The sequence below is a fragment of the Talpa occidentalis genome, unplaced genomic scaffold (assembly GCF_014898055.3).
Source record: "Talpa occidentalis isolate TD23 unplaced genomic scaffold, MPIMG_talOcc4v2.1 talOcc4.7, whole genome shotgun sequence".
Taxonomy (NCBI): domain Eukaryota; kingdom Metazoa; phylum Chordata; class Mammalia; order Eulipotyphla; family Talpidae; genus Talpa; species Talpa occidentalis.
This window is the reverse complement of record NW_023605083.1, coordinates 101,142,939-101,215,027: the sequence shown is the minus strand read 5'-3', so window position 1 is coordinate 101,215,027 and position 72,089 is coordinate 101,142,939. Positions and strand designations below refer to the sequence as shown.

The window sequence follows — 72,089 nt, the reverse complement described above, 5'->3', positions numbered from 1 at the left end:
CCGCGTGCTCTCCTCAGAGGCCTCCATTTTGCATTTCACCAAAATATTCCAGGGACCCAGCACATCGCCCCCCAAAATAGATCATCTCGGTTCCCATGTGGAATCCAATCCCCCGGCCCATTTCAACCGTCAACACCTGCTCCCCCTGGTGAGAGCATCTGCTTCCCCCAGATAGACTTTTCTCTTTGGCAACTGCTCCTGACAGGGCTCCTCCTTTTCACAAACATGACGGGTTTAGTGTGTGCCCCGCCGGCGCTGGGGGTGTGTGTGGGGGGAAGCTTTTTTTTCTCCCAAGAGTTATTATTGTGTATACAAGCACTGGGGTGTAGACCAGAGGTGGGGGGTGGGGGTTGTAGAGGATACACCAGAGAGAGGGGCGGTCAGAGCAGGCGGATCTACTGAAATTCCCTGGTGAGGGGAGCAGCGGGGAGACGGGAGGGTCTGCTGCGCCCCGTGCGCTGCTCCTGGCCTCGGGGTCCATCTCTTGCTGCAGCGGCTGGCGGGAGCTGGGTGGCGCTTTCTTTAACCCCTGCGCCCCCAGGGAGGCGCCGTGGGGGTCTTTTCTGCTTGACTCTTACGCTTTGGATTTCATGGCTGTTTGTTTGTTTGTTTGTTTCCGTCATGGCTGCTGATCAATTTGTTTCCCCAGGCTTGGGGCTGACTTCCCAGGTGGTGTCCACCCAGGGGAAAATCAAATTTCCATGGCGGGTTATCCATTCACCATGACTAAAACTGGGCGGTATTTCAGCTTTCCATCCACTCTCCCCCCCCCCCACCCACCCCCAAACATACATAGACCCATTAACCTCCTAACAACTTCACTGACAATAACCATATTTTCCGTGTCGGACTTTTGCACGGGGAGGTTCGCTCTGCTTGAAGCGCCTCCTGTGTGACTTCATCGACGTCATTGTCAAGTCATCGCTCCTCAGAGACCCCCCAGGATCTCTCTGTACCAGCACCCCCCAACCTCAGTCTATTTTCCTGACCTTTCCTGCCCAACACCTGCTGGTCCCTGACATTTTCCCCCTGGCCTGTCCGCGCTCTCCTGTCCTCCGCCCTCAGCAACCTCCTGGCTTCTTAGAGTCCCTTCTTTTCTCTAGGAGTTTTACTTTCCCCCTCACCTGCTCAGTCAGCGGAGGGTATGTGTCTTTGTCATTCTCACTTGCTTTCCAACCAAGTGCTGGCGGGAGGGGTGAGGACGCCCCGTCCCCCCAAACCTGCCGGTTCTCACTAGGTTCTGCCGCCCGCCCAGCGCACTGAGACGCGACACCCGCTGGGCGTGAGGCCTTTCGTGGAAAGGAACTTGACTGCACTGAGTGTGCAACCAAGAAAATGGGGCAGACACGGTGTCCAAATCCAGCACCCGGAGTTCCCCGCTCCACCCCGCCCCCCGTGGGGAAAGGCCCAGCCCAATGGGATGGTCCCAAACCAGGGCCACGGAAGCCTGAGAGCTGCCCCAGGTCAGGAAAGGGGCCAAGAGAGCCAGAACCCCCCACCCTGGGCCCCGGGGGCAGAGGTCACTCCATCCCCGATCCGGCGCCCCTTCCTGGGCGTCTGGGCTGGGCGTCCTGGTTTCCCAGGCCCGTGTTCACGCTGGGAGGGGTGTGGGGTCTGCTGGGCTGCTGTCCACGGGGGCATCTCAGGAGTTAGGAGTGTTCTCGCTGGGACCCCGCACAGCGTCTGGGCTCCTCTCCCGCAGGGCATTTCATCCTTCCTAGAATAGGAGGGCGAAGTGTCTGCCCGTGTCTGCAGCGAGGGGGGTCTCTTTTCTGAGAGGTGACCACGGGGCTCCTGATACAAAACCGGGTGCCTGACTGTGGGTCCTCACCCGCGCGCTTAAAAGGACTTATCAATGCTCTACTGCAGGCACACACGAAAGGTTAATAAAAGGTTTATTTACAAGGGAAGGGGAAATGAGGAAATGTACAGCTCAGGGAGAAAAGTGGGAGACAAAGTTTTAAATGAGTCCTACCCGATCCTCCGATCAGGAATCCCAAAATGGCGCTCTCAGAGTTGACCGCCAGCCAGGAGTGGTGGAGGCGAGCGCGATCCCGAGCCAGCCAGCCCAAGGCCCAAGTGTTTGGTTTTTATACCCAACCTGGCTGCTTAACTCCACCCTCAGGTCCCAGCCACCCTCCCTTTGGTGGTGATGGGATTTGTCTTTCCCAATGTCCTGATGGCTTTATCTGGAGTGGGGGTGGAGTCCACACAGCCTGTATGGGATTAGCTCAGGACATCATTTCTCCCTAACACTTTGCTCCCCATGTATGGGGGGTCATTGGCTTCATTGCTCTTGTGTGTGTGTGTGTGTGTGTGTGCCAGTGCTGCAGATGACGCCCTGATCAGACACAGGGTGTGTGGGAACACTTGATCCCTTTCTGGGGGTTGCCTTTTGTGTGTGTGTGATTTTTTTTTAAAGATTTATTTCCTTTATGCATACCAGAGCTGGGGTGCGGATTAGAGGTGTGGGGGTAGGTGAGAGGATTCACCAGAGACAGAGTGGGGAGCAGAACAGGCAGACTGACTGAAATACACAGCCTAGGGCAGCAGCAGGGAGGCAGGAGAGGTCAGCTGTACCATGTGGGTAGCTCCCTGGCTGGTGGGGGCTTGAACTTGCCAGTGGGGGATTGAACTGGCTGGGGAGAGCTTCACAGCACAGTTTTTAGCCCCTGTGCCACCAGGGAGGGAGGCCTGCTTTTTAAGTTTGGATCTCACTTGTTTAGTTTCCATTTGGACAAAGAGAGAAGGGAGGGATGAAGCTAGAAAATGTGCTCCATCAAGGGCAGGTGGCCTCAGGGATCGGGAGTCTGCCCCCAGGCACTTCTCAGCTGCAGGAGGCCAGGGTGAGGGTCACAGAGATCATGGCCTCCTTCTTATCAGCAAGGTGCAAGCTGAGAACCTTCTGTGGTGCCTTGTTCTGCATTGGTCCTTGGCCCCCGGCCGTGTTCCCAGCCACACCTTGTGGCGCAGCCACCTGGAGAGATTTGGCTGTGAGCTCAGGGTGGATTCGAAAGTCATCTCCTAAGATTGGGCTCTGGCCTAGCGACCCCACAGGTCTGACCTAGGGCGGGAAGGCAGAGCTGCAGCTCACAAGATGGTGGCCGAGCAGGCCACTGGGGGTTCGCAGGCTTCCATCCACCAGCTCATGGCCTGAACCTCATTCTGTTACAGGGCAGGGAGAGGCGCACAGAACCCGCAAACCTGCCTGCTCTAATTAGCTCTGTCATCCGCCTCATCAACACAAAACATGTGAGACTTTAATGAATTTTAATACAATTAGGAAACAATACAGAAAAGGCACAGAATATAGTTTCTGAAACAAGACCCCAAAGTTACCCGTCCCCTTGTTAGGGGGAAATGATGTCCTGAGATAATCCCATACAGGCTTTGTGGACTCCACCCCCACTCCAGACTAAAGCCATCAAGACTCTGGGAAAGACAAATCCCATCACCACCAAGGGAGGGTGGCTGGGACCTGAGGGTGGAGTTGGGCAGCCAGGTTGGATATAAAAAACCAAACACGTGGGCCTTGGGCTCTCTGGCTCGCGATCGCTCGCCTCCTGGCTTCACCGCTCCTGGCTGGCGGCCAACTCTGAGAGCGCCATTTTGGGATTCCTGATCGGCGGATCGGGTAGGACTCATTTAAAACTTTGTCTCCCACTTTTCTCCCAGAGCTGTACATTTCCTCATTTCCCCTTCCCTTGTAAATAAACCTTTTATTAACCTTTCACGTGTGCCTGCAGTAGAGCATTAATAAGTCCTTTTAAGCGCATGGGTGAGGACCCACAGTCAGGCACCCTGTTTTGTATCGGGGTTGCTCTACAGCACCCTCATGGGTAAAAGTACACCCAAGCAGGATTGGCCCAGAGCAAGGCCCCAAAGCCTGCCCACAAGTTTAAAGCATATTCCAGTGGGGACCCACAGAAAAGGATCAGAAACAGCCACACAAATCTGGGAGGAAAAGAGCAAAATCATGACAAAAACCACCATTGTCACCTCCCAAGAGCCTCTCACCCACATCTGTGTCAACTAGCCCACGACCAAAAGGCAAGCACTGTTTCTTCATGTGTCTCTCGGCTCCGTGTGCCTCCTCCAGGTCTCCTTCTGGCTCTGCTTCCTGCTTCATTCCTTCCCCAGTCTCCTCTGCAGCTTCTTCTCTCCCTGCTCAGCTCCACCCTCCTTTTGGGTATGGCAGGGAACCTGGAACCTCCCCCTTTCCTGGGAACCACATGTTACAATCTCCCCTTTTAAGTTTTATTCCACCATATCTATGGTGGCACAGATCTCAGGGTGTAGCATTTACGGAAACCTGTGAATGGCAACAATGTGTGTGTATTTAACCAGGACATGTCCGCCTGCTCTAGAAGGACATCTCTAGAGAAAGACCCTACCTGGGCAGGAAGACTGACATTGGATGATCATCAACATGCAGCCTGGACTTAAACACCTGTAACATGACAGTTGTCAAATTGCCACATCCAATACAAGCAGAGGTCACTCTATGATATGAAAAGAAGAGATGTCCAGGAAATACAAATGTGAATGTATCAATGTGTACAGAGAAGTATTTGGTAAAATCATAAAATCACATTCCACAAATTATTGTGTCCTGCAGATAATTCTGAGCATCAATTTGGTACACAGATTTTCTCAGCATTTGGAGGGGACTAGGGTCCTCTTGGACACTAGTGGGTCCCTTGTATCCCCTGGAAAAAGTTGCTGGCCAAGCCCATAAACACAACACTTCTTGTTTCTCCCGTTCATCTCATGCTGTGACAAGTGCCAATGTTCCCATGTCACATGAGGCCTGAAGCGTAGGTTAAGGAGCTGCTGATGGCCCCATAGCCAATATACAGATCGCTCAGTGGACAGTGAACAGCAGGCAGAGGTTGTTTTGATAACATCTTCCCCTGGTGCTGCTCTTGTGAACAGACCATCTTGCACTGCAAAGGGGATTTGCAGGTGTAATTAAAGTTACTAATGAGTTTAGTAACCTTTGAGGGAAATGATCTGAGATGACTTAGTCTAATCACATGAGCCCTTAAAAGTAGACACCCTCTCTGACTGGAAGTGGAAGGTTAAGTTAGAGATGTCAGTAGTTCAGCTGACCTGGGAGTGAGGGAGAGCTGAGTTGAGCTCTCTGAGTCTGAGCAGATGGCTAGAGAAACAAGTGAAATGAAAGTTCAGTATAGTGTTAATACCGTAAGAGTGTAAACTGACGAAAATTGCTGACTCTCAATTTTTTTTAAAGATTTATTTATTTATTTATATAAGAACTGGGGCCTCCCCTGGTGACACAGCGGTTGAGCACTGGGTTGTGAAGCTGTCCGCAGCTTCTGAAGTGCCTGTTCATCCCCGGCCGCCAGCAAGGGTCCCAAGCGACAGACCTCTCCTGCAGCCCGCTGCTCCCCTCAGCAGTTTTATCAGTCCGCCTGTTCTGTTCCCTGCTCTGGCTCTGGTGAATTCTCTCACCCTCCTGCGCTTCTGACTGTACCCAGTGCTTGTATAAATAAATAAATAAATCTTTAAAAAAAAAAAAAAGAACCGGGGTACAGGCCAGATGTGCAGGAGGGTGAGAGGATTCACCAGAGCCAGAGCAGGGAACAGAACAGGCAGACTGATGAAATACACTGCTGAGGGGAGCAGTTGGTGAGACAGCAGAGGTCTGCTGCACCATGTGGGACCCTCGCTGGGGGCCAGGATAGAACCAGTGCTGCAGAGGCTGTCCACAGCTTCTCAGCGCTGTGCTCAACCACCTGCATCACCAGGGGAGGCCCTGACTCTCAATTTTTCCACACAGAATGACACACCTGACCATGGTCAGGTGGGGGAGTGCAGAAACTGTATCTTCTCACTACTGAGGCAGTTCCCCCAGGAGACTCTGTCTATGCTATCGACCTGGAGAAGAAGGGTAGGTACAAGGGAATTCCAATCCTACTGCAAGAATCCTAATTTTCTCCTCATCCTTCATAAAGGGCTGGAGGCTTTAATGATGGAGAGGAGATGAGGCAGAGAAAGGGTAGATCATGAAAGTCCACAAGCTGAGGCTGAACACTGTCAGGAGGGAGTAGCTGTCATGGACAGAGGGGAAGGAGGGAGGGCAGGCTCATGGGGAAGTCTCCTTTGGTTGTGGCACCCCGAAGGTCACATGGAGATGTGAGTCTGTGCTTGGGAATGGGTTGGAAAGGATAAATACACGGAGGTCAGGGCAGTCTAGGTCTTTCTTATAGCCATGGGACTGGGTGAGGTCAGCAAAGGATGAGTTCCTGAGGGAGAAAAGTGGCTCAAGAACTAAGTCCTGAGTCAAAACTAATGCTGAGAGGTTTGGGAGAAAAATAAAACCAGCAGAGGCAGAGAAGGAAGGGCCAGTGAGGTCAGAAAAACACACAAACCAACAACAGACAAAGCAGTAGAGTGTATTCAAGTAGAAAGCAGGTGGTGGGAGCTTTTCAATGAGAGATGTTCTAAATGTCAAATGCAGCCAGTAAGACTGAAACACCTTTTCTCCATGATGGAATTGATGGATGGGATTGTAATGGTTACACAACTCTGTACATTCACAGAAAAATCCATGAATTATACATTTAAATAATTGGTTTTATGACACATATTATCCCCTATCGGGCTTCAAAAAAGAATTTAGTGCACACCTAAACAACACTTCTGCTCCCAGATATTCACCCAGGAAATAACTTATTACTTAATATATATAATATATCTAATTGTATAAATGATATGTCATGACAATTTACAATTTATCATAACATCCCACATTTGATGCAACCCAAATGTCAATTTTGTAGAGAATGGGCAAATATTTCATAATATATCCATACAGAGTAAAATTGTGAATAGGGCAGAATGGGCAGACAAAGCCAATGTTCTGGGAAAAGGCTAAAACCACAAAGAAGATTGTACTGAGGCAGGAATGTGTGGAACCTAGCTGTAGATCCAAAAGGATGCTGGCCATTAAGAGAGGCAAGTATTCTGATCTGGGGGAGATAAGAGAGTCCAGTAATTCAGTTCTAAGCTTTGGGATTCTTTTGTTAGATTTTCAGAGGAAAACATTGAAGCTACATAAAAATTGCCTATATGTAGCAGGAATCTAGAAAACTTAAATAAGGGACCAGGAAAATGAATAACTATAAGAAAGTGAAAATCAAAATCAACAAAAACTACGAACCAGAGACACTCTATGAGGGGTGGGGGGCAGGGAAGGGAGGGATTGGGGTCAAAATAAGGGGGTTGCAATTGTATGGGGAATATAAAAATAAATTTATAAAAATTTTAAAAAATTGCCTATGTGAAAATAAATAGAAATATTCTTCAAAGAGAGAGGAAAGTAATGTTCTTGAAAGGAAAGAGAAAGAGAGAAGGAGGGAAGGAGGGAGTGACAGAAAAAGGGAGGGAACCAAATGCCCAAAAACTACAAACTCAGAAAGCCTGCAGTTTCCTCCTCACTGTCCAGACAGCAACACATCTGGTGACTGGTGCTTTGCTGCCCTCTGCTGGGTCAGGTTGGGATCCTTCATGAAGGCATCAGGGGAACATTTATGTGGAAGTTTGACCTGAAGCACAAAACAAGCTAAAATTAAATAAATAAAAAAGAAATGTGTGATGTGTATACTTAGTCAAATATACAAAGAACAGGAAGTATTCTGACCCCATGGAAGATACAGATTAACAGTGCTCTGCCCTTTCGTCACTGGAATGCCATAAAAACTCTGCAACTTTTCACCCAAAATTTAAGATTCACTTCATTAGTGACCCCTTCTGTGGAAGTAACCTTTGCTGGTTCACAACTCAAATGTAACCTAAAATTCATACGCATATCTGGAGGACAAGAAAGGACAGAAGAAAAAGGCCACTAGGAGTTAGCAGGTGACAGTTTTCATAACGAAGGGAACTCTCACAGAGACTTTGTCAGGGGCAGCCATAAGACTAGTGGTTTCTGCACCTGTCTCCCTGATCTCAAAAGTTTTTATGTGGAAGTTTAAACTGGGTTTAATCATAATCACCCAGATAGCCTTAACAACACATTTCACCTCAGGGACTCATCCTTGGTCATATAGAAGGCAAGTGACACATACATACACTTGGGAGTTGGCAGGGGGAGGGAGGTGGGGGGGGCAAATCCCCCAATTTCCAAATTCTCAGGTCCACCTCTTGGGTTCGCCTCTGTCATTTTTTATTATAAAAGAAGAAGATAGAAATGCAGACAGACAACTCATCAGACATAGAGATAGAGAGGTAGAGAGAAGGACATAGGCAGACACACAGATGTCACCGTCATTTTTGATGGACAGAAAGCACTTCCTGACTTTTCCTCCAGCATCTTCTACATCTTGACTCCATGCCTGCCTTTTAGGCTACAGACTTATTTCCTATTTACTGTCAGAGTTTGCATCAAAGAGGACCCTTGGATTCAATACCCTACTTCAAATATATGAATAGGGCTTCTATGAACATATATTGGGTATACATATATACACATTACATATGTGAGTCTGTTGGGTATATTTGTAGACAAGAAATTGTCACACCATAGCATTATTAAAAAGTGAAAAAATGTTGTTTTCCACTCTTTCCTGTTGTGGCCACCGCCAAAGTTCCTGGAACCAAAATGAAGTTTAATCTTTTTGTGAATTTTGACTGGAGCAAGAACCATAGAAAGGCATTTCAATGCATCTTCTCATATTTGTAGAAAGATTATATCATTCCCTCTTCAAAGAGCTGAGACAGAAGTACAGTGTACAATTCATGCCCATCTAGAAGGATGATGTAATACCGGTGTTCAAAGACACTGAATAGAGCAGGAGGAAACCTGTCATCTACATTGGGTGAGTTCAGTGGAAGAAAGTGAGTGGCAGAACCACGCACTCATCTCTGCAAGGTGGTTACCAGTAGACCAAAACTGGACATAGATTGCAAAAAGACCATGGAATGGGAAGCCAAATCTCGCCATGTAGGAAAGGAAAAGGGAAAATACAAGAAGAAACAATTGAAAAGATGCAGGAATAAAATAATCCTATATAAAAATTTAATTAAAAATGCTAAAATGAAAAAATATTGTCCAAAGTGATTGTAGATGAGAGATCCCTGTCACTAGCTTTAACAGTGAAACCTCACATGAGTGCATGTTATTGGAGAACATGGTTAATATGCCTGCACTATCATTGCAAGAGAAGTTGTGGGACTCAGAGGAGGACTGGAGGAGTGTTCTGGAGGCGGGGACATATATGTTGAAAAATCATATTTATACAAAGAGTTTTCAAAATATGTGGCAGTAAAAACAAAAGTAAATGTGAACTGCAAATACCTAAAGTATAAATGGAGGAGATATTTATGGATTTTTTTTCAGTGCTTTATATCTATACTATGAAGATGTGAAGGCAGTTGATTAATAGGTGTTTATGCTAATTAAATATTGTGTGGCACTTTCAATATTCATTTTATAATACTGTCTGTAATAGTGTCTTTTAATTTAAAAATTTGAGAGCCGGACCTCCCCTGGTGGCGCAGGCGGTTGAGCATAGCACTATGAAGCTGTCCACAGCCTCTGCAGCACGGGTTTGATCCCAGCCACCCGGCGAGGGTCCCACATCAGGCGGCAGACCTCCCCTGTCTCACCTGCTGCTCCCCTCAGCAGTATATTTCATCAGTCTGCCTGTTCTGTTCCCCAATGTGTCTCTGGTGAATCCTCTCACCCTCCCATGCATCTGGCCTGTACCACGGTTCTTGTATAAATAAATAAATAAATAAATAAATAAATAAATAAATAAATAAATAAATAAATAAATAAACAAATAAAATCTTTATTTTAAAAAATCAAAAGCCATTGAAATAGAATATTTTAACAGGTTATGGAGCTTCTACATACTCTCCATGTCCATATTTTTTTTTTAATCTAGCTTGTTATTTCTAACTGAAAACATGAAGAAAATCTTATCTTTCATTGAATGGGAAGGGTTAAATTTAAACATTTCTGCTTTCAAAGTGGAAGACTGAAAAATGATAGTGAGGATAATCAGTAAATGGGGTTTGAGGGAGACTGCTGGGCTGCTCTCCAGCATTCATTTTCCCTGGGGGTGGGAGGTAATATAACTGCCTGACAGGTTGTGGTGTCAGGTTTGGCCATGGAGTTTGCTTTGGGAGATAATAGGAGGAAGGTAAATGCTGGGCAAAGAGCCGATGTATGTATTTGTGTAGGTAAGAGATTATCTTCTCTTTATAACATCAACCAGGGTTATCTAGGTAGAGGGGAGAGCCACTCAGCATGTGCAAGTGAAAAAAAATTAAAAACCTTTGTGACAATTAGGTTGTTTGTCTTACCAACACCAACTAGCCTATCAGACTAATTAGTCACCCACTTGTCAACCCAGGGATTTGAGGCAGGAGCTCTTACTTTGTCACTAAAATGGTTGCTCTTTAACCCGAACTGCTCATTTAGTGAGTTTAAAGGTACAAACTTTAACATCTTTCACAGGAAAGTTCGGGTGATGATTTTTCTCCTGGGCTAAAACTGTGTAGATATTTGGATCATCTTATTAAAGTATTAGTGTCCTTGGAGTTGAAATTTCCAGAGGAGGTGACACAAGCCATATACTGATCAGGTCTGTCCGGGGCAGAGGAGGGAAACATTCTGGAAGATTTTTAGGGGCTGTATGAGTAATCACATCCATGGTTCCATATTCATTTACATGGCTTTGTGCTCTAGGACACCAAGTTTTAATGGAGGATGATTCAGCTGATTCTTGGGTCATCTGAAATATTGAAAGTAACAACTTCAAAGCTACTGTCACTTTTTGTCTGTTACTTTAATTTCTTCTCTTCTGCAGGTGACATCATTGAAATACTTCAATGGTGTGTAACACCCACAATTCCTTTGTCTTCTCTAGAGGCTAGAATTTTAGATAATAAGAATTTTCTAATTTCTAATAACACTTTATTTCAACTATTGCTTAATCCAGGGAACTAAGAGCATTAAAATACATAACTAAAGAAGTAATCATTATTTAAAAAAACACAAATTTTTCTCTAAGTACTACAAAAAATTTAAATATAACAGAGCAAATAAAATGCATTTTTTAGAGAAAGAGAAAATCTCCCTAGTCCTCTTCCAGTCACTATTTTCCCCCAACCCCTGAGGGAATCCATCACTCTGACATTCAACAGCATAAACTGGTTCTTCTTTTTTTGTGTATGATCCAAATGGAGTCATATAGTATGTAGCCTTTTATGTCTGGCTTCTTTCATTCACTAGCACGTCTGTGAGATTCGCACATGTTGTTGTACATCATTCTCATTGGTTTCCTTAGTCTTCAGTCAGCTGCTGTTGATGGACATTTGAGTAACTTATAGTCAGGGGATATTAAAAACTGTTTGGATACAAATAGTCTGTTATGTGATTTTGGTAAATAATTGCATATTTCTATTGGATCCTTGCCTAAGAATCAAAGAACTGCATCATGATGTTTGCACACCTTCAACTTTGGTAGATGCCATTAAAGGGCTCTTCAAAGGCGTTAAAACAATCTGCTCTCCCATCAGCAGCACAGGAGGGTCCCAGTTCCCGCATACTCTCACAACAATTTACCAATACGATTCCGTCTTAATGACTGACTTTGTGGAATGCTTTCATATCTGGAAGGTATAGTTCCTTCTGATTATTTGTTTTCAGGGTTTCCTTGGGTAACCTGGCTTGTTTACTTTTCCATATAAACTATAGAGTCAGTTTGTTTTAGTTTAGGGTAAAGGGGTATGGAAGTAGAGACTCTTATTTTTTTCAAATTAAAATGTCCCAATTTACTACTAAAAAAGTTATGGCTGATTGGGGGAGGCACAGAGGGAAAACCCAAAACACATGCTTCCAAGAGAGATCCCAGTCTCTCTGCCCTCAAGTCACCTGCCAGGAGTAGATCCCATGCCAGGAGTGCTGGGCATCTTTGTCAGAGTCCTAGCTGGAGCTAGAGCAGAATTCCCAGCCTGAGTAGGAGCCCGAGCAAGTGCTAGTTCTGGCTAGTCATGTTAAGAGCTGCCCACATGGAACATAAGACCCTCCTACAGGATCAATGACATACCTACAACCTGGAAACCAGGTAAGATGATGCTGCTGCTGAATACACTCCCTATCCCTACATCTTTACATGGATACCCAAACAATACGTCAGGGTCTATAACATCCTCTGTTGAAATGTCACCCCTTACCCAGACAATTCCGTCACTGTCATTGCAGACTGCTCAGTCTGAAGAGTTGGGGTTTTAGAGGACTTCCTCCTCCTCTTGGACATCTTTTTTGAACATCATTTTGTTTCCATTTTGATTCAACTGCTGTTTTTCCTTGAAGAAATGAAATTGCCCCAACTGTGGAACAAATTCTAGTTAAAGGAACAAAACTTCTGCCTTTCCTACACTCAGCTGTCATTTTCTAACGTAAATGTTGTGGACAATTGTTTTGTTTGACTAAATTTCAGCACTGTTCTGAAAAACTGAGGTGGGAAAACAAAAACCAAAGGAAAGTGATGGTGCTATGATTATCATTTTGTATAGTAATATGTTTGGATGGGTGAACAGGTTCAGGATTTACGATGGTCTCAGCATCTTCAATGCCATTTTAATGTTACTCAGTTTTGTGTTACTCGTGTCAAATATAATGAATCTGAAATTGGTTGGAATCAGATTAAACACCGTTTATTAGGATTGGACCCTTTTCACAATGCTTCCTTAGAAATCATAAAATTACAGTCACAAGTTCTTGCTATGGCCACAGCCCAAATACTCACCTTTGAAAACTCTGATGTTTGGAAAGGATTGGCTGATGGTATTTCTAAATTAAACCCTTTTAAATATTTTTCTACACATGTATATGGCCTATTGGGAGTGGTCATATTGTTTCTTTTTCTTTTTTTTCTGTTATGTGCAGTCTGTCAAGCCAGATGGTGAAGATTGATTTGTCAAGAAAAGGCTTTGCCCAAATTAGTTGTCCTTACTCTACTTCAAAAACAAAAAGGGGGACATGTTGACAGCCCATTACCCTAAGGAGAGCCAGAGTCTTCGGAGAACACCTGTTTACTCTGCATATTGAGTTCCAGGTCATTAGAAGTTCTGCAAACAGAGCTTCTTCCCAGAATTGACTCCTGTTCTCTGAGGATGTGCTGACTTGTGCGCATGTTCCCTTCTAACCAGGAAAATTTGCTTCAGCAGTAACTTACTCATCTGTATAAACACAAACACAATTGCGTGTTATTTTCATGTTCCTTCATTCATATCTGTAATAAAAGCTTGGGCTGGGAAAGTGAAAGGCAGAGCTGCTCTTGATGGCTCTCCCCAGCCTCCCCCATTACAAATACATATAGGCTCCGAGTCTTCGTTAATGTCAGAGAACTTCATTGGCTGTCCTGTCTGCAGCAGATTATGAGCACTTCAATACTTGAATAAGGAACTATCTATTATTTAGTATTAGGTACTAAACTCCAAGGATTTGTCATAGGCAAGAGACTTCTTTCATCCCCAAAGCAAGCCATAGATTTCCCTTTCCCACATCAAGAAAAGACATTAAGTGCTTGTTTGTTCAGCGAAATTTGTTGCTCACCTTCTACTTTCCAGAGAAATAGACTTGGGAATAGTCACTTTCACAAATATATACAGTGTTCTCAACCTCTGATTGTTGCTCTCAAACTTTCAGACTTAAACAGTGTATATCTCCAAAGGCTGCCAGGTATTCAGTTGTGAGGCTGTTTTCATAATCTTTCCGAATTGGAGCAGGATTATTTAGTGCAGGAGAAACCAGGCAAAGATCAACCTTTTACATCCCATTCACCATGAATCTAAGAGTTTACATATTGTAGAGGTCCTCTTAACTCAGTGTAGGTAGCAATTGACTAAGATAACTGCAGTATCTCTGTTCGGTGAAGCTAGAGTAACCTCATCATCTCTTCATTTAGGCAAAGAAATTCTAACCACACACATGCACACATTAACACACAGCAAATAAAATAAACTTGCCTTGAAACCCTATTTTCATGGCCTCTGAGAATTCAAACCTTTGTATACATTTTCTTTAGTTGTGGGTGTCACTGTCCCTTTAAAGAATTCAATAAGTGTTCAAGATGGTGGTTTAGGAAGAACCTGAGTCCACCTCATTCCATGAACACAGCAAATATACAAATACACATGAATAATTGCTCAGAAAAAAAAAACACAAAAAGCAGATGAGTAGAGCATCCATAACAAAGGATAAAAGGGCACGCCAAGAGAGGCAAGAAAGACTCAGATACATCTTGCCAAAAAAGAAATCACAACCCAGGTGCAGTGATTCCCAGTTGTGAGATTCTTAAACATGTGGAACTTTTCTCTGACCTGTGTGGAGAAGGTTGTGGCCTGCATCAGTCACACCAACCCTTCAATCCTGTGCAGTGGCGAAAACTGGCACAGTGGGAAATTAGTCCAGTTGGACCAGGGATGGGGGAACCTGCTCTTAAAGATTTCGCATGCAGATTAACTCACCCAGAACTCAGCCATATAACACTGAAAAATACCTGAACCATAGGTAAAGAAAATTAATTTCCTATTCTTATAATGTCTGCCTGAAAGGCAAGAAAATTTTGAAATGATACTCAGGTCAGAAACACTGGAAAGCACTGTTTTGGCAACTTCATACAATTTTTCTAATACTTGTGCTGGCAATTACCACCTTGGAACCATTCCATAGGTTAAGAGAATCTGTGGACAAGCCCCACTGAGAATCCACCTCACCCCTGTGATATAGTTTCCAATCACAGCCCAGTGCCACAGCCACATGCTGCAGCTGAGCTAGCCCACAGCACTGACCTTTGAAGCACAGCAAAGTGCATGGCCCAGTTGTGTCCACCCACCATATTGCACCTCAGCCAAACTGACAACCCCACCCACTGTGTTGCTCCAACTTATCAAACAGGTGAGTGCAGAACACACAGGAGACACATCTTGAGTGCCTATCTCAACTGACCAAGGGGAACTCTGTTCTTGGACTCCATGGGACATCATGTACAAAACCAATCCATCCTTCAAGACTAGGAGAGGTAATTATTTGCCTAGTGCATAGAAGCAAGCACAGAGAAGCAAGCCAAATGGGAGAGAGAGAACTATATCCCAAGTGGAAGAGCAAACAAAAGCCCCAAAAAGTCCCTTAAAGAAGTGGAGATATCAAACTACCTGATGAAGCGTTCAAAGTAATGTTTAGCATTGGGACTTGAGAGAAGAATGGATGAAATAGAATATTTTAATACAGATCTAAAAATAAGTTACAGATTTGAAAAATACAATGGAGGGGGGCCAGACAGCAGAGTGAATAAAGCAAAGGAGCGGATTAGTGAGCTGAACACAAAGAACTAGAGCGTACCCTGACAGTACCTCAAAATGGAATTTTAGAAAGTAAAAATGTGTACAAAATGTGTGGGGTAGTTCTGATCTTCCTGAAAACACTTCAAGAGATTGAGCTGTGTGCACAATGTCAGAAATGAACATGCTGTGCAAACTGTAAAAGGAAAACCATGATGTGCAGATGGATGTGATTCCTGGTGAAAATGACCTTTCCCAGATGAAGGCAGGTAGTAGGAGAGGCCTCACCAGAGCTTGAGAATGAAGGCCCAAGGGAGGAGGTGCAGACAAGGTCTTGCCAATCAGCCCAGGCCTTGGGAGCATCCAAGCCAGATCTCAGGCCCTGACTTCCAGAGGGAGGACGAAGGTGAATCTGGTAACTAGGAAGGCCATGACTATCCAGAGAGAAGCCCCTGAGTGGTGCAGTATACAGAATATTAGTGGCCCTTAAAGAAGACAACAAGATGTTTCTGAGGCCATCCAGAGCAAGAGAAGCAGCTCTGGATGGGGGGTTTCAGATACATTATGAGAATACTCTGTTTGATCAGTTATCTTTCAGTAAAGAGCTATTTTCACCTGTGACTTATTGTCTACCATCTGACAAAGAACTTGGTTATGATGAGATCATTGATTGAGTAAATACTACTAAAAGAGGAGGAAACAACTTGAGGGAACCAACATTCCACTAACTTATTGGGTTCATTCCAAATAGTTCTGTGCCAAAGGAAAACTTGATCTTCAAAATGTTTGATTTGTGTGTGTGAGTGTATTCGTTTTCTTTTCTTTCTTTTTTCTTTTTTAGAATGGAATAGGACAATGACTACATAGTTGTGAAAATGGAGCAAATTCTAAAGAAAAAGAATCCAAGGACTGCTTTCAAGAATGTCTTCAAATCCCTATAGCTTTGAGTTTGTTATTAACCCAGATTATTTTCCCTGCATTGGGGAAAGATTTTTCATATTTCCCTGTAAGTGATGGTGTTATAAGTTATCATCATGACAAACTGCTAATACAAAAGCCCACTGATATAAATTGCATTAGAAAAAAGTAATATATCTAATCTAGGACATGAGATCCCTGAGTTATTTGCACTGAAAAATTTGTTGAAAAAACTTTGAGATTCTACTTTCAAAATAATAAATTTTGAAATTTAAAATAATAAATTTTCTTGTTATGTGTAAACTAGTTAATTAAAAGTGAAGAGTCCTAAAGACTCCAAGGACAACGTTAAGAGGAATAATGTTGCCATTTTAGGAATCCCAGAAGGAAAAAAGAAAAAGGTCCAAAAGAAATATTTCAGGAAATAATGTATGAAAACATTAACCTGGGGAAGGAAACAGACATCCAGGAACAGGGAGTACAGGGAGTTCCATATCAGAGGATTCTTAAGAGAGCCACACCAACATACATTAAGAATAAAAATGTAAAAAAGATAAAGAAAGGATCTTAAAAGCAATAAGATAAAACCAGCTTATTACATACAAGTGAAATTCCATAAGTTTATCAGCAGACTTTTCAACAGGAACTTTGCAGGTCAGAAGTAACTTGACATACTCAAAGTGCTGGAAGGACAAAAAAAAAAAATCTATACCAAGAGAAATTAATATTCAGATTTGAAGGAGAGAGTTTCCCAAGAAGCAAAAGTTAAAGGAGGCATCACCACTAAATGAACATTGCAAGAAATGTTAAAGGAGCTTCTCTAAACTGAAAAACAAAATGGAACAAACTCATTAGAAAAAAAATAAATGTACAGTAAAATTAGTTGATCAATCATGTATAAAACAACATAAATGATTAAATGACAAAATTAGTAAATGTAACTAATGCTAAAATAATTAGTCAAAGAATAGATATAAAGATGTAAAATTAGACATTATAAATATAAAAGGGGGGCAAAATCACAAAGTTTTAAAATGTGTTCAAGTTTCAATGGCTATCGACTCAAAGCAGACTATTATACACCTAAGAGAGTAAAATCAAGTAATACACAAAGAAAATGGAAAGGGAATCTCAACATATAAATAAAGTCATCAAACCATCAAAGAGAAGAAAGGAACAGAGTAATCCTGAAAGAGCCAGAAAACGATGAACGAAATGTCAATAAATGCATACCTATCAATAATCATCTGAGATGTCAATGAACAAATTCTTCACAAGATATAGAGCTACTGGATGGATAGAAAAATAAAACCCACATCTATCCTGATGGGCTCAATCCATCAAGAAACTTTGGCAGCCATTAATATATATATTCTCAACATAGGAGCACCAAAATATTCAAAGCAATTATAGACTTAAAGGATAAAAACTGTCAGTAATACAATAATACTAACACAACTTGCATCATGTGATAAATCTCCAGAAAGAAAATCAACAAGGAAACATAAATCTTAAATGGTATTAGAAAAGATGGATTTAATATCTATTTACTGAATATTCAACTGAAAAATAACAGAATATACAAACTTCTCAATTGCACATGGAACATTCTTAAGGATAAATAAAATACTGGGACAAAAACAAGTCTCAACAAATTTATGAAGACTGAAATCATATGAAGCATATTTTCTGATCACATTGGTACATCTTTATATCTAAAGCTAAAAGTCAACCAAAATAAGCTGGAAAAATGACAACATTTTGGAGATTAAACAACATGCTACTGAACAAGTATCGCGTTAATGAAAAATCATAGGAGAAATCAAAAAATACCTGGAGAAAATGCAAACACTGCATATCAAAATTTAAGATGCAGCACAAGTGCCACTAAGAGTTTATGTGAAGAAACAAGAAAAATCCAAAAAGCAATCTAAACTTACATCTAAAGAAATAAGAAAAAGAAAAAGGAAAGGAAATATCCAAAAAGTAAAGGAAATAATCAGAGCTGTTTTCTCAAAAAAATAAACAAAAAATATTTCATCTTTATCTAGAATCACTAAAACAAAAAGGCAGCAAATAATAAATGAAAGAGAAGTTGCAATGAGGCTACTATGGAATGAGTTTTTATCATTTTTATTATTATTACCTAATTTTAAAATAAAATTTACATACATTGTATATTATTTATTTATCAAATGCTGTGTAACAAATCATCTCCAATCTTAGTGACTTAAAACAGAAATAATCATTCCTATTAGTAACATCTCAAAATGTCTACAGTTCAAGCATTTGGGGCTTAGAAGGAAGTTGTGGTTCTGTTTCTCATGAAGGTGCAGTTCAATGTTGGATAGTCTGGGCTGGATTATTCACTTCATGGTGACTCACCCTCATGGCAGACCTCAGACTTTCCACAGAACAACTTGAGTGTCCTCATGTTATGGTAGCTGACTTCCTCCAGAGAGTGAGCCAAGAGATGAACACAGAAGTTGCGATGCCACTTAGACCCTAACTTTGGGTACTATTAACTCCATTTATTCTCTCACTGATAGCAATTATTCAATAAGATAGTATCTTCAAAGGGGCACAATAACAGGAGGAAAGGAAAAATGGAGGCCATTGTGGAGAATGACCACAACAGAATGACATATAGCAATCTTAAGTGTACAAGCAAATGAATTTAGATACATGCATATATGCAAGAAACCCTCATCCTCATTAAGATACAGAATATTTCTGGGGCTTCACTGGTGGCACAAGGGGTTAAGATGCAGCACTATGAAGCTCCACAGCCACTGCAGCACGAGTTCGATGCCCAGCCAGGTATGTGACCCACATGGCATAGCAGACACCTCTCTTGTCTCGCCCGCTGCCCCTAAGCAGTGTGCTTCAGTACATCTGCCTGTTCTGCTCCCCATTCTGTCTCTGGTGAATCCTCTTACCCACTGCATCTCTGGCCTATACCCCAGCTCTTGTATTCATAAATAAATAAATCTTTTTTAAAAAGATATGGAATAACTGAAAGTTAACTTCTATTATTTCCCAGTCAATCTACTTCCAAAGAATCTACTTATCTGATTTGATCATGAGACATTAATTTTACCTCTTCAAGAGTTTCATATATGTGGAAAAATAACATTATCATTTTTGTGTCCACTTTTTTTTACTCAGCATAACCTGGAATGATCCCTTGCATTCGGACCATCATCTGTATTGTTCAGTATATAAGAAATTCGTTCTCTTTCAAAGTCAAGTAGTATCTTACTGTATGAATGTACTGACATGTATCACCATGGAATTTACAGGACCTGGAAAGGGATGATGTACAAATCATAGAATCTACATGAAATCAAAGGCCAGTCTGGTTGTTGATTGGCTTCAACTTACTCAATTAAATTTTATCCAACATCATGTTTTGCTTGAGGTACTGATTTTGTCACAAAGATGGTAATAAAAATGAACATCACTTGGTTCTATTCTTGAAGAACCCACAACTTATTGATGAAACAGAAACACACAGAGTAACCTGGAATGATGCATGTTGAGAAATGTGGAGCAGAGATTTACTGAGGAAAGTAAGTACCTAGTTCAGAATCTCAACAACAAATCTAGGAAGGATGGGGGAGCTTTGAAATTCTTAAAACCAAAGGGAATAAATTAAAGTGCACTGAGGGGAGAATGGCTTATAGATATGAGTAGTATAAAAAGTGAATGCAAGGGATCATTCTCAGATTCCTAGAAGACAGGAAGGAGATGGGGCACTGAGGTAGATCCTCACATCCCCTGGCCGCAGCATCCTGCTTGGCGGATGACTACGTGCTATCATGGTTGAGCACGACTCCTCACTGTTTCTCAGCCATGAGTGACTTACTGGGGACAGGCTCTACCTGGAGGATGGTAAGGCCATTACGGTTACTCCTAGTGGGTGGTCCAGGATAAAAATATGGTTTCAGGGACTTCTTGAAGTTGCTTTTGAAAGTATAGAGAATGGTACAATCTGTCACATTGTAGAAAGAGATCAGCCCTTTTTCATACTGCAGAAAAATACCCACGGTCAAAAGGGGTTCTGGGACATGAAGAAGGAAACGCGGGCTGCCAAGTGCCTTCAACTGACCATTCTTCAGGGAAAGTGTCCAGAGACCATTTTCAGGCCTAGCGGAGATGTACTGTCCTTTCCGGGGAATTGAGTCCTCACACAGTCCTATTGCCCACCTGTTCTTCCCTGCTACACAGACCTCCCAGTAATGCTCACCACTGGAGAAGCTGTTCTGACCCAGCACAGCCTCCAGACTATCAAGTCGCTTAGGATTATCAGGAAGATTTTGTTTTTCTGGAAGAGAAGTCACAGTTTTTCCATCATGTGACACCAGAAGATGAGGGTGAGCAGTGTTTTCATCCAGTAATATGTTTGCTGTAGAAGAAAGATTAGATCAATTAATTGTATGACTTATGAACTTTCATCTTCTAAGACAGGGATCAAAGAAGGGTGAGGGATAAATCAAGTCACTTAGAGGATCCTTTTCAAAACTACAGAGAGATAAAATACTCAGATTTCCTAAACCATTATCCATGATGCCTTCCATTCCCAAATCTGAACATTTTTATTTTTTTGGAGCAAAACATTAAACCATTTCACAGGTAAATTGATTTGTAGTCATCTCAGAGTTTCCAGAGGAAAAAACTGATATGGTCAGAAGTATGTATAGATGCCAGCTGGCATATATGTGAAAAATCTTTAACAATGTTTCAAATCTCAGAATGTTTATGAAGTATTTTCACTGGGAATATTATGCTCATTATGAATAGAGTAAAAGTATGACAAGTGACTAAAGAAATGCCATGGAGTAAACCCCATCTGCAAAGTACAGAGGAAGAAACATGCTCAGTGTGTCTAAGAAATAGAAAAGTAGGGCAATCCTGCTGGCGCAGGTGGTTGAGCCCAGTGCTGTGAAGCTGTCCGCAGCCTCTGCAGAGCAGTTTCAATCCCGGCCAGCCGGCGAGGGTCCCTCATAGCGCGCAGACCTGTCTTCTCTCACCTGCTGCTTCCCTCAGCAGTGTACTTCAGTCAGTATGTCTGTTCTGTTCCCCACTCTCTCTCACCCTCCCCACACATCTGGCCTGTACCCCGGTTCTTGTATGCATAAATAAATAAATCTTGGGCCTCCCCGGTGGCGCAGCGGTTGAGCGCTGGGTTATGGAGCTGCCAGCAGCCTCTGCAGAGCTGGTTCGATCCCCGGCCGTGAGGGGAGGTTCCAAAATAGTGTGCAGACCTCTCCTGCCGCCTGCTGCTCCCCTCAACAGTGTACTTCGTCATTCTGCTCTCCGCTCTGGCTCTGGTGAATTCTCTCACCCTCCCGCATTTCTGACTGTACCCCAGTGCTTGTATAAATAAATAAATAAATCTTTTTTTAAAAACCAAAACTGCATCTCTGTATAAGGTGATTTAATTGTACCCATGCTTTACAGAGCTTGTGCATTCATTGAAAGGGGTCTTCTTGAAACATAATCTCTCCCATTTATTGACTTGATTCTTATTTTAATGTTTGGCCTATATATTTGAAATCAAATGATTTCCTGACTTTTAGGATATCTTACAGATTATTTGGGCAAAACCATTTATTTACAACAGAATACCAAAAAGGTTAAATGACAAGCATTCAGTCATTCCTAGCCACACATTATCAACTTTGCTTGTTTACCTGCAGATTTTCGAGCTTTATTCAGACCTACAAATAGAAACATTCAAGGTTAGCTGAATAACTGGCAGGGCAAGGGATGTTGCAAGTAATGACATATAGCATGGCACTTTTGTCATTTTGACATCACTTACCATCTACTCCTATGGCGATTCTTCTGTCTGCAGCCAATCAGAGAGAGAAGTAAGTATTTTGAGGTAATAGAGGCTTTATTTTCAATTTAGCATATGAAAGAGACACAGAACTTACCAAGTTCATTACTGAGTTCATCTAAAAAGTAAAATAAAGAGGTTAAAAATATTAATTCCTGATACTCAAAAAGTTTAATGTCAGGTTTTGCCCGTATATATAAATAGCAAGTTATCAATGAATATCTCTATTTCTGTTGTTTGAGACTCAAAGAAAGAAAGGACAACTTCTCCAAGACATCCACATGGGACCCAACTCAACTTGCTAAGCAAAACTTCCAGTAGAGGGCCTCCCTGGTGGCAAGGGGTTAACATGCAACCTATGGAGCTACCCACAGCCACTGCAGCACAAGTTTGATCCCCAGCCAGGCAGCAACCCATATGGCACAGCAGACCTCTCCTGTCACACTCGCTGCTCCCCTCAGCAGTGCATTTCAGTCAATCTGCCTGTTCTGTTCCCCGCTCTGTCTCTGGTGAATTCTCTCACCCCCCACACTTCTGGCCTGTATCCCAGTTCTTGTAAGCATAAATAAATCTTTAACAACAACAAAAAAAAAACTTCCAGTAGACTTGTAAACTTGTTTTCTCAAGTGCACATGGGAAAATTTCAAGGATAAGTCATACGCTAGACCATAAAAAAACTTAGCAAATTTAAGAAGATTAAAATTATAACAAGTATCTTTTCTAACCACAATGGTATGAACATAGAAATCAATAGGAGAACTGGTAAATTCACATAGAAGTTAATCACATTCCTGATCTACTAATGAGTCAAAGAAACTTAAATGGAAATTTAAAAAGTATTTTGAGAGAAAAATGGTACACAACATATGTGCACTTAAGGGAAACACCAAAGGCAGTTCTTTCTTTGTAAATTCATGATACTGACGTGTAAGGCTCAAAAGTGAGAAAACAAAATGCCTATCAACAAGTGGACAGATACACAAATTACATCCATTTGACTCAAGCAATTGATTTCTAATTAACAATAAATACAAACAATTGATAAACAAAATGATGCATAATCTTAAATAAATATGCTGAATGACACAAGCCAGCTCTCCCCAAACTGTGTGATTGCATTTATACAGATTCTATGAAATGTAAACTAAACTTTAGAAAGAGAAAAAGGATTATATATAGCATTTGCTCAAAAAGTTGACAGTGATTTAGTGCTTACCTTTCCTCCAATTTTTAAAATAGATAACATTATGCATCAAATAACTAGTGACAAAATGGAGACTTAGGGGTACATTTAGTGGAAATAATCAAAACTCTATACACCAGAGACACACTACAGGGGAAGGGAGGGGAGGGAGAAGGGAGAAGGATCAAAACAAGGGGGGGTGGGAATTGTATGGAGACTATAATCAAAATGAAAATGCATACATTGTGCAAAAATGAAAAATGATGTAAAAATATATAAAATAAAAACAATAAAAGTCATTTATCAGGCAAAATGCTTTTGTTTTGTTTTTGCTTTTTCAAGTTAATAGTTTGGATGTTCTCAACCCAGAGCATTTCAGAGTGTTTCACAACTCTTTGAATCTCTCCTAAAGTTCGTGGTAAGTTCTTCTGAGCTGTAGCTAAAAGGACAATAAAGGTAACAAAGGTGGCTATATTGAAGCATCAAAATGATAGAGTGGGGGACTTAAAACAGGTGGGGAAAAGAATGAAAATACACTCATAAATATAGTTTCATTTATAACACATGAAGCTCATATGATTTCTAGTATTCTTAGCATCTGCTGATACTACCTGTTGAAACAGACATACATTCTTATACATAATAATGATCATTGAATGTAGGCTTGACTATAAGGCAAGGGGTTGGATAAATAAGACAAGGATGCCCACTGGGTCCATTCAACATAGCACTGGAAGTAAAGCTAGAGAAATCAGGCAACAAAAAGAACAAAGATGTACCAGAATTATAATGGAAGAAATAAAATTGTGTTTGCAAATGAGATGTTAAATACTACAGAAAATCCTAAAGACTCAACTAAATAAAAATTAGACCTAACTAACAAATTCAGGAATGTTGCAGAGTACAAAATCAATATAAAAACCAAGTGTTCTGTGCCCTCACAAAAAGCTATCTGCAAAATACATAAAGAAAACAAACATTGATTCAATAGCATCAAAGACAATGAAACACAAGGGAAAATTTAGCCAAGGAGGTGAAAGATTTCTACAATGAAAGATATAAGCTGTTAAGGAAGTTGAAGATATAAATAAATGGAAAGACATCAACGTTTTAAAATGAATCAATAACACTTTTCAAATAGTCAAACAATGAAAAGTCATCTATTGATTCAGTGCAATGCCCACCAAGATTCCAATGACATTACTTAAAGAAATAGAAAGAAAACAATCCTAAAATTTATGCAGAATGACCAAAGACCACAAGTAGTCCAAGCAATCCTGAGAGAGAACTAAGCTAGAGATACCACACTTCCTGACCTCTCACTAGATTACAAAGTTATGGTAATCAAAAGAATGAAGTACTGGCATTTAAAAAAAAAAAAATAGCAGAGACAGACCTATGAAACAGAACGGAGAGTTCAGGAAAAAACCTATCCACAACAGTCAATTATTTGATAAGGGAGTCATGATACTCAATGGAGAAAGAACATTCTTTTCAATAAATATCAGTACTTCTGGGAAAATAGCATCGTCACATGAATGAAATGCTATGTCTATCATATGTATTCCAAAAATTAACTCAAACTAGATAGAAGATTTAAATGTAAAACCTGAAATCACAAAACATCTGGAAGAAAACACAGAGAAAAATTTCTTTGACTTGTAAGTTGGCAATGATACTTTGTAACTGACTCCTAATGCAAAAGCAACAAGATAAAATGAACAAGTAGGATTATATCAATCTAAAAAAATGTGTGCACTGAAAAAGAATTCACCAACAAAATGAAAATGAGATACAATATTTGCAAACTATCTGATAAATTGGGGAAATAAGCGTAAAAAACCACAACGACATATCATCTGACACCTGTTAAATAGACTTTCATAAGAGACAAGAAATAAATTCTGGCAAGAATGTGGAGAAAATCAACCTTTGTGAAGTATTTGGAATTTAAATTAGTTCAACCAGTTTAAAAAAAATGTATAGGGGCTCCTCAAAAAATTAAAAAGAGAACAATCATATGAACCAGCAATTTCACTCTTAAATATATATAAGAAGGAAATAAAATCACTGTCCCAAAAAGATATCTGCACACCCAGATTCAGAGCAGCATTGTTTATAATAGTCCTGCCAACGAAGCAACCTAAGTGCCCATAGATGAAAGGATGGATAAAGAAAGTGGTAGAGGTAGATATGTATATGTAGACATGTACAGTTTTATGGTCAATGATGAATTCAATTGGAGAACATCTTTGTTGTACATCACTTAACCATTCTTTTTCTCTATTTTTTTGCAAAAAGCAAACGTAATGTTAGAGTTTCTTTCTTTCATATCCACAGAAAACCCACTTCAAATATTTGTCTCCACTTGAAAATAGAAAACATAAGGTCAGAAAAAATACGTACAATATGTAACAATAGTAAGCACACCAGAAAGTTGCTAAGATAGGTCTTGAAAGTTCTCATCAAAAGTACAATAATATGTTTGTAACTCTGGGAGGTAGTGGATGTTAACTCTAATTATCATAGCAATCATTTTGTAATATATACATATCAAATCTTTACAGTGTACATTTAAAGCTTATATAATGTCACGTTAATTATCCCAATGGGGTTGTGGTGGGGAAAGGGAGCAGGGAGAACAAAATTTGAGGTCAATGCTGAATTCAGTTGGAGTGGGTTGTTATTGAACATCACTTACCTTTCTCTTTCTTTATTTCTTCTGCATAAAAAAAACCAGAGAAGACAGCAAAATAAATGTGTGTTAGATAGTGTCTTCTCCCTACTCACAAAAATACTACCTCATATCTTCGTTCCCCCATTGACATTAGAAACTACAAGATCATAGACATAATGTACAGCATAATGACAAAAGTTAATCAGTAAATTTGAATGTTGCTAAAGGGCAGATCTTAAAGTTCTCATCAAAAGTAAAATAATAAGTATGCAACTATGTGGGGTGATGAATGTGAACTGTGAACTATACATATAAATAGTATATATGTTTTGCAATATATATGCATATCAAATCTTCATGGTGCAGTTAAGGTACAAATCTTCATGGTGCAGTTACATGACGTTATATGTCAATTGTCTCTAAAACTGTTGGGGAGAGGGAAATGAGCAAAATCTGAAACAATGCTGAATTTAATAAGAGTGGGTTTTTATTGTACATCACTTACCTTTTTCTTTCATTAATTTGTCTGTATGTATGAAGAAAAAAACACAAGAAAGCAAAACAAAAGTAAGTTAGATGGTGTTTTCTTCTCCCTACCCACAGATTTTTCCCCATCAGATCTGGGTCCCCACTTTACAAAAGAAAATGTGAGGCCACAGACATGTTGGTTCATGCTGAGCCTGGCACATAGAAAAACTCCATTTTTCTGAATGAAACGTTCACACAAACTAAAAAATATTGTTTGACTGTGAATAGTCACATGGAAAGATATGAAAAGAATTCTCTTCCTTTCTTGTTAATTCCACCACCAGATGAGGTCTCAAATTTGAAAACATTGGTGCCAAGTACCTACAAACTCCATACTTTCTATCCATGATTTCCAAAGGGTGAGGTCTAAAACTGACACTGATGTTCTCATTTCATCACAAGAGCTGTAAGTGGAGATCTGGCTCATGATAAGAAGAAACTGGAATAACTAATGATAACTTGTATTTTCCTACTGGGAGTGATGTCACTAGATAGAGGATTTGGGGGTGGGGCACTTTACCTTAGCTGGGGACAAAGAGGCTGGAAACTTGCTAACTCAAGTCAAGCTACAGAAAATTTCAATAAAAAACATTAAATACAAGTATTTTCCCTGGAGTTTCAGAAGCAGAGACAATCTTCTGTTCCACACCTTAAAATATTTCACACCAGAGGCTGCTGAGGTGTCCTGTATCCTCAGGAGCCTGTAGCACTGATATGATATTGATCCGAACCTCATGTTGATTCATCCCACAGAAGGAATCATAGAAGTAGGGACAATGGCAATTTCCACAATATTTCCCTTCAACCATGTCATACTAGCATACCCTTTTGAGATTTTCAGGGAACAAGTGTTAGCAAATGTACTCAGAATTCCCTTTATCTAGAAGTTTTCTCAGTAGAAAACAACCAAGTATGCTTGTTGGATAGTGTCAAGTTCATACAAATAACACTTTATCAAAATAGCTATCTACTAAACATTTGACCAAATGTGACTGTATCACACACAGTTACAAGGATTTTTTTTTTAATAAGGGGAAAAACTGCTTTGCTTGAGGGACATCTGTGTATTCAGATATTCAAATACTCACTCTTCCTTTTGGGGAAGATTTCGATGAATTCCTCAGGAGCCCCTGCCATTGCTCAGTCCCATTTATGCCATTTCCACAAGGCATGACTACTTAGGAAATTCCTTATAAACCCCTTCCCTTTACTTCATTCTCCTAGTAATGTGGAGTCTGGCTTGACATCTTATGAACAGACCTATTAATAGCAGCTAATGGCCAAAGTTCTTCACCAAGAACTATCTGAGATCCAGAGGAGGATAGCAAAGACATTGGGTTCAGATCAGTGTGAGATCAATTTATACTGATAAGAGATTAATTATAAAACATAAGAGATTGTCCAATTAAATGTTGTATTACATTTAAACCTGGACTGAAAATGAAAACAGAGTTCAATTTCTCTTGTTCCACATGATTTGGAAAAATAGAGGGCAAAACACACATGAACAATGAAAAGAAATCTTGTTAATAAGACACATTTTCCCATCCACAGATATCTGTAGACTGATCACCCTGATCTGGACACAGGACAGGCCACGGTCTCTCCTGAAAAGACACAGGATCCAGGTCTGTGCCTGCACAGAGTACTAGCAATGCAATTGTGAGAGGGTGTGGCAAGCAGCACTTAGATCTCTGATGAGTTGGTGAGGGGTCATCAGCCTCCCCCAGGAGAAACATGGTTCATCAGGAAATATTCAAGGAAATAAAAGGTTCCAGGATGGGGAAAGCAAGGGCAAAGGCCAAGAGAAATATCAGACACTAGAAAAACACTCTCTTAAAAAAAAAGGTTGAGAGATGATTGGCCACTACCTGGGCAAGTTTTCCATCAACTACAAGCCTGTCAAACACAGCCGGTCAGGCATAGGGGACACCCACTCCTCCCGCTTCATCCCCCTCAAATAGCCTGCATGACCAGTAAAGGCACTGCCTTCTCTAAAAAAAAAAAAAAAAAGAAACAAAATCAAAACCAAAAATACATGAAGAGAAAATATCTTGTAACAATTTAAAATATGATATAGAAAAATACAAAGTCTTTAAAAACTATATCTTGATGGTCATATATTGGGTTGGTATCTCATCATGGAAAATATAAATTAATATTAATTAGCACTTAGTAACAAAGGATTTAACAAGTAGACAAAAAACTGGTGAAACTAAAAATTCAGGCACTGATTTCTAAACATAAAATAGTAGAAAAAACATAAAGGAATATTCAATATCTTTTTTCTTCCTTATCACACTTTTTATTTTTTAATTTAATTGAGGTATGATTAATATAATGGTGTAATGCATGCAACTTGATGAATTTGAAAAAAAAAGTACAGACCCATGAAACTTTCATCAAATAAAATGTCTTAAAGTGGAATATTCAATTTCTTTATGTGGACTTTAAACATTAAAACAAATGCTAACAAACAAAAAATATAATATGCCTCAATTGAACTATCTTAAATTATACAACCTATAATTTATAATATAAAATCACAACATATCAGTTGAAGATGAATTATATGTATAGATAATTTAAAAGAATGATCACTTCTTAGAAATCAATTGCAAATATAATTTTATAGATCAAATCTACATTAATGTGATACATTTGCTTCTAAAATAGAAAGGAATACTGCTCACCTCTCTCTGCAGTTAACAGTTCTGTATTTAAAAAAGAAAAATAGAAAAATAATTAAGACTAATCTACAAATATCAAAGTTTATCTAGAATTTCCAGAGAAATACTTTAAATTCACATCTTTAAAATTACCACTTTTTAAAACGTAGTTAAGTAGGTGAAAATGAGGGATGGGAAAGAGAAAAGAAAGCAGGCATTTTTTTCATTAGTTCAACTAGGTGGTTTCTACAAGACCCAAAAGGATCTTGAAGCCCATTATCTGGCAAGCCATCACCTCAGACTAAGTCTTCCCCTAAAGGGCTGACAGTCCCTTCTGCTAATTGTGTGGAGCCACCACAGGATATTCCAGAATAGATTTCACCCAGGTTATTCGATGGGGACTGAGCACCAAGGGGCAGGGACAGGCTCAGTGAGCCTTAGTCAGGGGCCATGGTTAAATAGTCAGGAGTAACCTGAAACAGAAAGCCAGCCCTCACTGCCCTCCTTTTCCCTCCCAGAAGAAAACCTGAGCATCCCAGGACAAAAACTTTTCCTTGGACACATTGAAGGGGCATAATTTTATCATAATATGTATACCAAATACAATCTTAGAAATTGACATTTAGCATCTGGTGCAGGATTCCAAAAGTTGACAAGGTCAGTGTGGGTTACAAAGAATTCTCCAGACCTGAGGAGGTTTTGCAAATACAGAGGAGAAAGAAGGTCTTCCAAGGGCATTTTACACAGACCTCCTCTTCCCAATTCCAGTGGAAGTGGAAGCATGCACAATAAACTAAAAAACAAAAAGAGGAATACTAGCTAGCATTATAGAGCTTTTGATGGGGATCCAGGCCTGCTCTGCATTTAAGTGCTGCACTAGGTGCCTCTCCCAGATTCTCTCTCTGATTTTGCTGTGGTTTTACTGATGACTTTTACTTGCTACTTTGCCCAGTTTCTCATCTTTATAGAACTCAGAGTAGGTTTACAAACCTGAAGGGATTATGAGATAACAACCCAACAAAACTCAGGGAGGTTTGCACAAACTAATCAGGACAAATTTAAAAATTTTGACAGTTCATTGCTCAGTGAAGATCACTCAGCCTGTGATATATGTGAGGTAGAAATTACCTACTTGATATGTAAGAGCCAAGATTTGTGTGGCTAGATGACACATAGAGAGAAATTGCACCCACAGATTCTTGACAGATTTTTGAGAGCCCACACTGTCATTCAGAAAGGTCTGAGGCATAACCCTCAAACTGTCTGAAAAATGATCTCTCCAACATTATTTATTACGTTTGGCAATTATAGGAGGTAGAATGAAAAAGAATGATACATAAGTATTTCTCTCCAAATCATATTTCCATGTTAGGAGAAAGCTTGATGTTAATGTTTCATTCCCTCATTCACCCCGCAAGAATGTTCATCCTTGGAAGCTGTTGCCTGAGATTGCATCTTAACGTCCAATGTCTCCTGCTCCCCCAGAGAACTGTGTATATGATAGAACCTAACACCTACTCTTCAGTCACTGCTATAGGGTGCTGCTTGTAGTCTCCACTCTAATTTCCTAGATATGTATTATCCCTTCAGCTCTTAGTGTCCCATCACCAGGCTAACTCTGCCAGAGGATGTCCAGGGGAGCAGCAGGAACAGAGCTCCATGTGTTCACAATGCAGTTTAAGACTTTTGAATATTTTTATAAACCATCAAGTAAATGTTGTTTTTCATAGTTTCCCCCTGGCTAAGAAGATTTTGCATCACCTGGAACTTCATTAGAAATGCTAATACTTAGGTGTAGCCCAGAGCATTGGATCAGAAATTTGGGAGTGTGGTTCAGCAATCTGTATCAAGAGCTTCTCATGCGATTCTTGCTGCATGCTCAAGTCTGAGAACCTCTGCTCTCCTGGGTCCTGAGAAATAACTAATGGGTACAGTAACACCGTGTTTCTGCCCTGTATCACTGAAACCTACAAGACACAGCTGCTCCTCGGGGATGTGCTAGGACAGTGCATCATGTGTAGCACATAGAAGAGCTCACTGGGTTTTCCTTAAGTTTTCACCCTATATCCTTCCAAAATTGATTAAGGTTAGTTCTTGACAACTTCCAACCACACAAAGTCCCTGGATGACATACATCTCAGTAACATCTTCAAAAACAAATCATACAAAACAAAGAAACTGTAGGAAAAGATGAACAGCTGGAACTACATCAAATTAAAAAACTTCTGTACAGCAAAAGAGACATTAACCAAAACAAAGGGACACCCTACTGATTGGGAAAAAAGTTTTGCACACAATACAACTGATAAGGGACTGATCACATAGATTTACAAAGAACTGACAAAACTCAACAAAAACAAAGTAAACAATCCAGTCAAAAAATGGGCAGAAGAGTTAAATAGACAGTTCTCTAAAAGGAAATGCAAATGGCCAACACATATATGAAAAAATTTTCAACATTAGTTGTAATCAGGGAAATGCAAATCAAAACCACAATGAGATACCACCTTATACCAGTAAGAATGGCACATATTAAAAAAAAAATAGGAAACAACAAATGTTGGAGAGAATGTGGAGAAAAAGGAACTCTTCTACACTACTAGTAGGAATGCAAACTAGTCCAACCACTATGGAAAGCTGTATGGTGGTTCCTCAATCTAATAAAAATGGAGCTACCATATGACCCAGCAATTCCACTCTGAAGAATCTACCCAATGGACACAAAATCATTAATTCAAAAATATGCCAGTAGCGGGAAGGGCCCTCCCAACTCACCATTTTAGATCAGGGACCCTCTGAGTCCGTCCAGAACACACCTAGTTTGCATGGAGCTGGAAAAGGGCTTCCCCCACAGCCAGAGGTGAGCTGAAAAGCACCCACAAGCCAGGCCCCATCTGGCCACCAGTCAGATTACAGAGGGGGATCCAGCAATTTGGAGCCCAGCAGGTGATCCTGCCACCAGAGGTAGTCTGTGGGACTGCAAGAGCCACCTTGGAATTAAACAAAAACAGAAGGAGATTCTCTGTGACAGCGACCACTAACATATTCATAGTACCACTGCACTACTGGAATTCTGGCATAACAGTTTTTGACTGATTGCGCCACCAGTTTCTGACATCCCAGAAAAAGCACACCAAAAAGATGCTGGCCAGTACCAGTGACACAGTGTTCCAATGCATACGACAAATTAGAAAACAAGCAGCAGGGAGAAGAAAAACTACAAGCAACCAAGGAAGTCCTCAGGGAAAAGACATACCACAAAAAGAAAATCACCCACCAGAATGCAACAACAGTGACTTGGAAGAACTTCTGAGCCTTCCAGAAAGAGAATTTTAAATTGCCATGATTAAAAAACTGACAGAAGTCATAAAGGAAAATAATGACAAGGGAAAAATAATCAACCATCAGAAGAATGAAATTGAGTCCCTAAAGAGGGAAGTGAAAGAAATGCAGGAGATAAAGGATTAATGGAGGAGCTAAAGAACTCTGGGAAAAGCAGTGAAAGCAGTACAGTTGAAATGGAAGAACAAACAAATACTCTCGAAGACACAGAAATAAAAAGAACCAAAACAGAAAAGGAAAGAGAAGTATGAAAGAAAAAGAATGAAGAAAGACTTCAGGATCTATCTGATTCCATGAGGAAAGGAAATATAAAAGTTATAGGAAACCCAGAAGGAGAGCAGAGAGACATAGGAACAGAGAAAATATTCAAGGAAATAATTGAAGAAAACTTCCCAAACATGAAGAAGGAGCTAAAAATAGACATACAAGAAGCAAGAAGAAAACCAAACTTCCATGATGAAAGAAAAAATACAGCAAGGCACATAATAGTAGTGCTCCCAAGAATCCAAGAAAGGAAAAAATAATGAAGCTTACAAGAGGGAAGAAACAGATAACATACAAAGGAAAACCAATCAGACTGACATCAGATTTCTCCAAAGAAACACTACAGGCAAGGAGAAAGTGGAGGGGAGGGACATAGTCAACAGACTCCAAGACAACAAATGCCAACCAAGAATCCTCTGTCCCACAAAGCTTTCCTCCCTCTATGAAAAAAGAATAAGGGCCTTCCCAGACAAACAGAAACTCCGGAATTTCATTACAACTAAACCCCCCACTCCAAAAAATATTGTAAGGAGTCCTACAGCCAGAACCAACAGAGGTATAAATAAGAACGAAACAGACCAAAAAAAATTATTAAAAATAATAAATAAATCAGAGAAAAGACAAACAAAATGGCAAATACAGACGCTAACATATCAATATTAACTCTAAATGTAAACGTACTAAACTCGTCAATAAAAAGACACAGAGTTGCAGACTGGATTAAGAAACAAAACCCAACCTTTTGCTGTCTCTGGGAAACACATTTAACTACAAAAGATAAAAATAGACTGAAAGTAAAAGGATGGAAAACAATCCTACAAGCTAATGGACCAAAAAAGAAGGCAGGAACAGCTATACTTTTATCAGATAAAACAGCTTTCAAATTCAAAAAGGTAAAAAGAGACCCTGACAGTCACTACATTATGATCAAGGGGACAATACTTCAAGAAGAAATAACACTCATTAACATATACTCACTAAATGAAGGAGCACCAAAATTTATCAGACAACTATTATCATCTCTGAAAACAGACATCAGAGAAAGCACATATGTAGTAGGAGACTTCAACACACCACTATCAACAATGGATAGATCAATGAGACAAAAAATAAGTAAGGACACTAAAGCTCTAAATGACGATCTTGAGCTCATGGGCTTAACAGACATCTGTAGAATAGTAAATCCAAAAAAAATCTGAGTATACATTTTTCTCAAGTGCACATGGTCATTCTCCAGGACCAGTCACGTACAGGGACACAAGTCAAACACCAACAGATACACCAAGATTGAAATCATACCAACCATCTTCTCTGACCATGAAGTCATCAAACTAAAAATAAGCCATTAAAAGAACACAAGGAACTCTCCTACTTCATGGAGATTGAAACCCACACTACTGGAAGACCACTGGACTAATGAGGAGATCAAAGAAGAAATTTAAAAATACTTTGAGTTGAATGACAAGGAGGACACCAATTTCTAGAATGTATGGGATGCAGCAAAAGCAGTAATAAGAGGAAAATATATAGCAACAGAGGCTCACATTAAGAAACAGAAAGAATTGAAAGAAACAACCTAATCTCAAAGCTCAAAGAAGTAGAAAAAGAACAACAAAAAAATCCAAACCCAGTAGAAAAGAAATAATAAAAATCAAAGCAGAAATAAATGAAATTGAAACTAAAAAAAAAAACAATTCAAAAATCAATGAAACCAAAAGTTGGTTCTTTGAAAAAAACAAATAAAATAGACAAACCCTTACCCAACATCACAAAGGAAAAATGGTAGAAAGCACAAATAAAAAGGATCACAAATGAAAGAGGAGAAATCACAACAGACACAGCAGAAATCAAAAGAATAATCAGAAACTACTATGAACAGTTATATGCAAACAAGGTCAATAATCTAGAAGAGATGGACAAATTCCTACAAATAGAACAACTAAACAGACCAATTACAAGAGTGAAATTGAAATGGTAATCAAAAACCTCCCCCAAAACAAAAGCCCAGGACCTGATGGATTTACCAATGAATTCTACCAAACATTCAGAAAAGAATTAGTGCCTATCCTTCACAAACTCTTTCAAAAAATTGAGAGGGAAGGGATAATACCAAACATTCTATGAAGCCAACATTACACAAATACCAAAACCGAACAAGGACAACATAAAAAAAGAAAACTACAGGCCTATCTCTCTAATGAACACTGATGCAAAAAATCTCAATAAAATTTTAGCTATCAGAATCCAACAATGTATCCATAAGATAATTCACCACAACCAAGTAGGATTTATTCCAGGAACACAAGGATGGTTCAACACCTGAAAATCAATCAATGTAATCCAACACATCAACAAAAAGAAATTTAATACCATATGATAATATCAATAGATGCTGAGAAAGTGTTCGATAAAGCACAACACTTATTTATGATAAAAGCCCTTGAATTTCTCGAGATACAAAGAACATACCTCAACATCATAAAGGTCATATATGACAAGCCCATAGCCAATATCACTCTCAGTGGTGAAAAGCTGAAAGCATTTCCATTAAGATCTGGAACAAGTACATGCACTCTCACCACTGCTTTTCAATATTATACTGAAATTCCTAGCCAGAGCAATAAGACAAGAGAAAGACATACAAGGAATCCAAATAGGAAAGGAAGAAGTCAAACTATCGCTATTCGCAGATGACATGATAATATACACAGAGAACCCCAAAAACTCCAGAGAAAAACTAATTAAACTAATAAGTCAGTTTAGTAAAGTGGTAGGATACAAAATCAACACACAAAAATCGGTAGCCTTCCTATACACAAACAATAAATCTGAAGAAGAAGAAATCAATAAAACCATGCCTTCTACAATTTATACAAAAAAATCAAATACTTGGGAATAAACCTAACAAAAGAGTTGTAAAAACCTATACAAAGAAAACTATAAAACATAAAACACTACAAAAAGAGAGCCTCAGGGCCTCCCTGGTGGTGCAGTGGTTGAGCGCTGGATTGCGAAGCTGCCCGCAGCCTCTGCAGCGCCAGTTCGATCCCCGGCTGCTCCCCGGCCACCAGAGGAGGGTCCCACATGGCGCACAGACCTCTCCTGCCACCCGCTGCTCCCCTCAGCAGTGTACTTCAGTCCTTCTGCCTGCTCTGCTCGGCTCTGGCTCTGGTGAATTCTCTCACCCTCCCGCGCTTCTGACTGTACCCAGTGCTTGTATGTATAAATAAATAAATAAATCTTTTTAAAAAAACACTACTAAAGGAAATAGAGGAAGACAAAAAGAAATGGAAAGACATCATGGATTGGGAGAATTAACATTATCAAAATGGCCATCCTACAAAAAGCAATTTACAGATTCAATGCTATTCCAAGAAAAATTTCAATGACATTCTTCAAAGAAATAGAACAAATATTGATGAAATTCATATGGAGCCACCAAAAACCCAAATAGCCAAGTTTTCCTGAAAAAATAAAAGAAGGGAATGGAGGCATCACATTCCCAGACTTCAAACTATACTACAAAGCCATAATCATCAAAACTGCATGGCATTGGAACAAGAACAAACATGGACCAATGGAAATGAATAGAAAATCCACAAATAAACCCACAGATTTACAGTCAACTAATCTTTGACAAAGGAATAAAAGAATATGCACTGGAGAAAAGAAAGTTTGTTCAATAAATGGTGCTGGGAAAACTGAGTCGCTACATGTGAAAGAATGAAGCTGACTACTACCTCACACCATTCACAAAAACCAACTCAAAATGGATTAAAGAACTAGACATAAGACCTGAAACCATAAAATATATAAAAGGAAATATAGGCTAAACACTACATGACATGGACCTCAAAGACATCTTTACAGACACATCACCCAAAGCAGTGAAGTGAAGGCAAAGATTAACAGCTGGGACTACATCAAATTAAAGAGCTTCTGCACAGCAAAAGAGACAATAACCAAAACAAAGAGAAACCCCACTGACTGGAGAGAATTTTTGCACACAACACTAATGATAAAGGTCTGATCACAAAAATCTACAAAGAGCTGATGAGACACAAAAAAAGAAAAACAAAGAAAATAATCCAGTAAAAAATGGGCAGAAGAGCTAAAAAGAAACTTCTCTGAAGAGGAAATGCAAATGGCCAGCAGGCATATGAAAAAGTGTTCAACATCACTTGTAATCAGGGAATGCAAATCAAAACTGCAAAGAGAGACCATCTTACACCAGTGAGAATGGCACATATTAAAAAAACTAGCAACAACAAATGTTGGCGAGGATGTGGAGTAAAAGGAACTTTCCTGCACTGCTGGTGAGAGTGCAAACTGGTCCAACCACTATGGAAAGCTGTGTGGAGATTCCTCAACCTACTAAAGATAGAGCTTCCATATGATCCAGCAAGTCCACTCCTAAGTATTTACCCAAAGGACTCAGAAACAGTAATTCAAAAGGGCACCTGCACCCCTATGTTTATAGCAGCATTATTACAATATCTAAGCTATGGAACAACCCAAATGCCCAAAAATAAATGACTGGATCAAGAAGATGTGGTACATATACACAATGGAATATTACTCATCATTCAAAAAAGATAAACTCATGCAATTTGCAGCAACATGGATGGTTTTGGAAGGGATCATGCTCAGCGAAATAAGCCAGAAAGAAAATGAAAAATACTGGATGGTCTCACTCATAGCAGGAATTTAGAAAGCCTAAATAAGGGACCAGGAAAAAGACTAATTATAATAAAGAAAACATCAAAATCAACAAGCAACTATAAACCAGAGACACACTATGGGGAGTGGGGAAAGAGATGAGGGATTGGGGTCAAAATAAGGGGGGTGGGAATTGTATGGGGAATATAATCAAAAAGAAAATGTATACATTGTCAAAAATGAAAAATGATGTGAGATTTATATGAAATAAAATATAAAAACATAAAAAAAGAGCACCTGTGTGTTCACTGCAGCACTTTTCACAATAGATAAGAGCTGTAAACAACCTAAGTGCCCATGCACAGATGAATGAATAAAAATATTGTGGTATTTATATACAGTGGAATACTACTCAACAGTAAAAATCGTTGAAAACTTGCCACTCACTACATGGATGGATCTAGAGATTATTATGGTTATGCTCAGTGAAATAAGACAGATGAAGTACGGTAGCCATTGCATGATTTCACTCATATGTGGTACAAAAGGAAATAAAACAATTGAATGAAATATCTAAATATATAGGTTACCAGAAGGGAAGTGGAGAAAAGGGTATAGTGGGGGGAGGGAGGATAAAATCTGGCAAAAGATGATGAAGGAGAGAATTGGACTTTTAGTGGTGAATATAATTTAATATATTCTGAGTTGATTTATAATGATGTACATGTGAAACTTATTTAATGTTGTCAAGTAATGTTGCCTCAATAAAAAATTAAATAAAAAAATTAAAAAATACATCCTAAAACAAAACAAAACAAAAAAAAAAATACCTGTACCTCTATTTATTGCAGCACTATTTACAATAGATAAGATAAGGAAACAACCCAAATGCCCAAAAATAGATGATGGGATCAAGAACATGTGGCATATATACACAATGGAATATTACTCAGCAATCAAAATAGATAAACTCATGCCATTCCCAGCAACATGGATGGAGCTAGAAGGAATTATGCTCAGTGAAAAAAATCAGAAAGAATAAGAAAGTATCAGATGGTTTCACTTATAGGAGGAATGTAGGGGGATCAAATAAGGGATTAGAAAAAATTATTATAATAAATTAAAAAACAAAGTTAATAGTCAACTATTAATCAAAGATACTGTAGGGGAGGCGGAGGGAGAGGGATCAAAAAGGGAGAGAAGAACACAGGAACTATGGTGACTTGACGGTGCACAGATGAATTGGTGGTGGGAATTTTAAGGAACTACACCTGAGAGGAGAAAGGGTGCATTGTACAAACAGGAAGAATGATGTAAATGATGTGTGTGTATATAGATAGATAGATAGATAGATAGATAGATAGATAGATAGATAGATAGATAGATAGATATACATATACATACACATATATAATAAAAAAATGAGTAGATCTGAATAAACATTTCCCTGAAGAAAACATACTGATGGCAAATATATACATAAAAAGATGTTCATCGTCTCTTATTGTTAGGGAAATGCAAATAAAAACAAGAATGAGATATCAACTCAAGGCAGTGAGAATGACTATTACCCATAAGACAAGAAACAATAGTGCTAAAGAGGACTTGGAGAGAAGGGAAATCTTGTACTCTGTGGGTGGGAATGTAAATTGGTGAAGCCATTGTAGACAGCAAGATGAGACCCCTCAAAAAACTTAAAAATAGAAATTCCATATGATGCAGTTTCCTATTTCTGGGTTTTTACCTGAAAAATATTAATTTGAAGAAATATAAGCATCCCTGTGTATTGCAGCATTATTTATTATAGCCAAGAGCTGAAAACAACCCAAGTGCTTATTGTCAGATGATTGGATAAAAGAAAATGTGGTATATATGCAAATGGTACACTACTCTGATAGCTTAAAAAAAGATAAAATCCTGCCATTTGCAACAACACAGACAAAATGAAGGGTGTTGCTTCATGAAATAAGTCAAAAGGAAGAAGACAGATACCACATTTAACTCATGTGAGCTATCCAGAGAAATAATCAGATGAGCTAATAAAACAAAAATAAAATATAGACTATAAGATCATCTTAGTGGTTACCAGAGGGATGGGGGAAAGAGGGTAGGTAAATCAGTTAAAAAGGGTCAATTGTATGGTGAAGGATACAACTGGTTTTAGGTGGTAAATTTAATTTAGCGCATATGATGATTTGTAATGATGCATAACTGAAACAAATATGATGTTATAATGCAATGCTTTTCCAATAAAAAGATACTAAACAAAGAAAATAAAAGTGAGACAACGTAGCCAAGGGTGTGATAGCCTGGTCTGCTTAGAGAATTGTAACTGAAATAGGAGACAGAGAAATGAACTCTCTAAGTATGTATTTTCTGCTAACGTTTAGGGAGAAGGCAGACATAGGCAGGTGATGGCCTGGGTAAATTCTGACTTGTCACTGTCTGTTTACTTATGCTCACACACACAACAAATGTTCTGAATACAAATCCATCCTGCTCTGCACTGCCCCTCCAAAAATCAGAGAACTCCTGACTTAAGATAACAGAAAAGGACACACATTTTAATACTAAACTAAAATTGCAGTTAACAAGAAATTTCACAGAGCATTTGAACACCTCTGGGTGGATAAACAAATAAATAATTCTAGTTTCTGAACCTACAAATTCAAGTGTCAAATCACAAATACACCATGTATATGTGTCCTTTTCTTGATGCTATAGCTGTCTTTGACCTGACAACCTTTATTATCTGACAAACATGCAGAGCCAGGAGTGTGCAACTAGAATTAATTTTCTTTACAAGTATTTTTCTTCTTAATTTTAAATACTAAAGATTCCCTACTAGCCATTTTGACTTTCTTGTTGCTATGTTATTTGATTTTTTCCACAAATGGTGCTAATTCCCCTCACCCCAACCCCACCACACCCCCCACTTATCTTTTCCCCATTTACCTTTGGCTTTTCTAGCTCGCACAGCATATACAGCACCAAAGGTTGCAGCAACAACCAGGACAGGAAGGAGTACAGCAAACAGCACCATCCAGGGATAGGACCAGGGCAACAAGGCATCTGAAAAACAGAGATCTCACACTTAAGATCCACTTGACATCAGGTGACTTGGCTGGTGCAATGAATCCAAAGATATTTTCTTCTGGGAGGCATCATTAGGAAGGGAAGAAATTCAAATTTCACTCACCCTTCCCTACAACTCAAAGGATCTCAGGATCCTAAAAAGTTTCCTGTTTCCATTCTTCTTCCTAATGTATGGACACCCAGAAATGATTATTATATAATTTATAAAGGATTTTATATAAATTATGTCAATAATAATAAAATAATGCCTAAGATTCTGATGTACCCTCAATCAAGATTTAACAAATATTAATGGTTTAATATATTTATGACATTTAGTTTTCTATTATAACTTGAATTTATTGATTTTTGCTTCTCTCAACCCTATTATTTTCCTTCTTAAATCTTTCAACTCCTTTCTTCAACATAAAATTCTAAGTGGGAGACTTGTTTAATTTTCCCTCCTTTAACATTGCTTTTCTAAGTTTATTTTAAAAATCTCCTCCTCTGACATTTCTGTTTGCCAATTCCAATTTCAAAGTTTTTCCTTCTAATTGTCTTAAACCTGTGTGACTTTTCAAACTAAAGCATAATGAGCATTTTACTTGTTGACAAATGCCATACATGTTTTAAATTTATATATGGTGCAAACATATATCATGACTTAGTATTTTACTGAGTAATGGGAATATGAAAGAAGCAAGCTATAGTCTCCCCAGAGTCCATACTCCACCTGGGGAGACAGTGAAACATATAATCAAAATAATGTGAGAGTGAAGATGGCACTGAACAGAATGGCTTAAAGGTGGCTTCCTGGAAAGGAGGAGAAAGTTAGGTCTTGAAGGACCAGTAGGAAATTCCTAGTTACAGCAAAATAGAACATGATGCTAACAGCCTATGTGGATATTACATGGTTGAGGATGTAACCAGCTTGATGTGAAGTAAGAGAGACAGGAGAGAGAAGGGAAGGGAGCAATGGCAAATGAGGCTGGAGAGGAAAAACAGGACAAGAAATGGTCCTGCTGAAAGGCAAAGGAATTTAAATAAGGAAATTTGCTTTTAAGAGAAATTGCAGATCACTTGGGCAAAGTTTGAGCATTAACTAGTAGCTATTGAGAGTCGATGGGGTATCTGAGCTCTTTTCTGTCTGTGATATGAATTATCATATTGCTATGAGTTAATCATTATAACTGTCTTATAAGGAAGACTTATTATTCCTATTTAACAGGAAGGTCACAAAATTGGTAGGCAGAATTTCCAGGATTTGATAGATGGGATAAAAACACCAAATTTTTTTTTCAAGTTTGTATCTGTTTATTTTATTATTGTTTATTTCACAAAGAATGTTTTTGTTTTTGTTTTTTTATATTTATTTATATATTTTTACATCATTGTTCATTTTTGTACAAGTTTGTTTTCTCCTCTCAGGTGTAATCCCCATAAAATTACAACCACCAAAACACCCGTGAACCATCACCATAGTCTCTTGTGGTCTTCCCTCCCCTGTTTTGACCCCTCTCACTCCCCCTCCCCTGCTGAATGTCTCTGATTTATAGTTTGCCTGCTAGTATTGTCATTTTTTTAATGATCCCTTGTTTGGTTCCCCTATATTACTCCTATGAGTGAAACCATCTGACATTTTTTTTCCTGCTGACTTATTTACTGTGAATAATTCCTTCCAGCACAGATGACTGGATCAAGAGGATGTGTTATGTATATACAATGGAATACTATTCAGCAATCAAAAAAGATAAACTCATGCTATTTGCAGCAAAACACCAAATTGTTAAAAAACTATGAACCAGAGACACTTTTAGGGGGGCGGGGGCGGGAGGGAGGGATTGGGGTCAGAATGGGGGGGCTGCAATTGTATGGGGAATATAACAATAAAATTTATAAAAAAAAAAAAAAAATTGTTAAAAGGGTCTTTCCATAGGTAATGGGATTAGAAGTTCAGAAAAAACCTTGACAGATTCAAAATATTTCGTTACCCTTTTAAAGCTTCTGTGCATCTATGCATTCATTTATAAAGTAAAATAATTGCATTTCTCTGTCACAAAGAACTACAAAACAAAGCAAGATGAATGTTTACTAGCTATTCACAGAAGAGTGACAATGGATGAACTAGAACATCCTTCTAGGTCCTTCATCATAGGTCTGTGAGAGTCAGACCTTCCTGAACAGCAGTGATATCTCGGGACACTGACTCTGGAGGGAACTGACCTGCCACAGAAATGTGCACTTCCTTCTCCTCGCTGAGGACTGGGTTCCTTATGAGACAGGTCACATCTTTTGAACTTTCATCCACTGTTATAGATGTTTTCACCCCAAATAGTCCATTTCCTTCTGGTGCAATTGTCTCAGAGTCTGGTGCCAAAAGCTGTCCTTGCTGGTCCCTCCATTGCACCTGAGGCTCTGGAAACCACCCCGTGGATGTACAGGTCAGCTTAACTTCCTTGGTGTTACCAGGCTTAATGTGAATATGAGGAGCAGCACCTGAACCTGGAAAAATAAAAGAGAGGCAGAGAAAGTATACCACTTTCAAAAATGTTATTGCCTTTTCACACTTTATTATTTAATTTCAATCTCATATATATATAAGTGGGGTTTAAAAATACTGACCACAGGGCCTCCCCAGTGGCGCAGCGGTTGAGCGCTGGGTTGCAAAGCTGTCTGCAGCCTCTGCAGTGCCAGTTCAATCCCTGGCTGCTCCCTGGCCACCGGAGGAGGGTCCCACATGGCGCGCAGACCTCTCCTGCCACCCGCTGCTCCCCTCAGCAGTGTACTCGGTCCTTCTGCCTGCTCTGCTCCCCGCTCTGGCTCTGGTGAATTCTCTCACCCTCCCGCATTTCTGACTGTACCCAGTGCTTGTATAAATAAACAAACAAACAAACAAATAAATAAATAAATAAATAAATAAATTTCTCTGGGGCAAAAAAAAACTGACCATAAAGAAAGTTTGGGAGGAGAAAATTAAATCGGTTATCTTAAATTTTAATAAGTTCCCAAATACCAAATATATCTATACCAATTGTTTTCTTTGTCCTCCCTTTCCTTTAAAACATTACCAATCATTTTATGAGATGATTCTTAAAGTTGGTAGCAGGACACTATCAACCCATTTGAAGACTGTAAAATTAAGGGAGCACCTAATATAGTGACCCCTTAAAACATATGTTCAAATCTAATCTTTAATATCTATAAACGTGAACCTATTTGGAAATACCCTCTCTGTGGTTTAGAAATTGATAAAATGGAGTCGCATTAATGTGGGCACTAATAAAAAAATGACAAATATTTTATATAAACAAGAGGAAATTTGGACATGAAGACATGCCATAATGACCTGGATGGCACGGTGGTGGCTCCCAGTGCTGGTACAAAGGTGAAGACAGAGACTGGAATGATTATGTCACAAGTGAAGGAACACCTGGGGCTAACAGAAGCCTGAAGAGGCAAGGAAGAATTCTCTAGACATCTGAGTGGGAGCATAGCCCTGAAGACACCTTGATTTTAGACTCTGATCTCTAAAATTGTAAGAAAAAGAACTTGTTTTCAAGTCACCCAGTTTGTGGTATTTACTTACTGGAACCCTAGGAAACAAGTACAACCTCCTATTAAACTGATGAAGGATATTATATAAACACCTGATGTTGCCTGAATGTCCAGACCCTGGAGAAACACCATGAGATGACTAGTGAGTGATGCTCTAAGCCCATGATGACCTGGAGGCACAGCGGTGACTCCCAGTGCTGGTGCTGAGACACTGTATTTTCAGAAGGTTACAGCTTTTACAAGTAGTACATGATGGTTATGAGGATAAATTCTAGATCAAAGTGTAGGATTTGTACTCACTGCCATTAGCAAGAGAGTCCAACTAATGACTTTATCTTTATGCCTCAAGTCTCTTTCTGTGAAACAAGAGTAATAACTATCTCAAATCTTTGGGTTGGTGTAAGCATTATCCCATAAGCATTGCTTAGTGGTTCATAATAGCAAACATGACTCATCTTAAAAAGTTAATCATTTAAGAATACAAAGGAAAGATGGTTTCATTCATCTCTTGGGGATTTTCATTTGAAAATGTATCCCATTATGATCATGTTCAGCGAAATAAGCCAAAAAGAAAAAGAAAAATACCGGATGGTCTCACTCATAGCAGGAATCTAGAAAACTTAAATAAGGGACCAGGAAAATGAATAACTATAAGAAAGTGAAAATCAAAATCAACAAAAAATTATGAACCAGAGACACTTTTTGGGGGGCGGGGGCGGGAGGGGAGGAATTGGGGTCAGAATGGGGGGGCTGCAATTGTATGGGGAATATAAAAATAAAATTTATTATTTAAAAAAAAAAAGAAAATGTATCCCATTATATCTTAGACTTTGGCTATCTCTTGGGGAAATTGAAGGAAAATATGGCTATAGGTAGCTGTTTTCTATAGACAATATATTTAACATGAATTTGTAGAAACATGATCAATATTTAATTCCGGTATCAGATTTTCTGGGGATAGAATAGTAAAGTTATTTGTTTTTTGGGTTTTGGGTGGGGAAGTATTTATTCATTTATTTTTCCACTCACCCTCCACTAAACCCTAAGTGCCCAAATCCCATCAACCTCTGTCTCCTAACCCTGCTCCTTGCCCCCTGTGCCTTCTGATAACCATTATATTCTTTCACTGAATTCAACATTTATTCCTACGATTCTTTGTGTGAAAATTGTTCTTTGAATCACACAATTTTGTTTTTCTTATTAAATGTATGTGCTAAGGGTAAGAAAATCCTCTGTAAATTTTGCTGTTTTAACCACTCTACTCCAGCACCAACTATAGAATAAGAAGGTGAATAGAAACTGCCAGTAGGGCTGGGGATGGGGGGTATGCATTATTTAAGAGGCTAGAAAAAAAAGTATTCTAATTGTTTTCTAACTCATTATCTAATCTGGCTTATGATACCAGGGATCAAAAAGAAGACAAAATTGCCAGGACCAGAGGAAAATCGGGTTACTGTGATTCTTCATCTTAGGAGTTTCTAGCTGGCTTGAGATCTGATAAGCTAATTAGATGGTATAGTTCAGTGTTGAGTTGTGACTTTAAGCAGAATTTAACTCAAATTTCACTGAAATTCAGGATTCTTCAGAAATTTCATTGCCCACAACCCACTGGATATTTCAACAACACAATGAATGAACTGCTTGTACTTAAGGTGTGAAAGAACTCTTCTCTGGGAGGGAGTACAGGACTCTGGGTTTTCCTGTAGAGATTGCATCTCCAGCAGGAAGTGATTACTGACCCTGGGCCAGACTTCACTCTTTTTTCCTTTTTTGTTTTTAAAGATTTATTTATTTTTGCATATAAGAGCTAGAGTGTAGGTAAGAGGTGCAAGGGGTAAGGGGAGTCACCAGAGACAGAGTGGGGAGAAGAACAGGCAGATCGAATGAAATACACTGCTGAGGGGAGCAGCGGGCAATGCAGGAGAGCTCTGCTGTGCCATGTAGGTTAGCTCCCTGGCTGGGGATCGAACTTGTGCTGCAGTGACTGCTGATAGCTTCATAGTGCTGAAACTCAACCCTTTGCCCCACCATAGAGGCCCTGCCAGACTTCACTCTTTTAAGATGAGGGATAGATCAAAGAAATGTGTTTAAGAAAGCATACAACCAAAAAGATCACAGGAAAACATGAAGTCTCCTCATAGAAAGCATCAGGAACTCTGAGAACCTAGCATTTGCTCTCAGACTGGCAAAAATAAAAACTCTTAATGCTACATGGCACCACACACTACACTAGGTGTAGGTGATGGGCACAAGTGGATCCAGCCCAGGAAGAACAACCCAAGGTCATAGAAGCATTCACATGAAAAAGGTAAGAATATAGGGCTTTATTTTCCTGATTTATATGGCTGAGTAACAGATATAAAAAGGAAATGGTTCTCACTATAATCAATAAACATGACTAAAAGGGCAGCCTTCCTGGAAAACATGCAAAGTATAAGTCCCTAAATTTAGGGAGCACAAAAGACTTACTCTTAGTAAAACATCTGGATTCTTCAGAATATATTTATGATTACTTATTATATCAATATTCATATACAAACTTATACAATAGGCTCAAAGGTGATAATTGCCTAAATAGCAAGACAAAAATTTGTTTCATAAATTTGGAATTCATTCCATGAGGACACAAGTATATCTTGCATCTGCATATTTTAAAGTTAGTTAAAATATAAAATCTAGAATATTTCTTATTTTTTAAATTTTTTTTATTTTTTTATTTATACAAGAAATGGGGTACAGTCAGAGGTGCGGGAAGGTGAGAGAATTCACCAGAGAAAGCAGGGAGCAGAACAGGCAGACGGAAAGAAGACACTGCAGAGGGGAGTTGCAGGCAAGGCAGGAGAGGTCTGCCACACCATGTGGGTTGCTCCCTGCACAGCTGGGAATTGAAACTGCACTGCAGAGGCTGTGGACAGCTTCACAGCATGGTGCTCAACCTGCTACACCACTGGGGAGGCCCAATTTATTTTTTTTAAACAATATTTGCTTCCCCCACCCCCTCAGGTTGAGTCCCCATAGAATTTCCTTCCCAAAGGCAACCATGCACCATCGCCAGTCTCCTGTTCTCCTCCCTCCCTCCCTCTGATTCCTCTCCCTCCTCCCTTGCGGTATGTCTCTAATTTGTAATTATCTGTTTTTGCTTTGTTGTGTTTTGTACTGTTATTTTTTTTACACTGATGTCTTATTTGGTTCCCCTATATTCCTGTTATAAGTGAAACCATCTGATATTTTTCTTTTTCCTTCTGGCTTATTTCACTGAGCATAATTCCTTCTAGCTCCATTCATGTTGCTGCAAATGGCATTTGTTTATCTTTTTTGATTGCTGAATAATATTCCATTGTGTATATATACCACATCTTTTTGATCCAGTCATCTATTTTTGGGCATTTGGGTTGTTTCCAGGTTTTACCTATTGTAAATAGTGCTGCAATAAACATAGGTGTACAGGTGTTCTTTTGAATCAATGTTTTTGTGTCCTTTGGGTAGATCCCTAGGAGTGCCATTGTTGGGTCATATGGTAGCTCCATTTTGAGTAGACTGAGGAAACTCCAGACACCTTTCCATAGTGGTTGGATGAATTTGCACTCCCACCAGCAATGTAGGAGAGTTTCTTTTTCACCACATCCTCACCAACATTTATTGTTGCTTATTTTTTTAATATGTGCCATTCTTACCAGTGTTAGATGGTATCTCAGTGTGGTTTTGATTTGCATTTCCCTGATGATAAGGGATGTTGAACATTTTTTCATATGCCTGTTGGCCATTTGCATTTCCTCTTTGGAGAAATGTCTTTTAAGTTCTTCTGCCTTTCTTGACTGTATTGTTTATTTTGTTTTTGTTGAGTCCTGTGAGTTCTTTTTATATCTTTGTGATCAGTCCCTTATCAGTTGACTGGAGTGCAAAGATTTTTTCCCCAATCAGTGGGATGTCTCTCTGTTTTGGTTCTTTGGCTGTACAGAAACTTTTCAGTTTGATGTAATCCCAGGTGTTTATCTTTGCCTTCGCTATCACTGCTTTGGATGATGAGTCTTTAAAGATGTTATTGCAATGTATGTCTTGTAGTGTTTTCCCTATATTTTCCTCTATATATTTTATGGTTTCAGGTCTTACATCCAGTTCTTTTATCCACTTTGAGTTGATTTTTGTGCATGGTGAGAGGTACTGGTCTAGTTTCATTTTTTTGCATATGGAGGCCCAGTTTTCCTAGCACCATTTATTGAACAAACTGTCCATATTCCATTGCTTATTCTTTGTTCCTTTGTCAAAGATTAGTTGTTCATATAAGTGTGGCTTTATTTCTGGGCTCTCTACTTGGTTCCATTGGTCTGTGCGTCTGTTTTTGTTCCAATACCAATTTTAATTATTATGGCTTTGTAGTATAGCTTGAAGTTTGGAAGTGTGATACCTCCTTTCTCCTTTGTTTGCATCAGTAGGACTTTGGTTATTTTTGTTTTTTTTGTGGTTCCATATAAATTTCATTAGTATTTGTTCTATTTCTTTGAAGGATGTCACTGAGATTTTTATTGGAATAGCATTAAATCTGTATATTGCTTTTGGGAGGATGGCCATTTTATTTATTTATTTTTTTTTAATAGAGGCATGTTTTATTTATTTATTTGTTAGTTTGTTTGTTTTATTTATACATGCACTGGGTACAGTCAGAAGCGCGGGAGGGTGAGAGAATTCACCAGAGCCAAAGCAGGGAGCAGAGCAGGCAGAAGGACTGAAGTACACTGCTGAGGGGAGCAGCGGGCAGCACGAGAGGTCTGCGCACCATGTGGGACCCTCTTCTGGTGGCCGGGGAGCAGCCAGGGATTGAACCGGCGCTGCAGAGGCTGTGGGCAGCTTCACAACCCAGCGCTCAACCACTGCGCCACCGGGGAGGCCCAGGATGGCCATTTTAATAATGCTAATTCTTCCAATCCATGAGCAGGGGATGTCTTTCCATTTCTTTGTGTTGTGTCTTCTTCAATTTCTTTTAACAGTGTTTTATAATTTTCTTTGTATAGGTCTTTCACCTCTTTTGTTAGGTTTATTCCCAAGTATTTGATTTTTTTTTTTTGCTTCAATTATAAAAGGTATGGTTTTCTTGATTTCTTCTTCTTCAGATTGATTGTATATAGGAAGGCCACTGATTTTTGTGTGTTGATTTTGTATCCTGCTACTTTACTGAACTGGTTGATTATTTTGAGTAGTTTTTCTGTGGAGTTTTTAGGGTTCTCTATGTATATTATCATATCATCTGCAAATAGTGATAGTTTTACTACTTCTTTCCCTATTTGGATTCCCTGTATGTCTTTCTCTCGTCTTATTGTCCTGGCTAGGACCTCCAGTATGATATTGAAGAGCAGTGGTGAGAGAGAGGGCGTTCTTGTCTTGTTCCTGATCTTAAAGGAAAGGCCTTCAGCTTTTCGCCATTGAGAATAATATTGGCAGTGGGTTTGTCGTATATGGCTTTTGTCATGTTAAGGTATGTTCCTTCTATCCCGAGAATTTCCAGGGCCTTCATCATAAATGGATGTTGGACTTTGTTGAATGCTTTCTCGGCATCTATTGATATGATCACTTGGTTTTTATTTTTCTTTTTGTTGATGTGTTAGATTACACTGATCCATTTTTGTATGTTGAACCATCCTTGTGCCCCTGGGATGAGTCCCACTTGATCGTGGTGTACTATCCCTTTGATACATTGTTGGATTCTGTTGGCAAGGATTTTGTTGAGGATTTTTACATCAGTGTTCATTAGGGAGATTGGCCTGTAATTTTTTGTGTGCTGTCTTTGTTTGATTTTGGTATTAGTGTAATGTTGGCTTCATGGAACGTATTTGGTAGTATTCCTTCTTTATCAATTTTTTGAAAGAGTTTGTGTAGGATAGACACTAATTCACTGTTGAATGTTTGGTAGAATTCATTTGTGAAGCCATTTTTGTGAAGCCATCTGGTCCTGGACTTTTGTTTTTGGGGAGTGCTTTGATTACTGCCTCAATTTTGCTACTTGCAATTGGTCTGGTTAGGTGTTCTATTTCTTCTTTGTCCAGCTTTGGATGATTGTATCATTCTAAGAATTTATCCATCTCTTCTAGGTTGCTGAATTTGTTTGCATATAAGTGTTCTTAGTAATCTCTGATTATTCTTTTGATTTCTACTGAGTCTGTTGTGATTTCTCCTCTTTCATTTATAATCCTATGTGTTTTCTCCCGTTTTTTTCTTTGTGAGCCTCGTTAGAGGTCTATTTTGTTTATTGTTTCAAAGAACCAACTTTTGGTTTCATTGATCTTTTGGATTGTTTTTTTAAATTTCTATTTCATTTATTTCTGCTTTGATTTTTATTATTTCTTTTCTTCTACTGGCTTTAGGGAGTTTTTGTTGTTCTTTTTCTAGTTCTTTGAGGTGTGAGATTAGGTTCTTTCTTTGAGTTCTTTCTTATTTCTTGATGTGAGCCTGTATTGCTATATATATTCCTCTTATAACTGCTTTTGCTGCATCCCATACATTCTGAAAAGTGTCATTCAACTCAAAGTATTTTTTAATTTCTTCTTTGATCTCCTCATTAGTCCAGTGGTCTTCCAGCAGTGTGGATTTCAATCTCCATGAAGTGGGAGGGTTCCTTGTTTTCTTTTCATGATTTATTTCTAGTTTGATGTCTTTATGATCAGAGAAGATAGTTGGAATGATTTTCATCTTCATGTATCTGTTGATGTTTGTCTTGTGGCCCAGTATGTGATTGATTCTGGAGGATGATCTGTGCGCACTTGAGAAAAATGTGTACTTGGATTTTTTTGGGTGCAGAATCCTATAGATGTCTGTTAAGTCCATGAGTTTATGTCTTTATTTAGGGCTCTAGTGTCTTTGTTTATTTTTTGTCTCATTGATCTGTCCATTGGTGAGAGTGTGGTGTTGAAGTCTCCCACTTTATATGTATTTTCTTTAATATCCATTTTCAGAGCTGATAATAATTGTCTAATATATTTTGGTGCCCCTTCATTTGATGAGTATATGTTGATGAGTGTTATATCTTCCTGATGTATTGTCCCCTTGATCATAATGTGGTGTCCATCTATATCTGTTTTTACCTTTTTTAATTTGAAATCTAGTTCATCTGATATAAGTATGGCTGTTTCTGCCTTCTTTTTTGGTTCATTTGCTTGTAGGATTGTTTTCCAACCTTTTACTTTCAGTCTGTGTTTATCTTTTGTGGTTAAATGTGTTTCCTGGAGACAGCAGAAGGTTGGATTTTGTTTTTTAATCCAGCTTGCTACTTTGTGTCTTTTTATTGATGATTTTAATCCATTTACTTTTAGAGTTAATATTGATATGCTGACATCTGTATTTGCTATTTTTTTTGTCTTTTTTGTGATTGTATTGCTTGTTTTATTCTGTTCTTCTTATTCATTACTCTGTTGGTTTTGCCTTTAGACTTGTAGAATTTTTTGGAGTGGGGGTTTAGTTGTAATGAATTTCTGGAGTTTCTGTTTGCTTGTGAAGGTCCATATTTTTTCTTCGTAGAGGAAGGAGAGCTTTTCAAGGTAAAGTATTCTTGGTTGGCATTTGCTGTGTTGAAGTTTGCTGAATATGTTATTCCATTCTCTTCTTGCCCGTAATGTTTCTTCAGAGAAGTCTGAAGTTAACCTTATTGATTTTCCCTTATAAGTTATCTGTTTCTTCCCCCTTGCCAGTTTCATTATTTTTTTCCTTGTCTTGGACTCTTGCAAGCTTTACTATTATGTGTCTTGCTGTAGTTTTCTTTTCATTATGGTAATTGGGTGTTCTTGCTTCTTGTATGTCTATATTCCTCTCCTTTTTCATGCTTGAGAAGTTTTCTTCAATTATCTCCTTGAATAATTTCTCAGTTCTTTTGTCTCTTTCCTCACCTTCTGGAATGCCTATAACTCTTACATTTCCTCTCTCCATGGAGTCTGATAATTGTCTAAGGGTATCCTCATACTTCTTCATTTGCATTTCTCTTTCCTTTTCTCTTTTGGCTCTTTTCATTTCTGTATCTTTGATACTACTGATCCATTCTTCCATTTCATCGATTCTGTTTTCATTGCTTTTCACAGAGTTCTTTATCTCCTCTAGTAACCTTTTAACCTCCTGCGTTTCTTTTCTTTCCTTTCTTAAGTTCTCAATTTCATTCTTCAGTTCAGTGATTATTTGTCTCAAATCAATTTTTCCCTTTTCGTTTTCTTTCTGCTTTTTAATCACCATGACCATTAATTCTATATCTGATAAGTCGAGAAGTTCTTCCATGTCATTGTTGAGCTCTGGTGACTGTATTGCTTTTTGTGGTGTATCCTCCTGCGGGCTTGCTTGGTTATTTATATTTTTTCTTCTCCTTGTTGTTTGCTTTCTTATTAGTTCTATGGGACATTGTGCCACTGGTGTTGGCAGGCATCTCTTTGGAGTGCTCCTTTAGGGGTGCCAGAAACTGTTTACTAGACTGAGACCAGCACTGGTAGGCTAAAACTCCACCAGGGTGTTGATGCTGTGTTGCTGGGCACTGTCCCTTACAGTTCCCTCCCTCTGTATTTATTCAGTTCCAACAGGGAATCAGCTAGTTGGTGATTTTGTTCTGGTCACGAGATGGCGCCAGAGATCCGTACTTGCTGATCCGTGCTTTTTCCCAGTGGTTGTCTGAGAAATGGAGGGCGGGTAGAGGGAAGCACCTCAACACAGGGGCTCTTATTCAAGCTGGGTGCTAAGCCCGCAGCTGTATGGATCCTGCGTCCTGAATTCTGGACTCTAGGTCTCAGTTCCAGGGCTATCAGATCCAAAACGCTGGCTGTCATCCTGTGCAATGCCCACTGCTATGGCACATCCCACACCCTGGATCCTGTACCTGTCTCTCAGTTCCAGAATGGCGTCTTGCTCCACACCTTATTTCCCTTCTTCCCTCCCCCCGTTTGCATGGCCCACCCTCTCTCAGAACCTGAGGGTGTTTTTGGGATCCCTGGTTTCACACTATCCCTGGTGTCCCTCCAGAACTGTTTTATTCCCCGTGGGTCCAGGGAACAATGTGGGGGTGGCGTGGAGCACCTCAACATGGGAGGTTGTGTCTGTCCTGTTCCCCACCATTGTGGGGATCCCACGCCCTGAATCCGTACCCCAGGTCTCAGTTTCGATGCCCTCAGATATAGGATGCAGGCTGCAGCCCCAGTTCAGTGTCCACAGAGATGGCACCTTTTGCACCCCACTCCCATGTCCAGGTGCCTGGCTTCTAATTCCTCAGTGAGGGACATTCACCTCAGTGACAGGTCCTGCAGGTCTCACCTCAAACCTAGGTCGCAGGCTCAGGGATCTGTGCAGCTGCGATCCACGTACGCTTTTTGAGCACACCGTTTTTCTGCACAAGCTTACTGGCTGGCCTTGGGCTATTTGCAGGTCTCTCTGCAGTCCTTGTTTTCCTCTGTTGGCACCCGGAGCCATTCGCTCACCTCCATGGTGATTCCCACACGGTTTTCCACAGTTCCTATTCATGGGGTGTGGTGCCTGCAAAAGTTCCTTTCCACTCACAGTCCTGCTTGATGTGTAGTTTGTTCTCATTGTTGTTTTTTCTTTCTGTTGGTCAGAGTGTACTGGCATTGTGGATGGGGGAAGGTAGAAGGGTTCTGAGCTTTCCTCACTTTTTGGCCTCTTTTATGGCAATTTTCCTCTTCGGGCAGTTTGCCAGAGTCACCAGTTTATCTTCCATGTTCTGGTTTTCTCAGGGACCTGCTGCTTTTCCTCCCTATTAACTTTCTTTTTTTTTAAGATTTTTTTTTTAACAAGTTGTTCTTTTTTTTTTTAAGATTTATTTATTTATTTGTTTGTTTGTTTGTTTGTTTGTTTATACAAGCACTGGGTACAGTCAGAAGCACAGGAGGGTGAAGAATTCACCAGGGCCAGAGCAGGGAACAGAACAGGCAGACAGCAGCAGGAGAGGTCTGCATGCCATGTGGGACCCTCACCGGTGGCTGGGGATTGAACCGGCAGTGCTACAGAAGCTAGAGGCTGCAGGCAGCCTCGCAGCCTAGCGCTCAACCACTACACCACCAGGGAGGCCCAAATTTTTTTTTTTTTTTTTTTAATGGGAGGATTTACTCACAGCGTTTCCCTGCCGCCATGTTGATGCCTCATAAAAATCTAGAATATTTCTATTGCTAAAGGACAAATGAGAACGTGAAGCAAACATCTTTGGATGTGACAGGGAATCCGACTTAATTAAAAGTGTGTGGAATTCATGGGTACTGTTTGTGGTATCTGCTCACAGTGAAAATTAGAAAGCTTGCCTTAGGCTGTAACTTAGGTTTATTTTATCTTTCTTTGTTCTTAGGTGGAAAGCACAATTGCTCTTACAACTGTGATTTGGAAAAGTATTGGATTTGATGTGTCACAGACTTCACTTGCGAAGTAGATTCTAGAAAGTGTGACAGTTAATCTTTGTTGAAACTCAGAACAAACTCAGGCACAAGCATGATGCCTGGTTCAGGGCCAATAGCTTCAACATAGGAAATGCATGCTTCTGAAGAATTGGGACAGCACTGGAAACTGTTTTCTTTTTAGTGATAGAATTACTTTGGACAAAGAACAGAAGAATCAGATATAAAGCTTATCACACTGTCTAGTAGGATGACATTGATCATTGAAGATGCAATAGTAGCAGCTGGCTCTCAAAATCAAATCTGTTGATAAGGATTTTACCCAAGGAAATGTTTTCAGCATCTCTAGATGTGGATATCTAATTCCTAGATTCCCCATAAGTGGTTGAACTATAGTGAAAGATCCCTTCCTAGAAGTAGAAAATTCATGAATAAATCAAAATAATTGGGTTCACTCCTCCAACTCAGGCTGTTCCTGGGCCAATGCCTCTAGTGGACATTGTCCTCATTTTTGTACAATAGACAGTTGCAGTGAGGAGCTCCTGTATACTTGTTGAAAGAAGCAGGTTTTCTATTAACACAGATAGGAATCTTAGAAAGGTAACTATATGCTTCCTAGACTCTACAAAAATTCTATTATGGGACATGTGGCTCAAAGTGTCTAGCTAGCAAAAATGTGGCACAAAAAATTGTTTAAAAATTGAAAACAAGTCTCTTTTCTATAACCTTCTTTACTTTATAAAGTATCATGTAATTTCCTACCTTTTATTATATAAATGTGAGTCCAGGGGTTACCTAGAGCATATCCAATATTGTCACTGAATGGGAGCCATGGGAATTTAAACATAGGTCAGAGTGCTGGAGGAAAAAGAAATTCCTCTTTGGAAGGCCAGTACTATTGAAGTCCCTCTGATTGGTTTGGATGGTTTCACAAAAGGCAAATTGTGAGGGAGGCAATATAGAATCCTACCAATTGAGCTCACAGGCTTTTTGGTATTTTAAAGAAAGGGCTGATTCAGGTTCAGTGTATGTTCAAAACTAGAAAATTTCCTTACCCATTTTCTCTAGAAGGACAGGTATTTTTCTGGGAACAATATCTTAACAGACATGAAATCTAAAGAACAAAGTTATGCAGGGATTTGAGTAAGCAAGGATCTCATAGCAAAGTCATAGTAGGCAAGATCCTCATTTGACTGGGGAACAATGCATCACCTTTGGACAGGAATCCCATTCCTGATAGCTTGTCAGATTCTTCCTGCTTCATATAGCTCCTTCTGGGTTTTAAACAGTAGAAGGAGATGCATTTATTCAGAAAGAGAACATATTGGAATCTTTATTATCTTTTCCCTTTAAGCAATTATGTTTACAAAAAAGATATGTGAATATATTTCTATTGTAACCTGAGGAAGTTGGGGTAAATGGATTATGAGCTACACCTGTAACATTCCTGGCATTCCATCACAGTATTTACGTAGACTCAATCACCTCTGTCCAGCATCTACCCCAACACTATAGATTAATGACTAGACCAAAACATTATACAAATTATCTGTGAGCTTTCATTCCAGAGACTCACCTGTGACCAACACTTCAACGTTTGCCCCATTGTAGTATGTGGAGCTTTCAAAGATGCACCTATACTCGCCATCATCCAAAGGGTAGATGGAACGGATCCTTAAGGTCACCTGCCCTTTGGTGATATTCTCAGTCAGAAGCTGTGTCCTTCCTTGGTACTCAGACATCTGATGTTCCATATGATCCTGGGAAGCACCATAACGATGCACTAGACCTGAAGGATGGGTTCGGTACCATTTCACCTCCATGTTCTGAGCATCCATGATTGGGTTAAGATGGCAGGACAACAAAGCCTCTTCCCCAACTAAGGCAATCACTGGTTCTGTTGGTGCTCTCACATGGAATTGCCCTGGAAGTAATTAAGAAGAGAATGGAATCATCACTGAGATTATTGAAGACACGGTTGTGACCCTCTGAGAGAGAAAATAGACCAGTTCAACTAGCAAAATCATCTATGTTCAATGAGTGAAAGGCCTTAAATAAGGATCTCCAAAAACACTGCTAATATGAGGTCATGAGATCAATGGGCAACAGTAATATGATCTTCATCATAATTTGTGTTTTGTCATTTGGCCAGGATTGGACTTTAAATTTATATAAATCACTTATTGAAGTCTTTGTAAACTCCATGTGTTATTGAATATTATTTGCATTTTTCAGTGAGGAAATTCAGTCAGTGAACAATTAATAATTAATTCAGTAATTAATGAATTGAGTCAGGGTTAATGATTTACCCCTTATTGTATACCCTAAGTACAAATTGAAAATTCTAATATTAACAACCAAATGTTTCCTTGCTTTAAGCCATGTGTTACCAAATATAGTATAACCTATAAAGAAATATAATGTGAAACCAAAAAATGATATCTTTGCATTATGAAAAAAATAGAACACCATTCACACTCACATCAAAAAGAGTCAAATACGTAGAAATTAATCTAATTAAAGAAATGAAGGACTTATACAATGACAACTACAAAACATTATTAACATCATAATAATAAAACATAAGAAGATGGAAAGACATTATATGGTCATGGATGGTAAAAATCAGTATAATCAAAATGACTCTTCTACCAAAAGTAATATATAAATAAAGGCTATTTTCATCAAAATGGCACCAATATTCTTCAAATAAATTGAAATAAACATATTGAAATTTATATCAAAACATAAAAGACCTCAAATAGCAAAACAATCCTGAAATAAAAAAGAAACGAAGGCATCATTTTACCTGACTTTGAACTATACTATAAAGCAAGAGTACTAAGAACGATATGGTATTTGGCATAAAAATAGATACATGGATGCATGGATCAATGGGATAGAATTCAAAGCCCAGTAATAAAACCACGTTCCCATAAATACTTAATTTATGATAAAAGAGCCATCACCATACAATGGGAAAAGGAGAGCAACTAGTAAATGGCACTTGGAAAACTGGAAGGCAATATTTAAAAGAATGAAGCTGACTCACTCTTTACACCATGAACAAAAGTATAATATGGATTAAATATTTAGATAATATCTGCAATAACAAAATGTACAGAAGACTTCTTTGGTAATATATTCCATAACATCAATGATAAAGATGTTTTTGCACTTCATCTTAGCCAAAAGGCCAAGAAGTGATGATAAAAATATTTTCGAGAGCTGATATTACAATATGGCAATAGCAATATCAACAAAAATAAACTGGGATTACCTCATATTAAGAGACTTTTATACAACAAAATAAAATGTAAGTAGATTAAAAAGATTTCTTACTGAAAGGGAGAAAATATTTACATATTACATAAGTGACAGAGGGTTATACACAAGATATATTTTAAAACATATACACCAACAGAAAAATAAAAACTTAATAAGTAGGCAACATATATTAACAGACAATTCACCAAAGAGGATATACAATAAGAAGGACAATAGATAGAAAAATGTTCATTGCTTTTAATAAGAGAAACACAGGTAAAAACCACAATGAGATATCTCAAACTAATGAAAATGGAACATTTCAAAAGGGCTTCAACAACAAGCACCTGGAATAGATTCAGAGAAAGAGGAACCCTATCACACTGTGGGGATGTAAACTAGTGTAGCCATTGTGGGCGGCAACCTACATTCATATAATGGAAAGACCACATGATCTAGCAATCCTACTCTTTCACATCTATAGAAAGAACTTGAAACCAACTAGAAAAAATATGTTCTCTACAATGTTTATTGCTGCACTATTTGCAATAACTAGAACGAGAAACCTAAGTGCCTATCAATAGAAGATTGAATCAAGAAGTAGATTTCCACACAAGAAATGAGGTTTCTAAGGTTAGGAGGGAATGGGTTAGTGAGAAAAGTTTAAGAATATATAAAGGATGGTGGTGGGGAACAAAAATAGCTTTTTCATTTACTAAAAATGGAGTGAAACAGAAAGAACTATCATTGGGAGAAAACTGTGACAGATGCAAGTAGAAGGGACATCTCTGCCTCCAGCATTCATGTAAAAGCTCACCTTCAACGCACAGTCCCATGAGCTGAGCAGGTTGATGTTCTCATGACCTTTGGTGGAAGATTTAGAACTCTCTAATTAAGAATCTGACAGCTAACTACCCTGACATTCTACTCCTCTTGCTTATAATCTCTTCCTCACACTAGGCAAACTAGAGGCTGGTAGAGCTAGAAAGCTATCCAGAGGACAAAAGGTGCTAGAACACACTTCTCCCTTTAATGAACTGCTCATTATTTACCATTTAAGAATCTGATAGGCATAGATATGTTCTTTGCTATTAGGCCAATGATAAAAAATGGTAAGTCAATGATAATGGGCTTGTCTTAAAAAGTCATATAAAATAGAAGCTAATGACTTTAATCAAGCTAAGTATAAAGATGTCTAAATAGTTTAAAACAATAAGAATATGTAACTATAGATATCAAAAGAAATATTCACTCTGAAATCAAGGTCAGTTTGCCTTCACATTCTTAAACTACAAGCTGTCATGATACAATTTATCTAACTTCCCTTTCGAGGCTTATTTTTCATAGATGCAGCAAAGCTAAACCTCAAGTTAAATACAGATGGGTGACACCCTATCCTTATATGACCTGAACAGAAAATCAGCCCCATTAGAACCCCAAGCACTGTAAGGAGAATTCATGGTCAATTTATAAGCAAAGGGTGTAACAATAAGGAAAATTCAGTGACAGGATTAAAGATCTCCATTTATAGACTGAATTTGGTCTAATTATAATTTGCCACTCTATGTACTTCCTTGTTCCTAACACCGATAATAATCCTGAAATAGTCCCTGTTCACTTCAGGCAAGGGAGGTAGATTTTAGGATTTCCTCCTGCCTCCTTGTCAGGTGACCTCAAAATAAACGTTTTTCATTTCTCAAGGCCAGTACCATAGTATTCACTTTATGAAGGTTGGCGGTGAACTCTGCTAAGCTGGAGGTAAAATTACTGTGCATATTTTTTTGCATTTCTGTGTTTTATTTAGCACAAATATAAAGTGCACGTAGGTTGTTTTCTTATTTTCTTAACTGTGTAACCTGACCTTTCTCCAAGGTCAGGCTTTAATGTTATCTGCCCCCCCCCTTTTTTTTTAATTGCACCATGAAACCTCTTATTGCACCATAAACTTCTTATTGACTTTAATTCTTTGTTTATACATAAGTGCTGTAATAAAATATGTGTACACTACTTGGGCTCACTGCTCACACCCAATTTGAGAAAGTGATGGGAATGAGCCTTCAGTTTCTCTTCTGTGAAGAAAACCAAGAAGCCATGAGAAGTCATGTGGGGTGTGGGTGATGCTGCTGTGTGAATAGAGCTGCTGAGTTGAAAAAAAAAATCTATATACAGATAGATATTGCTTAAAGTGACTTTATACAACCTAATATAGGAGTTTTACATTCTAAAGTGGTTTAAAAAATGGTATTTCCTCATCAGTTACTGCAATAAAAAACTCCATCTGCTTCCCTTAAAGTAGTTTATTATAAGATCTTAATATAAGGCAATGAATGAAGTTATATTAATCCCTTTATTTTTTCTACCCAATGTACTAATGACACACAACCAAAATAATTATTAATATATTGTCATCTTTTCTGTCATTAAGATAATACTAATTGAAATCAATTTCATAGCAGGCTAATATATTTTTAGTATTGCATTAGAAAAATAATCAGAAGGCATAATACCTAGTGTTAAGTTAGGCAAATACAAACACAGTTACTTATTACCACCAGTTAAATCAAGATATTTTGTGTACTGAAAGGTGCAGAGGTGTGTGTACTAAATTCTTAAGCACTAAACCTCTTATTACAAAAAATAAACCCATATTCACAGAGTACATTTCAAAATTATTAATTAAAACCTAAGTAGTTCACTGTTTATACAATAAGAATATATAGTTAAATAAACATTTTCCTCAACTAAACAAATTGTCATATCCCTGTACGTGCCCAAACAGGCTAGGGCTCTGCCTTATTATTTTCTAATGTGTTGCTTCTCCCTCCTTCCCACCAGGCCAGGCTTTTAAATATACTAGGAAAAAATTTCTATAATAACCAACTATATCATTACTATTCTACAACCCTAGGTTTAATCTTTATGACAGGCTTGATTTATCTTTTACAAGATTTCTGTGGTATATATACCAAATATACATGCATGTGTACTCTGGCCCCTTTTTCTGTCACAGAGCTTATAAAAATTTTGGAGTTTCCTAGGTGATAGGAATGTCTTTTATTATTCATAAGGAGCTTTCAGACATCTGAGTTTATGCATTTGTGTTGATTCGAGAGGCGGGGAGCCTAGAATAGTTTGGCTGGGTCCTGATCTCCAGAGGAACCAACATTTTATTAAATTATTTTTCTCTAATTTAAAACCTGTAGGGAAAGTTGGGAGGATGGAGATTTTCAATCACCAGAGGCCAATGACTTAATCTAACATGTATCATGTGTATGTACTGAAATAGAAACTTCCATTTAAAAGCCTGAAACATTTTACTAAACTGATTGATTACTTTAATTCTGTGGAGCTTTTGGGGTTCTCTATGTATATTATCATATCATCTGCAAATAGTGATAGTTTAACTTCTTCCTTCCCTAGTTGGATTCCTTGTATGTCTTTCTCTTGTCTTATTGCTCTGGCTAGGACTTCCAGTATTATATTGAAAAGCAGTGGTGAGATTAGACATCCTTGTCTTGTTCCAGATCTTAATGGAAATGCTTTCAGCTTTTCACCATTGAGAATGATATTGGCTATGGGCTTGTCATATATGGCCTTTATGATGTTGAGGTATGTTCCTTGTATCCCAAGAATTTCAAGGGCCTTTATCATAAATTGGTGTTGTACTTTGTTGAAAGCTTTCTCAGCATCTATTGATATTATTATATGGTTTTTATATTTCTTTTTGTTGATGTGTTGGATAACATTGATTGATTTTCGGGGGTTGAACCATCCTTGTGTCCCTGGAATAAATCCTACTTGGTTGTGGTGAATTATCTTATGGATACATTGTTGGATTCTGATAGCTAAAATTTTATTGAGGATTTTTGCATCCATGTTCATTAGAGAGATTGGCCTGTAGTTTTGTTTTTTAGTGTTGTCCTTGTTTGGTTTTGTTATTAGTGTAATGTTGGCTTCATAGAACATGTTTGGTATTATCCCTTCCTTCTCTTTTTTGAAAGAGTTTGTGAAGAAAAAGGAACTCTCCTGCACTGCTGGTGGGAGTGAAAACTGGTCCAACCACACCTACTAAAGATAGAGCTTCCATATGACCCAGCAATTCCACTCCTAGGTATTTACCCAAATGACACAGAAACATTAATTCCAAAGGGCACCTGCATGCCTATGTTTATAGCAGCACTATTTACAATAGCTAAGCTATGAAAACAACCCAAATGCCCAAAAATGGATGACTGGATCAAGAAGATGTGGTACATATACACAATGGAATATTACTCAGCAATCAAAAAAGATAAACACATGCAATTTGCAGCAACATGGATGGAGCTAGAAGGGATCATACTCAGCAAAATAAGTCAGAAAGAAAAAAGAAAAATACTGGATGGTCTCATTCATAGCAGGAATTTAGAAAATCTAAATAAGGGACCAGGAAAAAGACTAATTAATATAAAGTAAAAATCAAAATCAACAAGCAGCTATAGGCCAGAGATATATTGCCCAGGGCGGGTGGGGGGGGGCGGTGGGGAGAGGAGGGATTAGGGTCAAAATAAGGGGGGGTACAATTGTGTGGGGACTATAACCAGGATGAAAGTGCATACATTGTGCAAAAATGAAAAATGATATAAGAATTATATAAAATAAAATATTTAAAAAATAAATAAAAATCTGAAACAATGAGGCAAAAAGAAATTCCAGGTTGGTGACCATGTTGGTGTGTCCTGAGGTGGTGCATGCAGAGTCCACAGTGAGGAGCATGGAATCTCTGTCCCACCCCATATCCTTGCCCTTTATGTGGCTTCCATTTGGCTGTTCCTAAATGAAATAATCATAACATTTTTCTGAGTTCTGTGAGTCATTCTAGAGTATTATCAAACTTGAGGGGGTTCATTGGAACCCCTGGAATTATAGTTAACCAGGTGAAGTGGAGGTAGCCTGCAGACCCCATTTATGGATGACTCTGAAATAAGGACACTCTTGGGAGACTGAGCTCTTAATTTATGAGTCTGCACTAACTCCGAATAGTTCTTGTCAAAGTTGAATTCATTTGTTGGATACCCACTTGGTATCAGAGAACTGGAAAACTGTTGGATAAAGATAAAATAGTGCCCCAGTAACCTACTAAAACTACAGAAACAATTCTACCTATGAATATGCCTATGAACTTTAATTTATCATAAAATTGAGCATCACCTTTAACCAAGTAACCTGACCCCCACGGGAAAAAAAAAAAAAAAACAAGAAAGTGAAATGTCTGAGCTAAAAATCTCAGAAGGAAGAATTTTACTAAAATTGATTTAATGATTTATCAAAATTTTTAAAATAAAGAAGCTGTATTTGTTTGCCCTATCACCTTTAGGGTTATATTAACTGTGCATAGTGTAATTAAGAGTGAGGAAATTTTTACAGTTATTTATAACCTGAAATCCTTATGAGTAGATAGATATAGGTGTTATGAGAGCCTAAATAAAGAACCATGCCCACGCTCCCCAGAAAAAGAAAGAAAGAAAAATATTGCAAGTTAATTGTCCCTTGTTGTAGATTATTCAGTTCCTAGCAATGGTCCTGAGTATCATGGGATGACGAAAGACAGTAACAGCTATGGAAGTTCAGGGCATTTCCAGGGGAGATTTAAGGAGTGATATCTGAGTTGAGACTCAGAGCCCACACTCAAGCACTGAATTTTTCTAGATGATTAGCATTATTTATTCATAATTTCATTGTCTTCTAAGAAATTCCACACCAAAATCTCAGAGAAGAATCATAGAAACAAGAATATATAGCAATGTCCAGATTCAAGAGAAGACGTGATAGAATTAAGAGTGAGAATCACCTTAGTAGTTGAAACTTCACAACTACCTGAGCCTGATGTGGAGCCATGGCAAGAAGGAGAGTGTGAGCAATAAGGCAAGTGGTGCTGTCTGAGAAGATGCTCCTTGGCTTCCTCTCTCAAGCCTGGAGGGAGGCCTCTCTGAAGACTGAGATACCAACCATTTAAAGTTCTCTTATCTTATCTTATTAAGATCAGATAAGTCTTATCTTATCCCTGAATGAAAAAGGTGGAGTGATGTTCCAAAGTTCAAAGGTAAAGTTTCCACCTCTTTCCGGCCACCTTTAACTACCTGTTCATGGCCAGGGGAGCAGCACTGGGAGCAGGAACTCCCAAAGACTGTGAAAAGGGCTGCATCCCTGCTCGGGGCTCAGTGTTGAGAGTCAGACCCCTGTCCTCATACGGACCTTCATGGGTCACAGACCTGGGTCTGGTTCACTTATATTCACACTCTTCCTAAAACACTGTAAACACAATTCCTAAATGCAAAACTCCTGCATATGGGAAAATGAAAGCAGGGAGCAAGTGCACTCTGAACAAACTGACTCAACTTTTTATATGTTAACAGGCCAAATAAGGAAGGAAGAAAAATACACTTTAAAATGAGTGTAATGGCAAAATAACAAAGAGATATTTTGAGTTGAGGCTTAAAAATGTACCACCTCTGTATGAATTTTTGAAAGTTATAGGAAGGTATGCCTCAGTAAAACATTCGAGTATATTGAAAAAATACACAAAGGATAGGGAATTTGTTTCAGACTAATTATGAGATAGTGGAGGGTGGAATCCATAAATAAAATGAAACTGCCAATTTTGATTACATGGTAAAGATGTTACACAAAATACGGTTTAGATGAGATGAGTAAAGGATATGAATTGAAAATATGCCAGTGAGAAAACTGAAGGTAAATACCAACTTCGGGGAAAATAAAGAATACTCTATGGCAGGTACGTGGTGGAGTAGCTCTGTGGGACAAACAGTGGATGGCATTGGTACCCTCGAGATGATAACCAACACCCACAGACAGGCGGTGAGCCACACCCAGGTGTCCAGGCATGAAAGGGACAAGGCTGGATCTGCCACAGGTTCTCCTCCTGCCTCTCCTGCCTATGACCTAGATATTTGAATGCACAAGTGAAATTCTTGTGCAGTTTTAGAATTTCAAATTATGGTTTTTTGCAATGAAAACATATATATTTATCTTACTGCCCAACAGAATGCCTTTGATTAAAGTCATTATCAATTTTCCCTATTAAAATGCAATAATATTTCACTGTTGGCTTTTTCATTTAAATTCATATTTTCAACCAATCTGTTGTCCAGCAGATATATGTATTCTCCATTAGATCAAGTTCTAGTCAACCCTATATAAATATAAAATTCCCACATAGGAATAGATATTTAATTTGAAGTGTTCAAACACAGATATCAAACAGAACATCATTTGTTAAAGCAAAAGCATTCAATCACTCTTCCTCAAGATCATGCAGTTGTATGGGTGACTCCAAGTTCCTATGATAATGGGAAGCTAATGAAATTTTCTTTTCTAGGAACGGAATCCATAAGAATAATTTAAGATGTCACTTTTAGATTTCTACAGTTTATATATCAGTTTTATGAAATTTTATCCTCACACATCAGAGACAAAAAAAAGAGAGAGAGACAGAGACTCAGATAGAAAAAGAGAAGACAGACTGAAATGAGGTCTGTTTTAGGTATTCAGGTCTAGGAAACAGAAAAAGGGCAGAAGACCTAGGAATAATATGTAGAATAAAATGACTTCTCAGTCAGGGATCCGGTGTAGAGTAAAGTAGTCATTCCTCCTTCCCACTCACCTGTGCTTGGCCAGGGCAGCAGGGCTGAGAGCAGGAGGGCCCCAATGAACTTGCACAAGGGCTGCATCCCAGCTCGGGGTTCGGTGTTAGAGAGTCAGACTTCTGTCCTCTCATGGACTGTGGTGGGTCACCATGCTGGGGTCTGGTCCATTGACATTCATATTCTTCCTAAAACATGGTGAACAAGATCCCTAAACACAAAACTGGCTCATAGGAACACCTTGATGGGAAAGTGAAAGCAGGAGGTAAGTGGACTTTGAACAACTGACTCAACCTTTTATGTATTTAAAGCCCCAATAAGGAAGCAAATAAAGCAGGGTTAAGTTGAAGCAAACAGTACATAGCATGAAGAAGACCCACACCCCAAACTCTTCATCTTAATTTCTAGTCTGGTTTTCTGAATTAGAAGGAAAAAGCCTTGAGTGACTATCATATTTTCATACTGAACACAAGGAAAATCCCAAAAATGTCACATAACACATACAGGACTTGTGCAAAAGGCAAGAGTTGCAAAGATGCCTAATCAACATCCCGCTCACAGAGGGCATTTCAGTGAGCTGTGCTCCGGCAGAGGAGCTATTCTCCCTCTTTGCTTCCATATTTTTAGGAACAAGTGGGGGAACAATACTGCTGTATAAATATTGAGCTATTGTATTTAAAACAAACTCAAAACTCGAGTAAAAAAGAAAAAAATCTAATTTTAAAAATATAGACATGCATAAACAGGAATGGATTGTAGTTGCTCTATGATAAACAGAGTATGTACAGATAATATCAATATTATATGAACATATATACAATATCATTAGTTATGAGGAAAATGCAAAATAAAACTAAAATGAGCTATCACTACCCATCTGTTGGAACAACTACAACTCATTTTTGAATAACAATACCAGTTCTGGCAAGGATGCAGAACAACTGAATTAATCATACATCACTAGTGAGAATGTGAAGTGTCACAGCCACTTCAAACGTAATTTTTAGTGTCTAGTGAAACTAAACATGCAACTGCCACAGGACCCAGTAATTGTATGTCTTGGACAATCTTCCAGAGAAATTAAAGCTTACATCCACATAAAACTACTATTACAAATAGTTCTTCAGCATTGACGTGTTCTTCAGCGGGTGAGTAGATAAATGAACCATGGCACAATCATACTACGGCATACTGCTCAGCAATAAAAAGGAATGTTATTTATACACAAAACACTTGGATGGATTTCAAAGAAGTAGTGCTGTTAATAAAGTCAGCAACAAAAGGTTCACACTGCATGAATATTTGTAACAGGGTGGTTCTCCAGAAAAGGGGAGATTCCAGGTTCTCTGCCCCACACAAGGGAGGGTAGACTGGGCAGGGAGGAGAAGAAGCTGCAAAGGAGACTGAGGAAGGAAGGAAGCAGGATGGATAGCCAGAAGGAGACCTGGAGGAGGCACATGGAGCAGAGAGACACATGAAGAAGCTGCACTTGCTTCTTGGTCTTGGACTGTGTAGCACCAGCAAGACACAGCAGGGTTTGTATGATCCGGGCAGACAGGTAAAGGAGAGTCCTGGAGCCCTCAGTGGCTTTTTCAGGCTTTTAATGGTCTTTCTATACCATTTGTAGTGAGGCAACCAGGTGCAGGGTGGGGGTGGTGGGCAGGAGCCTGGCAGGCCTCCTAGCTCCCAGCAAATGCAATACTCTAGTCAGTCCTCTGCCACCATGCATCCTCTGCTGCAGCACCTCTGTCACTGCCCTTGTATACCCAGTCTCTCAGCTCATCTGTGCCCACTTATGGAATACTGAATATGGAATACAGCACACCACACTTCAGGTGCTGCCATCAAGTACTCATGTAGCACACAGGTGTTGATCATTGATGCCAATAGCAGGAAGGCAGAAAAATCCTGACAACTTCCATTTACCCTACAGACTGGTTGGGACAGGTGTGGGTGAGAGACCCATGGGGAGAATAACAACAGCAACTTTTATCTTGATTTTGATTTTGCTTCTTCTGTCTCAGATGTGCTAGGCCTCTTCTGCGTCTTTCCTATGGGCCCCTACCAGGAGGTTCCTTAGACTTGTACACTTTCAGGCGTCAGTGGATGGATAACTTTGGGTGCTTGATTTGAAATTTTTTTTCCTTGTCTTTGTTGCACAATAATTGTATTTAAGTTCCTTTCCATTAAAGGTCTTACATTCTAGAGTATGTTTTGTCTTGATGAAGCAGATGGCAGAACCTATTTAGGTGGACAGGTTTGGAGGTCCTGGGCTGCCCTTCACCCTGCCCTGTAACATCATCAGTTGTTTAAGGGAACATTTTAGCCATGACATGCAATTTGGTCTTAGTCCATGAACACAAAAGATCTGTGACTGGTCTGAGTCCTTAGCAGGCTTAACTTTAAAAGGGTGGGTTGTAACAATTTCAGAGGATAAAGGCTCAAAAAGAGCCTCAGCGTGAAGAGTTAGCTCAGCTCATAAGTAAACTGTGTGGGCTGAGGCGCCAGAGAGGAGGTAGGTGATAGTGGGTAGAGGACAAAGCTGGTGCTGGAGCAAGGGCTGAGCACAGGGCTGCACTGTACATCTGGGCTCAGAGAAGGTGGGGGATGAGAGACACTTCAGGAGTCATTTTATCTTTCCTTAATTTTTGTTGGCTTCAGTCAATTTGAAGATTTTATTTTGTAGAGGAGATTTCAGACTTTTGGTAATACCTGGAAGCCTCTATAAACCAATCAAAATAGGCTTCCCATCCAGTTTTAGCAATTCACAGTCATAGCTGCTCAATTTTAATAACAGCAAGTTTGGGAAATTAAGTGATTCCCCAAAATGGTCTTGGAGTTCTAGATTATTTTTGTTTAATTTAATTCACTCCAAAACATGCATGTAGAAGGACCGTGGAACTGAAACACGAAACTATCAGGGGTTTCTGAGTGAGCAATTTGCTGAGGACACTCAGTGAGCCCTGATCCCATTTCTCTTATTATTAGGATTCCCAAAATGGAATTTCCCAGGAATTTCCAAAATGGTCTGAGCCTTTACAGGTGATCCCCACCTCCAGAAGTAAATCAATTTGTGGCCTAATCAAAGCAAGTGCAAGCAGGCAAAATTTCCCAGTGTAGCCCTTTCTCAGAAGTAAAGAAGTAAAGGTGCAAGTGCAATATTGTTACAGGGTGACCCCAAAGGGAAATGGGATGGCCTGGGGGTGAGTCCTCACCCACGTGCTTAAAAAAACTCAGAACAAGACCCAAGGGCAAGAGCACAGAGAAAGGTTAATAAAGTGTTTTTTACAAGGGAGATGAATAAAGGGGGGTGGAAGAAAGAGTAAGAGCAGAGAGTGAGAGAGATTACTGGTCAATATATCCTACCTTAACACTGTCTAACCTGGGTCTCAAGGGGCAGGTAAAAGCCAGCAAAACCAAGCAGCCCCTGCAGGTCCATGTCTTTGTTTTATACCAGGCGTGGCTGCTAAACCCCACCCTTATTTCCCATCAATCATTCCCCTTTCAAGAAGAGTCATGGCAGAAGGGAGAGGTAGTCTTTGGTGCCCGGATCTCTCTGGCATGGAGGTGAGGGTGAAGTCCATAAAACACTGGTGGGTAGAGTTCATTCAGGGCATACTGTTGTTCCCCCAGTAATATCAAGGGCATCTTTACAACTGGCACCAAAAGGAGTTGAAGAATTCATCCCTAAAGGATCAGAACAAAGGCCAGCACCACTCTATTAAAAACTATTTTAAATTACAAAAAATATGCCCAACGTGATTTCCCCACCATGGTGGGGCACAAGGCAGACACAGCACCCCAAAGCTGTTGAGGCTTTCCCCATCACTCCCACTCTGTTCCCCAGTCCCACGGGGTAAAAAAAACAGCTACCCAAAGACACCAGGAGAGCTCTCTGGTGCCACCTAGCGACCAGAAAAAAATCACCAACACCCCATAAAACAGGGACCTTTCTTCAGTAAAAACTGCTTGAAACCAGCAGAAGGCTCCCGGAGGAGCCAGAGGTGAGCTGGGAAGCTTGCCCATACCAGGCCCCTTCTGGCCTGCAGTCCGAGCCCAAAGGTGAACGGGCACCCACCGCAGGGGCAGACCGGGCGTGCAGGAGAGTGTGTCTCTGCATAGCCACTTTAGAACAGGGACCTTTCTTCAATAAAGACTGCTTGAAACTGGCAGAAGTCTCCCTGTGCAGTCAGAGGTGAGCTGAAGGACCGCACAAGCCTGGTCCCGCCTGGCAGGAAGTTGGAAACCAGAGAGGGATCCAGTGATTGGGAACGCAGAGTGCAATCCAGATGCCCCACCTCCAGGGAAGTTTGTGGGACTTCAAGACACACCTTTGTAACTAAACACAGAAGGAGGAAATATTCTGGGACAGCGACAATTAACATACTTAAAGTACAACTGCCTCAATAGACTTCTGGCATAACAGTATATGACTCGTTTAGACTGCCAGTTCCCAAACCACACAAAGAGCACACCAAAAAGATGCTGGCCCTTACCAGCAACACACTGTTCCAAGGCATACGGCAAATTAGAAAACAGGCAGTAGGGAGTAGAAAAACTACATGCAACCCAGCAACTCCTCAAGAAAAAGGCACAACACAAAAAGAAAACCACCCACCAGAATGCAATGACAGCAACCTGGAAGAACTTCTGAGACTTCCAGAAAGAGAATTTAAAATTGCCATGATTTAAAAGCTGACAGAAGTCATAAAGGAAAACAATGATAAGGGAAAAATAATCAAAGATCAGAAGAATGAAATTGAGTCCCTAAAGAGGGAAGTGAAAGAAATACAGGAGATCAAAGAATTAATGGAGGCACTAAAGATCTCTGGGAAAAGCAATGAAAGCAGAATAGATAAAATGGAAGAACAAATAAGTACTCTTGAAGACATAGAAATAAAAAGAACCAAAACAGAAAAGGAAAGAAAAGTACGAAGGAAAAAGACCGAAGAAAGACTTCAGGAACTATCTGATTCCATGAGGAAGGGAAATATAAGAGTTACAGGAATCCCAGAAGGAGAGGAGAGAGATGTAGGAACAGAGAAAATATTCAAGGAAATAATTGAAGAGAACTTCCCTCACGTGAAGAAGGAGCTGAAAATTGATATACAAGAAGCAAGAAGAACACCAAACTTCCATGATGAAAGGAAAAATACAGCAAGACACATAATAGTAAAGCTCCCAAGAATCCAAAACAAGGAAAAAATAATGAAGCTGACAAGAGGGAAGAAACAGATAACATTCAAAGGAAAACAATCAGACTGACATCAGACTTCTCCAAAGAAACACTACAGGTAAGAAGAGAGTGGAAGGACATAGTCAACAGATTCCAAGAAAACAGATGCCAACCAAGAATACTCTATCCCGCAAAGCTCTCCTTCCTCTATGAAAAAAGAATAAGGACCTTCCCAGACAAACAGAAACTCTGGAATTTCATTACGACTAAACCCCCACTCCAAAAACTACTACAAGGAGTCCTAAAGCCAGAACCTCAGAGGGATGAAAAACAACAAAAGAAGGCCAAAAAAAAAGTTATTAAAAGAATAAATAAATAAAATCAAAGGAAAGACAAACACAATGGCAAATACAGATGCTAACATATCAATATTAACTCTAAATGTAAATGGAATCAACTCTTCAATAAAAAGACACAGAGTCACAGGCTGGATTAAGAAACAAAACCCAACCTTTTGCTGTCTCCAGGAAACACATTTAGCTACAAAAGATAAAAATAGACTCAAAGTTAAAGGATGGAAAACAATCCTACATGCAAATGGACCAAAAAAGAAAGCAGGAACAGCTATACTTATATCAGATAAAACAGATTTCAAACCCAAAAAGATAAAAAGAGACCCCAGTGGTCACTACATTATGATCAAGGGGACAATACTTCAAGAAGAAATAACACTCATTAACATATATTCACCAAACAAAGGAGCACCAAAATATATCAGACAACTATTGTCATCTCTGAAAACAGACATCAGAGAAAACACATACCTAGTGGGAGACTTCAACACACCACTATCAACAATGGATAGATCAACAAGACAAAAAATAAGTAAAGACACTAAAGCTCTAAATAAGGGCCTAGAGTGCTTGGGCTTAACAGACATCTATAGAACACTAAACCCAAAAAAAACGGAGTACACATTTTTCTCAAGTGCACACGGATCATTCTCCAGGATCGATCACATACTGGGACACAAGACAAACATCAACAGATACACCAAGATTGAAATCATACCAACCATCTTTTCTGACCATGAAGGCATCAAACTAGAAATAAACCATAAAAAGAAGGCAAGGAACTCTCCTACCTCATGGAGATTAAAAACCACACTACTGGAAGACCACTGGACAAACGAGGCGATCAAAGAAGAAATTAAAAAATTCTTTGAATTGAATGACAATGAGGACACCAATTTCCTTAATGTATGGGATGCAGCAAAAGCAGTAATAAGAGGAAAATATATAGCAGTAGAGGCTCACATCAAGAAACAAGAAATAACTCAAAAAAACAACCTAATCTCGAAGCTCAAAGATCTAGAAAAAGAGCCACAAAAAAAACCCAAAACCAGCAGAAGAAAAGAAATAATAAAAACCAAAGCAGAAATAAATGAAATCGAAACTAAAAAAACAATCTAAAAGATCAATGAAACCAAGAGCTGGTTCTTCGAAAAAATCAATAAAATAGACAAACTCCTAGCCAGGCTCACAAAGGAAAAAAGGGAGAAAGCACAAATAAACAGGATCATAAATGAAAGAGGAGAAATCACAACGGA

The 72,089-nt window shown here is 39.1% G+C and overlaps 1 protein-coding gene across 1 annotated transcript; it reads right to left on the bottom strand.

Moving 5' to 3' along the window:
- Positions 1–20,001: 20,001 nt before the first annotated feature.
- LOC119231528 (butyrophilin subfamily 1 member A1-like) lies at positions 20,002–56,232 on the bottom strand. Its single transcript, XM_054688610.1, has 12 exons — positions 55,971–56,232; positions 44,337–44,392; positions 43,828–43,879; positions 42,705–42,983; positions 40,362–40,478; positions 29,166–29,186; positions 26,450–26,470; positions 25,969–25,989; positions 22,182–22,202; positions 22,067–22,093; positions 21,936–21,962; positions 20,002–20,647 (listed from the first exon to the last, which is right to left on the bottom strand). Exons 1-12 carry the CDS (start codon positions 56,230–56,232, stop codon positions 20,079–20,081), a joined length of 1,473 nt encoding a protein of 490 aa, XP_054544585.1. The 3' UTR covers positions 20,002–20,078.
- Positions 56,233–72,089: the final 15,857 nt, after the last annotated feature.

Excerpts from the sequence above, each read along its gene's own strand:
- LOC119231528 (XM_054688610.1), bottom strand. The coding sequence starts at position 56,232 with ATGGATGCTCAGAACATGGAGGTGAAATGGTACCGAACCCATCCTTCA. Across the intron at positions 43,880-44,336 it reads GGACTCTCTTGCTAATGGCA|TCTCTGTCTTCACCTTTGTA; the intron begins GTGAGTACAAAT and ends TAATCATTCCAG. Across the intron at positions 42,984-43,827 it reads GCCACCACCGTGCCATCCAG|GTTCAGGTGCTGCTCCTCAT; the intron begins GTCATTATGGCA and ends TTATTTTTCCAG.